The 60948-nt window shown below is 46.8% G+C and overlaps 2 protein-coding genes and 1 pseudogene across 3 annotated transcripts; 2 read left to right on the top strand and 1 right to left on the bottom strand.

Moving 5' to 3' along the window:
* Positions 1 to 295: 295 nt before the first annotated feature.
* SPATA2 (spermatogenesis associated 2) lies at positions 296 to 10693 on the bottom strand. 2 transcript variants are annotated; one of them, XM_036245745.1, is made up of 4 exons: positions 6416 to 6499; positions 4426 to 4443; positions 4000 to 4281; positions 296 to 2768 (listed from the first exon to the last, which is right to left on the bottom strand). In XM_036245745.1, the coding sequence occupies exon 4, from the start codon at positions 2691 to 2693 to the stop codon at positions 1548 to 1550; it is 1146 nt and encodes a 381-aa protein (XP_036101638.1). In that variant the 5' UTR covers positions 2694 to 2768; positions 4000 to 4281; positions 4426 to 4443; positions 6416 to 6499; the 3' UTR covers positions 296 to 1547. The 2 variants fall into 2 exon arrangements, with proteins under 2 accessions (XP_036101638.1, XP_036101637.1); XM_036245744.1 differs by lacking the exon at positions 6416 to 6499 and adding an exon at positions 10664 to 10693 and having other exon boundaries at positions 4000 to 4443.
* An 11901-nt stretch (positions 10694 to 22594) lies between these two features.
* Positions 22595 to 44269, top strand: RNF114 (ring finger protein 114). The gene is made up of 6 exons (XM_036245365.1): positions 22595 to 22739; positions 31169 to 31319; positions 34248 to 34354; positions 35403 to 35517; positions 39844 to 39951; positions 41815 to 44269. Exons 1-6 carry the CDS (start codon positions 22600 to 22602, stop codon positions 41878 to 41880), a joined length of 687 nt encoding a protein of 228 aa, XP_036101258.1. The 5' UTR covers positions 22595 to 22599; the 3' UTR covers positions 41881 to 44269.
* Positions 44270 to 49064: 4795 nt separating this feature from the next.
* On the top strand, positions 49065 to 50333 carry LOC118619115 (annotated as a pseudogene).
* Positions 50334 to 60948: the final 10615 nt, after the last annotated feature.

The following is a 60948-nucleotide window of genomic DNA, read 5'->3' as shown; positions in this document are numbered from 1 at the left end:
AAAAAGCCATAGATTTGAAAAACCTTAAAATCACTCAACTGAGTTGGAAGAACACCAGCAAATTCACAGTGGCCTCAGGATTCAGCCAGACTTAAATTTGTTCAAGAGCTGAATACCTCCTTCCACCAGAAAACCCACTGCATGTAAATTCCTATAACATTCTGTACATCACAAACACTTATGGCTAGAATATATTATTATTTCACAAGGAAGTAGTTTTATTTTCAAACTCTTGCCCCACTCCTGCTCTGCACCCCAAAAGGAAAATCCAGGGGTCAGTCATTCACATGAGGAGTCTAAGGGGCCTTCGGGTTTGGAAGCGCTTGGGCTCAGCTGAGACTCTCAGGAGACACTGTCTGATGCGGGCACATGCCAACTCCTCCCCACTTTTAGTGCAAAAAGATCGCAAATGGTGCAGAGTCCTGGGAAGAGGTGAAGAGAAGAGGACTGAGATGGAGGGGTGATGGGAATCCCATATGAGTTTCCTTCTGAAGCGAGACTCGGGACATGTGGAGTGTGAGGTTCACACTTGGCAAGTGGCAAAGACCAGGCTGTAGATCCGCAGGCAAGGTTCCTGACTTGTCATGAGGTTGTCAGTCTGCAGGTGCACAGACCTCCCGGCCCGCACCAACCCCCGAGGTGCACACTGGAGGTAGGTGTATATTTATTGTAGGGAAGACAGTGGCTTTCCACCAACTCAGGAGCAGCCTCCATTCCTCCTCTGCCCCCACACTCTCCGCTCTACCTTCGGGCCAGAGTGAGTGGAGGACACGACATGGAAGGCCTGAGGCCCTCCCTTGGAAGACTAAAGAACCCAGGGCATTTTTATAAATAGCTACACAATTAATGTTTTAACCACTTTAAAACACACAGCAAGTTGAATATTTATTTAAAAATAAACTTCAAAAATTATCTATTTACAGTACAGTAAGAAGGGCATGTGCAAACAACAGAAAGGGGGAATCAGTCCTGCTGTGGAAGGTCCACACTTCAATGTGTTGGAGCAAAGTTCACAAACACCATTGGCTGAACTGAGCTGTGGTGGCAACAGGATGACATTCAGCTAATACCGTATTGGGGGGAGGGGGCAGCAAAGGGATGAGCCACTGGAAGAGGCCCAGTGTGGCAGGAGGGCTCATTTCACAAGCCAACAGGCCTCTAGCTCGCCATTCCAGGTGGGCATTTGGAGGTGACCTGGAGGTCCCTTCCCAGTCCAAGTTGGCTTTGTGGGGGGAAGGGCAGATGTGGCAAGAGTCCCAGAGATAGAAATCCTCTTAAAAAAAAAAAAAATAGGGAGTGGAGAGATTAGCAAAAATGAATCTGAACGGAAATGCCACCCTCTCCCTTGTTAGGTGAAAAGCAGCCATCAACTGAAATATGTCAGTCACTAAGTGAATGCCCACATGGTGCAGCCAACCCACATCCCCGGCACCTACATGGCCAAGTGCAGGTCTCTGCTTCCCAGGTCAATGCTTTGACACTTCTTCCCCAGGACACCAGAAAGGTCAGCGGTGTAGCCCTTGGAGCAGGGAGGTGCAAGGTCCAGTTTATCTATACACGAGATGGGAGAACTGGGTGGACTTGTAGTTCAGCTGGTTGTTGGGCATGAACTTGTGCAGCTCACTCTTTTTGCAGCAGGGGTCGTAATGGTAGGCGCTGAGGCAGGCATCGCAGGAAACTTTTGAACATTGGGTGCAGGTGTTGGTGGCACCCGGGCGGTTACAGAAGCCGCAGCGGGAGGTGGCAGTAGTGGAGGACTTGGACTTGGAGTGGAGGTGCGCCAGCTGAGTCTGGCCTGCATACTTTTCCCTCAGAGATGACCCATGGGCCAGGCTGTCGTGGGTGGAGGACTTGCCGGGGAAGGCGCTGGGCTTGGAGGCTGGGGGACAGGGGAGCAGACTGTCACAGCGCTGGCAGAGGGAGGAGCTGCAGGACAGGCCGCAGTTTTGGCACTTGGATAGGGCGGACTCTTTGGCGGGGGGCGAGCGCTTGTGGTAGATGGAGTGGGCATCGTTTCTGACCAGCCACACATCGGGTCGCAGGGCGTCCTGCCTCCGGTAGGTGGCCCTAGGTTCTGAGTCCGTGTACAGATCCACGTCATCCTGAGCAGAGAAGTACGTGCCACGCAGCAGGCCAAGGCCATTGCTGGGGGAGGAGGATGGATGGTCATCAGGGCTGCCATGGGGGGAGCTGGCCATGGCCAGGAGCGAGGGGGACGGGCGGATGATCTCGTCCTTGAGGTCATCTCCCACATCTGCCACCGCGGGCTCCTTCCGCAGGCTCAAGGAGGTCTTCAGGGGCGGCTTCCGGCTCTGGCTCTCCCAGTAACTGTCGTAGGCGTCCACCGACCTTGAGAGTTTGGTCACACGGGGCTTGTAGTAGTCCTTGGCCGCCCGCTCGCTGGCCGACTTCTGGAGGGCCACTCGGGCCATCGAGGCTGGTAGGTGCTCTCGGGCCTCGGCCCGTCGCCGCAGGGCGTCCGAGCAGCCCCGCACGTCCTCCGCACTGCTCTTGCGCTCGCTCACCACGTCCAGCTCCGAGTAGCCCTTGTCCTTGACTTGTGAGTGGATTTCCAGCATCTGCTCGCACTCCACCTTGGCCAGAAAGAGTTCAAAGGAGACCATCTTCACCTGCAGGGTCTCCACCAGCTCCGTGAGCTTGTATGCAGTCCCCAGCTCAGGCACGTAGCCCATGTAATTCAGGATGGCTCGGATGTCCTCCTCCAGTAACGTGGACTTGACGTAATAAACGAAGGGGCCCGTGTAGGTCTAGAGAAGGAAGGGGGACAGACAAAGAGGCAGGGCTTTCTCTCTGACACACGAGGAAGCCACCTTAAAGCACAGCACTTCCAAGTCGGGACTGGAGCGTGGGGAAGCGCGGAAAGGGGAGGTAGTGATTCCAACAGCTTCTCACTACAAGGCAGAGGCCAATGCTCACCAGCAGCTCAGCCACTGGTGGGAGGGAAATGACACACGGCTCCTCTCAAGCACAGGGGCAAAGCCATTGGTTAGCTTTCTGCAGGGGGCAGGGCAAACTCAGCGAACAAAGAGAACTGGATCAGAGGCAGATGCCTGAGAGCAATGCGAGTATTCCTTTCTGGCATTTGTACAAAGGTCTGAAAAATACAGGTGAGGCAGAAGTAGGTTACAGCCCTGCTGGTGTGGCTCAGTGGACTGAGCCATGGCCCATGGACTGAGCGGTCCCAGTTTGATTCCCAATCAGGGCACGTGCCTGGGCTGCCGGCTGGATCCCCAGTAGGGGGCGTGCAGGAGGCAGTGGATTGATGTTTCTCACATGGATGCCTCTCTCTCTCTCTAAAAAAATCAATAAATTTAAAAAATAAAAAGGTATATAGTTTTTCTTGTGGAAAATAATAATACAAGAATAAACTCTGTGTTTCGCATACTCACAACTGTAAACGTACTTTTGCCCCACCCTGTAAGTCAGGCTTAAGACTCTGACTTGGTGGAAACCCCCCTGAACCATCAGTGCCTTCAGAATGACTCAGAATTCTCTCACATTCATCCTCCTCACTCCTTCTCTGTGACTCCCAGACCTCTGCGGCAGCCTCAACTGGTGTCCCCACCCACTCCTGCCCCTCAGTAGTCTATTGCCCGTACACCAGCCAGAAGGGTTCTCTTCGAATGTAAACTGATTCCGGCACTGCCTTGCTTCCCAGCCCACTTAGGATGAATCCAGGCCCTCTGCCCTGGGCCTCAAGGCCCTGCACAACCTGGGTACTGCCTGCCTTTCCAACCTCCCAGCTGCAGACGTGAGCTGCCAAGGGCGAGGACCAGTTAAGAGATGACACTAGACAGAGAGGCAAAGTGGGGAGCCACAGGGGTAATTCTGGTTATCTCAAAGGCAGTGGGGAACACAGGAGGGTCTGCAGGCAGAGGAGGGATGTGATCAAACTGGCACAAACCCTCTCAAGATAGACTGGAAGGGGCAAGAAAGCAGAAGGGAGACCAGTGTGGAGGGCCCTTCCCTAGACCTTACCTTGATGCTTCGGAATTCCTTCTTCCATGGGTAGAGGAAGAGGTTGACACCCACCGTTTCCAGCACACTGAAGGCGCAATGCAAAGCCCGCAGGCTAGAGGAGCTCAGGGCACGCAAGGAGCTCTCCACCACCTCATAGAACTGTATCAGCCGAAATCGATAAAAGGGATCCACCTTGTGCAGGCTGAGCAGGGTCGAGGCTGCCACCCGCAGGTATTCATCACTGCCGGGCCGCTGCTTGCTGGGGGGGGTGTCCACTTTGCCCTCATGGAACTGCACGTACTTCCGAAATAAGTCATCCTTATATTTTGTATCCATTGAACTGGGCTTCCCCATGCGATCCAGGGACAAGGGGCTACCTCATCCCCTCCATGGCCTCGGGGTTAGAGGCAGGGACATGGCTAGAAGCACTAACATGTTGCCCACCTGGACCAGCGGAGTGCTCTGGAAGGGGAAGAACGAGAAGCACGTCATTCCTCACATGGTCCACAAATCAGCTGTGGCTGCTGCGGCAAAACAAAATACAGAACTGACCTAAGGCACAGTGGGCACCACCAGCCCTGGGCCCCACTCTGCTCCTTCATTCAGCACATTTACTGACCACGTACTACATCCTCACAAATGAAGAATATGATTAGGGAACCTAATCTGGTTTTGTGGGGAGAAGCAGTGTTAAAAAGTCCTCCTGAGCCCCGGCCAGCATGGCTCGGTAGGACAAGCTTGGTCCCATGCACCAAAAGGTCGTCGGTTAGCCAAGCTGGTGCGGCTCAGTGGCTGAGCACTGACGCGTGCATCAAGAGGTTGCTGGTTTGATTCCCGGTCAGAGCACATGCCCAGGTTGTGGGCCCGATCCCCAGTGTGGGGCATGCAGGAGACGGCCAATTGATGTTCTTTCTCTCTCATCGATGTTTCTATCTCTCCCTCTCCCTTCCTCTCTCTCTAAAATCAATAAAGAAAAAAAATTTTTTTTTAAAGTCTCCAGATGGATTTTTGATCAGGGAACATGCCTGGGTTTTGGCCTTAATCCCCAGTAGGGGGCATGCAGGAGGCAGCTGATTGATGTTTCTCTCTCACATTGATGTTTCTCTCTCTCCCCCTTCCTTCCTCCCTCTCTAAAATTAATTAAAAATAAAAGTTCTCCTGAGCCAGTGACAGTTAGACCTGCAGGCTGAGGAGTGTGCCAGGCAGAGGTGGGCGAAGGGTGTAACACAGAACTGTTGGCAGGCAGAAAGGCCCTGAGCTAACACTGTCAGTGCTTACCACGTGCAGGTACACATTCTGTCTTCTCTACAACCGAGGAGACCGGTACTACTGTTATCCCCATCTCACAGATGTAAAAACCGAGGCATTAAGTAAATTACTGAAAGTTACAAACTAATCAGAAACAAAGCTGAGACAGAGCCCTGGCAGTCCGGCTCCAAAGTCCATGCCTTGAACCACCACGCCCTGCTTTACTGAGGCAGGAAGGAAGGAGCTTGGTTATGAACAAAAAGCCTACAGTGCGGCTGAAGCAGTGAGAGGGGAGTTGAAGCTGCAGGCGTGGGCAGCACTCCATTCCCAAAGGCCGCAAAAGCAAATTAAGAATTTTACATTTATTCCAAGAGCCATGTGAAGCACCTGTCTGAAGAGTTCAAAGCAAGGGGAAGAGAGACATGATCCTATTTGCAATTTTTTTTTTTCTTTTCTTTCTTTTTTTTAATCCTCATTCGAGGACATTTTTTCATTTTTTGTTCAGACAGAGTGGGAGGGAGAGAGAGAGGAAGAGAGAGAGAGAAACATCGACGTGAAAGGGACACATCGAGTGGCTGCCACCCGCATGACCCAACCAGGGCCGGGGGCAAACTGCAACCGAGGTACATGCCCTTAGTCAGAACCGAACCTGGGTCTCTCTGGACCGCAGGCTGACGCTCTAACCACTGAGCCAAACCAGCCAGGGACTATTTGCAATTTTTAAAAAAGACCATGCTGGCTGCTGGTCCCTGGAGAGTGCTTACATCTGCCTTTGATGGCCTGCATTCCCCTTTACCTTAAGAGCAGTTTACAGTTCCACTGGGAGAGGACAGACATTCTGAGCCGGGACACGCACAATTTACACACTCTTGCTGTCTGCTTGGCTGCCCGTTAGTGGAACACTTACAGATCCAGCAATATTTTCTTTTTTAAAATTTTTCTTTTTTTATTGATTTTAGAGAGAAGGAAGAGGGAGAGAGACATAGAAACATCAATAAGAACACTGAATGGCCACTTCCTGCATGCCCCCCACTAGGGATTTGGCCCACAACCTGGGCATGTGCCCTGATTGGGAATCGAACCGGCACCCTCTTGGTGCCTGGGTTGACACTCAACCAGTGAGCCACAGCGGCCGGGCTCCAGCAATATTCTTGATGCCATAATGCTGGGAGCAAATCGGACTTACTGAGGAATTTGGCCAGGGCCAGGAGCAGGCAACACGGCACAGGGGTGACAAACAGATTCCAAAGCCAGGCTTCCGGAGTATGAATCCCGGATCTGCTTCTCTAGGTTACTTTGGCAAGTTACTCAATCTCTGGGCTTCAGTGTTCTCATCTGAAAAAAGGGGGCTGATAACAGTACCTAGAGTTGGTGGACTCTGCACTCTGGACTTAAAATTGGTATGCCAGCTTAGAAGAAGTCCTTGATAGACAAGCAGCCATTCCTGGTGTTTGAAGGTGCTATACCCCCCAAGATGCCAGGCTTTCCAAGAAAGTAAGATCAGAGTGGGACAAATCTGACAAGATGATGGATGTGCATTTTCACACTCACCTGTCCTGCCTTTCCTGACCACAGCTCCATGGGTGCAGGGATCATGACCCAGTTACTCAGTAAGGTAACCTAAGCATGGGGCCAGGAGCAGGGTATGTGCTTCAGAAATACCTGCTGTCTGGCCCGGCCAGTGTGGCTCTGGCTGAGCATGGACCCATGCACCAAGAGGTCACCGGTTCAATTCCTGGTCAGGACACATGCCCAGGTTGTGGGCCCGATCCCCAGTGGGGGGCATGCAGAAGGCAGCCAGTTGATGTTTCTCTCATCGATATTTCCTATCGGTCTCTCCCTCTCCCTTCCTCTCTCTCTAAAAATCAGTAATAAAGAAAAAATCTTTTAAAAAGAAATACCTGCTGTCTGGGTGAAGAAGGCTCCTGCTGGCAGTGGAAAATGGCAAACAAATCCACTTAAGATAAATTCTACATCCTGACTAAGGTCAAAGGCTCTACACGTTCAGACCCCTGCTCACCTCTCACAGCAGTCTTTCGCTTCCCTAAGTCCCACCCACATGACCTGTATGTTCCTCAAACTTGATGAGCTCCATTCTATCCCAGGACCTTGGCACATGTTCCTTCTGCATCTTCTTCCTCTGACTCTTCCTATAGCTGGCTCACTCTCACTCAGGCCTCAGGTCAAATAGCAGCCTCCGCAGCCTCACCGACAACCCCAGCTCAGGAACTCCCACCTTCCCCGTCCCTCCTTATCCAGGTGTCCTGGGATAATCACCATCTGAAATAATCTACTGTATTTATCCATTTCCTGGTTTCCTCTTCGTCTCCCTCAATTACACAGCAATCTACACAAAGGCAAGGACCACATCTGTTTTGTTCACCAGGATGCCTAACACAGAGCCTGGCACTTAGTAGGTGTTTGATAACACAGGTGAAATGAATGATCCAAAGGATGTAAGCAATCATGATGCCTGCCACCCTTTTGTTTCTTTTACTCTCCCAAGAATCCTGGAAGATCAGCTGGAGAGAGAACAGAGGCTCCATGTCATGACATACTCTAAGTAGCTCAGGGTTAGTAAAAGATGGACCCAAGATTCCAAGCCTGGCTTTCTGACTGAGAGCCTGTGTTCCTCTCACCGCCCCATGATTCCTGAGTTCAAGTATTTACAAAGCACCTACCTCGTGCCAGGCCCTGGGCTGGATACAGTAGGGGTGGGTACAGGGTGGTAGGAGCAGAGGGGACAACAGTTGAGAAGACATAGCTCTGCCGTCAATTCTAGTTCAAAGAATTTACTGTCTAGTATCAAACTATGTATGTTCTCTTGAAAAATAAAACTGTACTGCAACCTGAAAGATGACATCACTGTCCCTGTGAATACAAACCCAGATGTATTCACCACTTTTTATTTACCTAAGAGAAGCTTCCTTCCTGCTTCTGGCCCAAGGACTGCTTGTTGGTATACCTGAGAACAATTTAAACAGAGGCACATCAAGGCTCCTCCTAAACACTGCTGTGAGTTTTCTCCCAGGAAGTCAGTTAGTGTTCAAAATCCTAAAGTCAAGGATGGGAAACCCATCTAAGAAGAATCTTGAACCAACCTACGTAGGTGAGAAAAAAGGTGAAAGAAAATGAATGTTAAAATATAATTAAAGAAAGGAGAGAAGGAAACTGACAATTATTTCGGTCCTATGTGCTAAGCACTGAGCTTTCTGCTTCAACTGCATCATCCCGTTTAATCCACGGAATAAGGCTATGAAGAAACCAAGGCTCAGTATACAATCTGCCCAACAGACCTTCAAAGGGTCAAAGGTGCGATGTGAACTTGAGGCGGCAGACCCTGAGGCCTGTGCATTTTCCCATTTATCACATTTACTGTTAAAATTAGTATCATTCTCCAAGGGATTAGTACATAAGACCCGCTGCTGAGGCTCAATGAAATTCAATGAAACCCTCAGGACAGCCCCAAGGTTAAAGAGGAAACTGAGGCTCAGAGGGGCCAAGTCACTTGCCCTAAATCCAAGGCTAGGAAGAAGTGTATCTGAGATCTGAACCTCAGTCTGATGCCAAAACCCTGACTCAAGCTCTCCGCTGCCCCGCTTTTAAGCAAAGCTGTCCGCTACATCTGCTGGACAGCTGCACTCGAAAGGGCTCCGCTAAGCTAGAATGCCCTATGACAGGGAGAGCAGAGCTGAGTTCCAAAAATTCCTCTAGTAGCAAAATTCACATCTTCCCACACAGAATGGGGCTGGAAGAGCCACAAAGCTCTGTGATGTAAGCTCAAGGGCCAAGGGAAGAAGCTGCCCAGAGGCCAGCCAGTGGAAGCAGCTGACATCATCATCCATCCTGAATACATTTTCTGAGAATACAGGCTGCATTATAGCTGGTCATAGCTGGTGTCTCTTCTGAGCGTAGAAAATTTATGCTCAGCAATTTATTCCCAGCACTCTGCAAGAACCCAAAACACGCTCACTGCAAAAACAATGTGGTTATAGGAGACCAGACAGCGCGGTGACAGAAGCTGTTAATTTCTCCAGGCAACCCAAGGATTGGAAAGCCAAGACGTGCCAGACGAGCAAAAAAAAAAAAAAGAAAGAAAGAAAAATGGCACTTGAACATCCCTAACAAAGTCAGCCAGGTGCCCAGAGCCAAAAGACCTGGTCAGCACTTCCTGTACCCACAATCTGGGCCCCTTTTGAAAAGCAAATCAGTGAAGAGATAAGATACAGCAGACTGCAGTCAGGGAGGCGTTGGCTTTTTAATTATTATCTTTTAAGCATCTCAAAGGAAAACTGTATCTGTTGAAAACCCACTGAATGTAACTGAAATGATTCTGGGTAGCAGAGCATTCGCTTGGCTTTACCTCCACTGGCCCATTCAAGCAGAAACATCCCTCAAGCTGCATTTGAAGGCGCTCCCTCCCTGCACAGGCAGGAGCTATTTTGGTACCAGCATTGCCCGAGTCCACAGGTTTACAGATCCCTGGTCTAGCTTCGGCAGACTCAGACTTCCTTCAGCCTCCTAACAGCAGCCAAGGGAAGAGCAGTTCAATCCCTTCCACCTCCGCACACCACTTCTTTGCATTCATTCCAAGCCGAGGCTCTGGAGACATATCCAAAACAACGTTCCACTGGCTGTGAAACACCAGAGAGTCCCCACACACCAACCAGATTCCAGAGAAAATCAGAGAGAGGCCTTCCAAACCTCTGAAAATAACCCCGGCGGTGCTGAAATGGGGCTTCCCTAGTGGCAGCTGCCTCTCAGAGGGGCTCTGAAGGAAGCAGTTTCCCCTCCCTGCAGGGGACAGAAGCTGGCGGCTGCTATTCCCAGCCTGGTAATTCCTACAGCCGTGGAAAGCCTCGTCAGTTGTAAAAAACACCCTAGACCCAAACTCGGGCCCTCCCCACGGGTCTGTGAATGAATTAACAGCAGCTATCATTTGGGGGCGCCTGCTGTAAGCCAGAGCTGCAGCTTCACAGGCATTATCTCATCTCACCCCCACTACGGTCCCAGCAGGCAAGTCCACTCCCATTTAACTAACTGATTGGGCAACTGAGGCTCAGAAGACTAAGTGACTTGTCCAAGGTCACACAGTGAGTACAAACCCAGGCCAGCCGCCAAAAAGCTGGGCCGAGGACCACTGTGCCGCACCTGCCTCACGCTGGGATTGGGGTGTCCTCCTCCTTGGTTAGTAGCTAAAGAAGGGGTGTTCCTCCTGAGCTGCCCTGAGCCACCTATGGCCGGTCCTAGGTGTCTGCGAAGCAGCCCCTGCGGACAAACTGGGCTCCCGGGGGGCCGAAAAGGAGGGCCGGGTCGTCGCTCCCGCCGTCCGCGAGGGGACCCCGCTCCCTGGCCGCCGAGCCCCGCGGAGTCGGACGCCCCCTCCGCCCGGGGAAGCCCCAGAGGCCGTTTCCGCCGCGGCCACCGCACTGACCCCGTCACTGCCGCCGAAGATGCCCGGCCGAAGGAAGCGAGAAGGAGCCGCGGCCGCCGCCGGAGCCGGGCCCGGGTGGGCTCTCGCCGCTCCGGCCGGCTGCAGGAGATCGAGACCAGTGCCCCAGGGCCAGTGGCGACCCGGAAACAATCGGCCCGGAAGTGATGTTCCTCGGAGGCGGGTCCAAAAGGAGGCCGGGCTGCGGCTGCGCGCTGGGCCGGGGAAAGGCCGAGGCCCAGGGATGGCGGCGGAAGGAGCGGGAGGCAGAAAAGCGAGCACAGAAGCCGCGGAATTTCACTTTGGAGACTAAAAGGCCACTGCCCGGGCTGGGGCTAGGACCCGGAAATAAACGGGCCGGGAAGTGACGCACGCTGTCGGCCCCAGGATGGCAGCTAGCCGAGTTGTCATGGGAACCGGTAAGGAGCCGGCGGCGCGTCCCCGAGCTGGGAGCGCAGACAGCGGCCCTGGCCTCCGCCTCCCGGGCTCGCCCACCGCCGACGTGACCCGGAGCTGTGCTCCCCACTGCGCCTGAGCAGGAGCTGACGGTCGGCTCCCCGCCTCCTTTGTACAGGCGGAGACGCGGGGCTTAAAGAGAGCAAGAGATGCCCAGGATCACGCGAGATGAACCCAGCCGAGAGAGGACTGTCATGTTATAAGCTGTCGTTAAGAGGCGGGTCCCGGCTTTGCCTTTGTCCCTTACCGACCTGCCTGACCTTGGGCAAGTTAACTTCCCTGAGCCTCAGTTTTTTCACCTGTAAAACGGAATAGTAATAGTACCGTGACCTGGGATTCACGTGAGAGCTGAGTTCATTTATGGGAACCGCTTATTACAATAGTTGGCATAAAGATCTAAATACATTCAGCTTTTTAAATCTGGTTAAGTCAAAGGAAGTGACCACTCTTTGCCCTCACCTTTCTTTGTCTTTTTTTATTTTGGTACGTGCCCCTAGCGGGAACGAACCCGGGAACGAACCCGGGACTCTCTGGTCCGCAGGCCGACGCTCCCAAACCGGCCAGGGCAGCCCTCACCTTTCTTAAATGGGAGTCAGCCTTGGGGAAGACCAAGATATTGCTTCCATGCTTTGTGACTTTTCACCAGGCTCCTGCAGGACCTACATGGGCATCAGTCCTGGTGGCTTGTTACTTCACTTCATGGGTTTGTCTTTACTCCCACCCACGCGTTGCCCGTGAGCTTCCCAGGCACTTGGTTTTTGTGGTTCACTGCTCACTGACTCCTTAGTGCTTGCAGAGTGCCTAGTACATACTCAAGACTGTTGAATGTATTTGCAACTGAACCATTCATTATATCTCTCTAATTTATTCCACACATTTATTCAAGACTGGAGGTCACTCCCTGCCAAGTTCTCTTCCTCCAGCGTGCTCTTGGCTCCCTGAACTTAGCATGCTCTTCTACCCTTCTGGCCTTTGTGCTCCAAATGCTGTTCCCTCCTGTATGAATGACTTTCCCCTCACCTCAGCATCCCTTCCTTGCTTTTTCAGCTACCAGTCCCAGCTCAGTCCTCACTTCTTTTCTGAAGCTTTCTCCGTTTTCTCCAGGCAAAAATCAGCCTTCCTCTGGTTCCCCACAACACTGTCTTTCATAATCTTATCTCAGCTCCTACCACAGTGGATAACATATATTTTTAAACCTGACTCCCCCACAAGACCTGGAGCTCCTTATACATCTGTGTTTTTCCTGAGCTCTGAACAAGTCTGCTCATGAGGTGCCCAATAGAGATTCCTTGATTAAAGGATTCTCTCTCAGCCTTGGTGTCCCCAGGTGGGTCTTGTCTCAGTGACATAATACATGGGGAAGCATTTGGAGAACCGACAACCTGCTATTCAAACAGCAGTGATTACTATATTTATCTGTTGCTGTCTGAGCACTACTCAAGGAGTTTATGTACTGCAGCTTGTATCAGCTCATGTTTAAGCTCCCCATTCTTTTTTTTTTTAATATGTTTTTATTTATTTTAGACAGAGATAGAAACATTGATGAGAGACAACATCGATTGACCACCTTCTGCATGCCCCCCGCTGGGGATTGGGCCCACATCCTGGCATGTGCCCTGACCAGAAATCGAACCAGTGACCTCTTGGTGCATGGGTCAGTGCTCAACCACTGTGCCACATCGGCCAGGTGAATTGGTGACCTTTTGATGCATAGGGTGATGCCCAACCAACTGAGCCACACTGGCCGGGGCTAAGCTCCTCTCTTAATTACCTGCAAGGTAATGGTGTTTACAGGATTTCCAGCTCCACCCAAACTCCTTGCCTTTGCAACAACTCAAAATAGTCCTTTGCAAACTGTTGCAAGACTGCATGAGCCTGCTAAAACATCCCTCCCAGCTCTGTGGTTCTGTGACAGACAAAAGGGAACCAGACCAGTAGGAAACCCTGGTCATTGAGACGTGGTGACATTTCATATCAGAAAAGACCCAAAGTCACTGAAAAGAGCCATGTTTTTCATCTTTTAGACAGGGTTGAAGGCCAGAGATTTCTCTGCTTGGTGATGTGGAATCACAGGAGCATCTTTTTCAGATTTTATTACATAATGATTAACAGATTATATAACAGTCATGTAACAATGATTAGGTACCTCTGCTTTCTAAGAGCCAACAACATGAACAATCTACCTACTTCTTTCTGTTTAGTAGGGTTTTTTAAATCACAAAAGTAACACATGAATTCCAACAATACAGGCATATATAGAGAGAGAACAAAACACAAATGACAAAGAAAAGCAATCCTATGACCCAGCAATTTTATTTCTTGGAATCTACCAGAGAAACAAGTGTAAGTACACAAGAGACCTGTTGCATCATTGTAATGCAAAAACAAAACCCAGAAACATTTTAACTGTCCATCAGTAGCCTAATGATGTATCCATACTAATGACTACTACGGATCACTTTACAGGATTACATAACTCCAAGATATGCAGTGTAATGAAAAGAGACATACCCTGAAATGGAAAACAAAACATCAACCAATACTATATATTTTCTAAGGATGCATATACATTAGTGCAATAATGCAAATTTAGATCATTTGTTTTTTAAATCATTCCACAAATACATATTATGTGATTTTAATTTTCCCCCAGAAATCAGTTATCTCCATAACATAGCTAGACCTGTTTTGCTCACAATTTTTTTAAAATTAATTAATTTATTTTTGTTACAGATGTTTATCCTTTTCCCCCCACTGATTCCCCCCTCCCTCTCCCTCTCCCTCCCCTCCCTGTCCCCAGCTTTGTTGTCCATGTCCATTGTTCATGCGTACATGCATATAAGTTCTATGGTTTATCTCTCCCCCACCACCCCCTCTTCTGGGGATTGTCAGTCTGTACCCCACTTCCACATCTCTGGCTCTACCCTATTCCTCAGACTGTTATGTTCATTATATTCCACAAATAAGTGAGATCATGTGGTATTTGTCTTTTTCTGCTTGGCTTGTTTCACTTAGGATGATACTTTCCAGGTCCCTCCATGTTGTCTCAAAGGATAAGAGATCCTTCTTTCTTACTGCTGCATAGTACTCCATTGTGTATATGTATCACAGCTTTTTTATCCATTCGTCTACTGATGGACATTTGGGCTGTTACCAGATCTTAGCTATTGTAAATATTGCTGCTATGAACATGGGGGTACATATATTCTTCCTGATTGGTGTTTCAGGCTTCTTAGGGTATATTCCTAGAAGTGGGATCACTGGGTCAAATGGCAATTCAATTTTTAATTTTTTGAGGTAACACCATATTGTTTTTCATAGCGGCTGCACCAGTCTGCATTCCCACCAGCAGTGTACTAGAGTCCCCTTTTCTCCACACCCTCGCCAGCACTTGTAGTTTGATGATTTGTTGATGGCAGCCATTCTGACAGGTGTGAGGTGATACCTCATTGTTGTTTTGCCCACAATTTTATCACTACTATCTGCCCTGCATGCAACAAGAGGTTCAACAACAGTAGTTATTTCTGATGGAAATTTTCATTGATGTTAGATTTAAAGAGCATAACTGTGAGCAAAACAGACACAGCTCCTGCCCTCAAGGAGTGTACAGTCTCCTTATCAGAAAGAATATTAATAAACCAAGAGTAGGATGAACTAAAAGCCTATGATTCAGAATCCAAGGTGGTAAATGTTATGAGAGGGGTATAGAGCTTGCAGCGGTTCTCAGCCTGCGGGTTGCAACCCCTTTGGGGGTCAAACGACCCTTTCACAGGGGTCGCCTAAGACATAACAGTAGCAAAAAAATTACAGTTATGAAGTAGCAACGAAAATAACTTTATGGTTGGGAGTCACCACAACATGAGGAACTGTATTAAAGGGTCGCAGCATTAGGAAGGTTGAAAACCACTGGTTAGAGAATGGAGAGGGGACCTCTGACAGGGAAAGCTGGGGACAAAATGGAAAAGGTGGCATTTGAGCTGAGCTTTGAGTGAGTTGCATGTGTGAGCATCGCCCGTTTTTCTTCCAGCTGGAGGGAAGAAAGCAATCTGAAGAAAGTACTAGAAATTGAAACAACCGCCTCCAAGCATAGAAGGTGGGGGTAATTAAGGTACTAGAGTAGGGTAGTCTCATACTATACATAGTACCTGGCTCACAGGGAGCCTTCAATAAATACTTGACTGAGAAAACCGATACTCTGCACTAGCCCTTATGGCTCAGCAGTAAAAGCGTTGCCTACAGACCAAAGAGTCCCGGGTTTGATTCCAGCCAGGGGCACGTACTTCAGTTGCAGTTTGTCCCCAGCCCTGGTTGGGGTTGTGTGGGTGGCAACCAATCGATGTGTCTCTCTCACATCAATGTTTCTCTCCTCATTCTCCTTCTGTCCCTCCAGCTCTGTCTGAAAATTAATGTAAAATATATCCTTGGTGCACACCAAAAGAAACAACCATCAAAATGTAAAGGGAACCCACTGTATGGGAGAGCATAATCGCCAATGATACATCAGATAAGGGGTTAATTTTTTTTTTTTTTTTATCCTCACCCGAGGACATTTTCCCTTTTTTTTTTTTTTGTTCAGGTAGAGTGGGAGGGAGAGAGAGGAACAGAGAGAGAGGAGAGAAACATCGATGTGAAAGTGACACATCGAGTGGCTGCCACCCGCACGACCAACCAGGGCCGGGGACAAACTGCAACCGAGGTACGTGCCCTTAGCGGGAACCGAACCCGGGTCTCTCCAGACCGCAGGCCGACGCTCTAACCGCTGAGCCAAATCGGCCAGGGCTAATTTTTAATATATATAGAGTGCTCATACAACTCAACAAAAGGAAGACAAAGAACCTAATTAAAAAATGGGCAGAGGAGCTAAGTAGACACCTTTCCAAACAGGACATACAAATGGCCAAGAGACATATGAAGAAATGCTCAACATCACTAATCATCAGAGAGATGCAAATTAAAACAATGATGAGGTATCACCTCACACCTGTCAGAATGGCTGCCATCAACAAATCATCAAACAAGTGCTGGTGAGGGTGTGGAGAAAAGGGGACTCTAGTACACTGCTGGTGGGAATGCAGACTGGTGCAGCCACTATGGAAAACAATATGGTGCTACCTCAGAAACTTAAAAATTGAATTGCCATTTGACCCAGTGATCCCACTTCTAGGAATATATCCTAAGAAGCCTGAAACACCAATCACAAAGAATATATGTACCCTATGTTCATAGCAGCACTATTTATAATCGCTAAGATCTGGAAACAGCCCAAGTGTCCGTCAATAGATGAGTGGATAAAAAAATCTGTGGTACATATATAAAATGGAATGCTATGCAATTGTAAGAAAGAAAGATCTCTTATCCTTTGAGAGTATTATGCTAAGCGAAATAACCCAGTCAGAGGAAGACAGTACCGCATGATCTCACTTATTTGTGGAATATAATGAACAAGGTGGGCTGATGAATGAAATAGACCCAGAGACATAGAAAGGAGTATGGTTCAGACTGACAAATCTCAGAATAGGGGGGGTAGAGGGATGGATGAGATGAACCAAAGAACTTCTATGCATGTAAGCATAACCAATGGACATAGACAACAATGCTAGGGGGGTGGGGTGGGGAGGAGAAGGTTTGGCGGGGGGAGGAGAAATATGTGTAACAAAAATAAATTAATAAAAATTGGAGGGAAAAAAAAATATCCTCAGGTGAGGATTAAAAAAGAAAAGAGCCCTGGCCGGTTTGGCTCAGCGGTTAGAGCATCAGCCTGCGGTCCCGAGAGACCTGGGTTCGGTTCCCACTAAGGGCATGTACCTTGGTTGCAGTTTGTCCCCGGCCCTGGTCGGTCGTGCGGGTGGCAGCCACTCGATGTGTCCCTTTCACATCGATGTTTCTCTTCCTCTCTCTCCCTCCCACTCTACCTGAACAAAAAATGTCCTCGGGTGAGGATAAAAAAAAAAAAAAAAGAAGAAGAAAAAACAGATACCCCTACCATGCTCCAGCTGATCATCATCAATTTCCTCACTAATTGTGATCAGATGTTTAGGTTTCTGAAAAGCAGCTAGAAGTCCAGATTTTTAAGTGAAACTTCTCAATTACAAACAACATGTATAAATATACTTCCTAATTCCGTCTACTGAGAGAGCCCACAAGAAGTAACACCCCTGTAGCAACAAGCACCCAAATCTTGCTTTCTAAGTACCATTCTCTACTACAAGGAACAAAGGCTTTTTGGAGAGATGACATTCTCAGGACTGGGGCAGGGAAATTGCAGTGTGAGCCTGGAACATCTTACTGAGCCAGAAAGTGTGCGTGTGTTTGTGAGAGAGATGTAACAATAAGGTAAATGCGATACAATTAGGGAATCGGGTTGAAGGGGGTCTCTGGGAGTTTTTTAAATTTTTTTATCCTCACCCGAGGACATTTTTTCATTTTTTTGTTCAGATAGAGTGGGAGGGGGAGAGAGAGAGAGAGAGAAACATCGATATGAAAGGTACACATCGAGTGGCTGCCACCTATGCGGCCCAACCAGGGCGGAGGACAAACTGCAACCGAGGTACGTGCTCTTAGCGGGAACCGAACCCCGGTCTCTCTGGACCGCAGGCCACAATCTAACCACTGAGCCAAACCGGCCAGGGCTCTGGGAGTTCTTTAAGATATCTTAGCAATGCCCTGGCCGGTTTGGCTCAGCGGTTAGACTCAGCCCCAGAGAGACCCGGGTTCGGTTCCCGCTAAGGGCACGTACCTCGGTTGCAGTTTGTCCTCCGCCCTGGTTGGTCGTGGGGGTGGCAACCACTCGCTATGTCCTTTTCACGTTGATTTTTCTTTCTCTCTCTCTTCCCCTCTCTCTCTCTGAACAAAAAATGAAAAAATGTCCTCGGGTGAGGATAAAAAAATAAAATATCTTAGTAACTATTCTATAAGTCTAAAATTATTTCAAAATAAAAACTTATACAAAGAATGACCTAAATACAAAATAATATTTTATCTCCTACAACTAAAGAATAAAAAAGACAACCTAATAAAAAAAGTGAACGAAAGACTTGAGCAGACACTTTTCCAAAGGAAGACATACAAATGACAATAAGCAAATGAAAGGTGCTCACCATCTTCCATCATTATGAAAATTAAAGCCACGCGATCCCACCACACACCTGCTAGAATGGCTAAAATAAAAATGGCGGACAACCAAATGTAGGTGAGGATGTGGAGCAACTCGTACATCATTAGAGGCAGTGGAAAATATTTGGAAAATGGTTTGGTTTGGCAGTTTCTAATAAATTTAAGTGACCCAGAAATCCCACTTCTATATGGATACTTCATTTTTCAATGTCTTGCTCATTGTGATGACTTCCTCCTATTGTTAGCCAATGTCTCAAGTCAATATATTTGTGGCTGGTGGTGGTAGATTTATTTATTTATTTATTTTTCTTTATTGATTTTAGAGAGAGAGAGATGGAAACATCAATTGGCTGCCCTCTGCATGCCCCCCACTGGGGATCTGGTCCACAACTTGGGCATGTGCCGAACTGACCAGGAACCGAACTGGTGATCCCTTAGTGCATGGATTGACGCTCAATCACTGAGCCACGCTGACCAGGCAGGTGGTGGTAGATCTAAATCCCTATTTCAATCAGTCTTGCTAATATTTATTGTTCAGTTCTAGTTCTTGTAAGATCTTACTAGATCATTATTTTTACCTCATTATGTGGCTGATTCTTGATATAATATAAACTGTCAAATGCTGTGTAAAAACAATGAACTGGTGGGGTAACTGATAAACTGCTATTTTTATGATATCATTCACTGTGTCTTTCCTGTTTGTCCAAATCATTCATGGCCATATCCCCCAAACCCATTAGGATGCCTGGCACAAATAAGCTATTGGTTGAATGAATATTTACATATCAGTTTTACTCATGTTAAACTCCTTGCAATCCAAAACTATGTCCCCTTTTTATTTTTACTTCCAGGCTAAGTACAGTAAGGCATAATGGTCAGGGACAGTAGATCCTTAAGGAACTGGAGAGAATAAGGAGGCAGTGTTCACCTAGCTGGGCCAGTGAGTCTAGGAGGTACTCGTTTGCCCCCTAGTGGTGTAGGTGGAAATTCCTCTTGGCTCTTACCAGTTTGGCAATCTTGAATCTCATACTAGTTTGAAATCAAGATAAAATTATCTGCTTATAAATTAATAAATGTGGTAATACACAATGCTGTAAATTCTGCCTGCTTTAGATAAGTATAGTAATATGTTTTACATGTGACCTGAATCTGAGAGATAGGGCTTGATTTGAGGGCTGGCATCATGTCTAATCATTTCACCTATTCTCCCACAGGGCCTAATACAATATTCTTTAATTTTTACTTAAAAAGTAATGCATAACCCGGCCGATGTGGCTCAGTCGTTGAGCGTCCACTCATCACCAAGAGGTTGCCGGCCAATTCAATTCCTGGTCAGGTCACATGCCCAGGTTGTGGGCCCAATACCCAGTAGGGGGCATACAGGAGGTGGCCAGTCGATGTTCTTGCTCATTGATGTTTCTATCTCTCTCCCCCTCTCCCTTTCTCTCTCTCAAATCAATAAAGGGAAACAAAATGTATATATTTTGAAGATCATTCCATATCAGCTGTATGTTCACTTAACAAATATACATGGAGTTACCTACCATGCACTAGGCATTGTTTTAAAAGCTAAAGATACAGCCCTGGCAAGTTTGGCTCAGCGGTTGAGCGTCGACCTGTGGACCAGAGAGTCCGGGTTCGGCCCCAGCTAGGGGCAGGTACCACAAAAAATAAATAAAATAAAAGCTAAAGATACAGTAAACAGAATGAAAAAAAAAATCTGTCCTCATGGAGCTGACATACCAGTAATTATATCATATTTATTTTATCACTTTGCTACTGTGACCAATGCTGTCCTTGACATCTATGTGTCTGTATCCTTCCCACATGTGTGAGTAGGTCTATAGCAGCACTGTTCACAGAACCTTCTGTGACAATGGAAATGTTCTATATCTGCTGTGTCCTGATACATAGCTATTAGCTACATTTCTAGTAGCTACTGAGCATTAGAAATGTAGCTAGTGAGACAGAGGAAATGAAAATTTTTTAAAATCCTCACCTGAGGATATCTTCCATTTATCTTCAGATAGAGTGGGAGGAAGGGAGGGAGAGAGAGACACACATTGACTGGCCACCCCCCGCAAGACCCTGACCAGGGCCCAGGGCTGGGGACGAACCGCAACCAAGGTATATACCCTTGGCCGGAATTAAACTCGAGACTCTTTGGTCCACGGGCCGTCACTCTTACTGCTAAGCCAAACCTGCCAGGGTGAAGAATTGAAAATTTTAAATGTTTTATTGATTTTAGAGAGAGGGAAAGGGAAGAAAGAGAGAGAGAGATTTGCTGTTCTATTTATTTATGCATTTTATGCATTCATTGGTTGCATTTTTTTTTAATCCTCACCCGAGGATATTTTTCCATTTATCTTCAGATAAAATGAGAGGGAGGGAGGGAGGAAGAGAGAGAGAAACAGTGATGTGAGAGAGGCCCATAGATAGAATGCCACCTGTACAGCCCCAACCGGGGCTGGAGACAAACCACAACCGAGGTACGTGCCCTTGGCCGGAATTGAACCTGGGACGCTCCGGTCCCTGGGCCAATGCTCTAACCGCTGAGCAACCGGTCTGAGTATTGGTTGCTTCTTTATGTGCCCTGACTAGGGATCCAACCTGCAATCTTGACGTATTGGGAATGGCAAAGAGAAGACACAAATCTGCATTCAATTAACCTGGTTTTAACAAACATGATTTATTTATCTCATGTAGACTCCTTGCTATGAGGCCTTTGTGCCGTTTCAGATAGCAGTTTAATTGATTATTAACTTTCCAGGTTAAGAAAACTAGGTAGAATTTAATTGTTAGTACAGCCTGTGTTTTAAAAAAAAAAAAAGATTTCTCTTTTGTTAAGTGGGTGTATGCAAAAGTCAATCGGGTGCAGTAGAAAGTAGAGAAAGTTGGGATTCAAAACATCTGGGATGTAGGCCGGCTCCTTTCTTGTGAGGCTGAGACTTTGTCTCTTCAAGCTTGAGCTTCAGCTTCCCCATCTATACAGAGCAGGAGCCGGACCCTGTCACCAGGGGGCATGTGAACACAATATTAAATAATGTTGGTTCAGAGAGGGAGACATGCTTCCCATTACTTCTGCTTTCACTAGTATGTCTCAATGTGGTGATAGCCTATCTTCAACACCTCTCTAGTAATGGCTAATCTCTCTTTTCAGCATCAACAGTATTCAGCATGAGTTAATAATATTGTTTTCGGGGGCTCTCCCTCATGGGAGCACGCCAACATCTTTCTTCCCTCTCAGGCGTACATCTCCTAACTTCTAAGAGTCCCCAGGTGACTTGTAACCAGGGGAGCAATGGGCAGTGGCAGCTCAGCCAGGCTAACCCCCTGAACCTATCTGCAAGGCCCCCTTTTCTCTGACTTTTCAGTAAGCCAACAGCAGCCCTGCCTAGGCTCATTTCTTTCCTAAAACAATTCTAGAGTCAAAGCAGCCCCTCTGAGGATCTCTCGTGTTGCTGCTTCTATCCTAAGCCCGTCCTTGTTTCACGGTCGCCAGCTTTAATAAATGTACTCTCAAAATCACCTGGAAAAAATTATATTGTTTTGTTTCCCTTGTATCTTTGCAGTTCCCTTGTAGAAAATAAGTGATACTGGTTTTCTATTTGTAGCTCAGGAGTGATATCACAGTTTCTTTTAAAATGTGTTTGATTAGCCTGGCTGGTGTGGCTCAGTGGATTGAGCTCATCCCATGGACTGAGAGGTGCCGGTTTGATTCCTGGTCAGGGCACACGCCCAGGTTGCAGGCTTGATCCCCAGTGGGGGGTGTGCAGGAGGCAGCGACCGATGTTTCTCCCTCACACTGATGTTTCTATTTTTCTCTCCCTTCCTCGCTCTCTAATTAAAAAAAAAAAAAAAGCAATAAAAACATATTTTAAAAAATAAAATTTGTTTGCTTAAGTTTATTTATTTATTCATTCCTTTCTTCTTTTCTAAATTTTTTTCTGTTTTTGTTTGCTTAAATTTAAAGAAATCAACACGGTTGGAAGAGAAATAGTAATAGTGCATAAGTAAACACTAAGTAATAGTAATGATTTAAACGTAAGAAACAGGCCCAAAGCACAAAACCGGTTCCAATTCTGCCAATCTCGAGAGCCGTTTTCTACATTTTCCATTATTTCTCTTGGCCTCCTCCCTCCCTCCGGTCACAGCCAAGGGGCGAGGCGCACCCATGAGCCCCGCCCCCCGCCGGGTGCACTGCCCGCAATCCACGCCCCCAGGGTCCCTCCCCGCCCACCAGCCCCGCCCTCGTGCCGGCCCCGCGCTGGCCCGCCTCGGCCCCGCCCCGTCGGGCTCCTCCTCCTCGGCCCCGCCCCGTCGGGCTCCTCCTCCTCGGCCGCCGTTACGCTACGCTCCGCGACAGCAAGATGGCGACGCAACAGCCGGACCGTGAGGGTGGTGCGCAGCTGGCAGGGCCTGCGGCGGAGGCCGACCCCCTGGGCCGCTTCACCTGTCCCGTGTGCCTAGAGGTGTACGAGAAGCCGGTGCGAGTGCTCTGCGGACACGTGTAAGCGGCGAGCCCGGGCCTGGTCGGGGGGCGCCTGACTGGGCGGAGGGGAATGGAACGAGGGGCGAGGCCCCGGCAAGGAGGGTCTCGGGCGGGAGCGAGAGGTCCGGCCGAAAGGGGCCTGTCCGCGGGGCCCTCCTGAGCGCCCGAAGACCCGTGCAAGTTGGCCTGCTCCCTCCCAAGTGTCCTGTTCTTTTGACGAGCTCCTGCGGTGTTCCGGGCGGCCTGTCAGCTCCTTCCCACGCGTGATCGTGGAGTTACACCCCGCTGGGGGTTAGGTGGGGTCCGAGCTCTGCCCTCGAGAGCCACAGTTTCCCTTGAATAGTGCGTCCCTCGCCCCTGAAGTGCAGTACATCTGACGTCACGTATGCAGCTTTACCAAGGATTCTAATGTGCACCCAAGTTGGAGAAGCACTGAGCTAAGCTAAAAGGAAAAAGGGAAGGAAGTCTTGATAAAAAGCTGACCAGTCTGCCCTTAACTGTGAAAGGGGTTGAGAGTTGCCAGAGAGGGATTGTTAGCATTCCTACTTGCTTGGGTACAGGTGTGTTTCATGCGTTTTGAGATTAAGCCTCCGTGGCCTGCAATGTTGCTAATAGACGCTGGGACGACTAAAGGAGGGGTGTGTGTGTGTGTGTAAAGGTCAGTGCCAGACCTGGGCTGGGGTAGGTGTTTTGAGCTTGGCCTGATTTGAATCTCGGCCTTGCTCTATCAGACACAGAGACACCAAAGTTGAAAAAATTGTAGAGAACTTGGCCACCTACTTCTTGCCTCCGGGAGTTGGCATTTTCTCCGTGGCCTCCCTCAATGGGGTATCATGAGCATCACCTTGGCATTCGTCTGAGGGCCTCTTAACTGGTCTGTAGGCACAGGAGGCGCCTGCTGGGCTTCACAGGCATCATTTCTACAGCAGTCCTGCAGAGGAAGAGCCATTTTGCAGGTGAGAGAACCGAGGCCCACCATTGTCTGGCTTTCCCAGAAGGACTGCAGGCATCTGTTTGCCAGCCCAGAAAACAGTTAGCACCTGGCAAGGGCTCCCTAGCCACATTGATTGCTTTTTGCTTCAAGTACATGAAGCTTTTTGTAGCTTTGGGCTGTTCTGTTTGCAGTTCATTTTGCCTGGAATTCTTGCTCTCCCATCTGCACCTCCCTTATTACTACCCCAAATCCTTTTCAGACTTCAAGTCCCAATTTGTTACCTCCCTTGTCACCATTCCCATTTAAATCGCCTCCAGCTCTGCCCAGTTTGGCTCAGTGGTTGGGGTGTCAGCCCTCAGACCAAAGACTTTCAGTTTCCATTCCAGTCAAGGACATGTACTCGGTTGCATTTTGATCTCCAGGGGAGTCATGCAGGAGGCAACCAATCCATGTGTCTCTCTCACATCCATGTTTCTTTCTGTCCCTCCCTCCCTCCATCTCCATCTGAAAATCAATGGAAGAATATCCTCAGGTGAGGATTAAAATAAATAACCTCCAGTATCTTGCACAGAGCAAGATTTAGGGTCATGAGTGCAGTAACCATATATATTTTGCCCCTTATATCTCCAGTGCCCAGCACAGCAAGCATCCATCTTCTAGCAGACCAAAATATTTGTGTGCTTACTATATGCCAGATTTGGGGGGCATAGTAATGAGTAAAGGTGATTCTGCCCTCAGAGTTCACAATCCAATGAATTGATAAGTACCAGCAAACGTTCAGACTATTGTGAAAATTCATTGTGCAATGGAGGGTATTATAGGAATCAAACGGGTAGGGGGGAGGTAATTGATGAATGAAGAAGCTTGACCCAGCAGGATTTACCAACTGAAGCAAAATTCGAGGTTTCCTTGAGCCAAATGAACCTTTCCTGGGTCAGAGGTCAAGGGGACAGTACTGGGATTCAAACCTTGACTTTTCCCTATACTCACCATACTAGTTCCACATGTTCATCACTTCAATGTTGATTGAAAACAGATGGATGCATCTCTCGAGTCTCCATTAACACCGGCCAAGTGCTTTTTGCTCTGCCTAGTTGTTTTTTGCTAACTTTTGTAGTTGGAAACTTGAGTATCACTGCAGCTCTAGCTGGGCATAGCTTTAGGTTTTATAAAACTTGTTTTCAATCTCTAAATGATTATATCCTTCTACAGTCTAGTGGAATACAGCTGGAGAAGGGCAGGTGGCTGGGTGTCCAGGAGAAAGGACTTTGTACATAGCACTGTAACAGAAGGGGTGGAGCATCTAGAAGGCTAAACTAGGAAAAGACCCATACATAGAAAATGGAAACTGAAACCAGGCTGTTTTTCTTGGGCATGATTCATGGCCCCAGAGGTCTTCCTTTCTGCTTTTCGGACACCCCTCTGCACTTGGTGTCATCTTTGTGTGGAATTATGCATCCAGTCTGTGTGGCTCTCCTCATAATTTTAGGTCTTAGCTCAAATGTTACCTTCTTTTTTTTTTTAACTTTTAAAATATGTTTTTGCTGATTTTTTTTTTTTTAGAGAAAGAGGAAGGAGAGAGAATTAGCAACATCAACTGGCTGCCTCCTGCACACCCCCTACTGGGAATCAGGCCTGAAACCCGGGCATGTGCCCTAACCAGGAGTGAAACTGAGACCTCTCCGTCCATGGGACGATACTCAGTCCATTGAGTCACATCGGTTGGGCACAAATGTTACCTTTTTTTCTTTTTCATTGAATATTTTTTCTTTATTGATTTCAGAGAGAGAGGAAGGAAGAGGGAAAGAGATAGAAACATCGATGAGAGAACATCCATTGGCCGCCTCCTGCATGCCCCCCACTGGGGACTAGACCTACAACCTGGGCATGTGCCCTGACTGGGAAGAACTGGCAACCTCTTGGTGCATGGGTTGATGCTCAACTGCTGAGCCACACCAGCCGGGCAAATGTTTTTTTTTTTTTTTTAATTTATCTTTATTGTTGATTGTATTATAGATGTCCCTCCTTTTTTTTCCCCCTTGACTCCCTCCTCCCCACCACTACCACCCTCCTACCTTCCCCACACTATTGTCTCTGTCTAGTGGTTATGCATGTATGTGTATTAGTTCTTCGGTTTCCCTCTTCCCGCCCCACCTTCCCCCTTCCCTTTGAGATTTCTCAGTCTGACAACCAATTTGTAATTCTTAATCCCTTCATCTTTTTCACCCAACCCCCCTTTCATCTGGCAACCAACAAAAAGTTCTCTGTATTTATAAATCTGTTTCTGTTCTGCTTGCTTATTTTGTTTGTGGATTCTATTGTTGATAGATATATATTTATTGCCATTTTATTGTTCATGTTTTTTTTATCTTCAAGAAGACCCATCAACATTTTATATAATACTGGTTTTGTGGTGATGAACTCCTTTAGCTTTTTCTTGTCTGGGAAACTTTTTATATGGCCAATGATTCTAAATGGTAGCTTTGCAGGATAGAGTAGGTTGTAGGTCCTTGCTTTTCATCACTTTAAATATTTGTCACTCCCTTCTGGCCTGCAAAGTTTCTTTTGAGAAATCAGTTTCTTTCGACAGCCTTATGGGAGCTCCGTTGTAGGTAACTAACTGCTTTTCTCTTGCTGCTTTTAAGATTCTCTCTTTGTCTTTAACATTTTGCATTTTGGTGATGTGTCTTGGTGTGGACCTCTTTGGGTTCATCTTGTTTGGAACTCTCTGTGCTTCCTGGACTTGTATGTCTGTTTCCTTCACCAAGTTAGGAAAGTTTTCTCTCATTATTTTTTCAAATAGGTTTTCAATTTCTTGTCCCCTCTCTTCTCCTTCTGGCACTCCCATGATGCAAATGTTGGTACGCTTGAAGTTGTCCCTCAGGCTCCTTATACTATCCTCATTTTTTTGGATTCCTTTTTCTTTTTGCTGTTCTGATTGGGTGTTTTTTGCTTCCTTATATTCCAAATTGATGGTTTGCTTCTTGGCTTCACCTACTCTACTATTGATTACCTGTAAATTATTCTTTATTTCAGTTAGTGCATCCTTCATTTCTGACTGGTCCTTTATTATGCTCTTGAGGTCCTCTCAAAGTTCCTTGAAATTCTCACTAAGTTCATTCGTTCTTATAAGCAGTGTTTTGAATTCTGCATCTGTTAGATTGCTTATCTCCATTTCATTTAGTTATTTTCCTGGAGTTTTGTTCTGTTCTTTCATTTGGGACATGTTTTTTTGTCTCCTTATTTTGGCTTCCTCCCTGTGTTTGTTTCTACGTATTAGGTAGAGTTGCTGTCTCCTCGGCTTCTTAGAGTGGCCTATTGTAGTAGGTGTCCTGTAGTAGGGTCCAGTGGTACATCCTCCTTGGTCACCCAGCTGGGCCCTTGAGGTGCACCCCTCCTGTGGACTGTACACCATTCTGTTGTAATTGAATCTTGATTGCTGTTGCCACGTTGATGGAAGGGTTTTACTCAGGCTGATCAGCTACAAGGACTGGCTGTGCCCACTGACCACCAACCTCTGACCAACTTGGATGATCAGCAATGCAGGGGCCCACCACACAGAGCAAGACTTACTTCAGCAGGGCTCTGGTACCCACTGAGTCCATTCCTTGAGTGTGTCATTTGTGGAAGTGATTGGTTGGTAGTGCTTCAACGTGGTCTGAAGCTGTCCACTCACTGTGCTGGTTCTGGGAAGATCAGCCTGTGCGCTACCCGGGACCACCAGGTGTAAACTACAAAGTGATCTGTCAATGGCTGCTTCTTGTGCTGGGCTTGGAGGTGCCCAGGCAAAGCCAGTCTGTGAACCAAGGCTGGCTGCTCCTGGTGCCAGGCCTGGGGCCACTCAATGAGAGGTATGGGGTTTACTATGCCCAGCTGGTGCTTGTTTGAGAGAATTTAGGAAAATCTGAAGCAGGAGCTGAAACAGGCCAATCCTGTGGTAAAGCCACTGGAAACAGCTTTGGTGGGCCCCGAAAGTTGGGTGGGGCAGGGCCTCAGGGAATCACCAGGGTGGGGCAAACAGTATGAGCCAGGTTGCTGGAGTCCCGAATATGGCCTCAGTCTGTCTGCTGGCCTCATGGGGGAAGGGCTCACCAAAGGAACAAATGCCTCCACCAGCATATCTCTCCTGGAGAAAGCTCGCTCTCCAGCCCTTGCCCTGATGCCAAACAACTCAGTTCTTCCCCGTGTCTCTGGCACCTTTCCAGCTGCCTCCTCTCGGCGCTGGAACTCGGAGTGGGTCTGAGTAAGTCCGTGCGAGGGCCCTGTAAGAGGAGCTGCCTGCAACTCCAGCAGCCTCAGCCTCCCTCAGCCTCAGTTCCCACTGGCTTTCACAGCCTGAAGTTATGGGGACTTCTCTTCCTGGCACTGGAACCCTGAGCTGGGTGCCTGGTGTGGGAGGGGGACCCCTCAGTCCTCAGGGAGGACCTTCCTAGCTGAGGTAGTCCTCCTAATTTTTTTTTATCCTCACCCAAGAAATTTTTCATTTTTTGTTCATAGAGTGGGAGGGAGAGAGAGAGAGAGAGAAACATCAACATGAAAGGGACACATCGAGTGGCCGCCACCCACACAACCCAACCAGGGCCGGGGACAAACTGCAACCAAGGTACATGCCCTTAGCGGGAACTGAACCCGGGACTCTCTGGACCGCAGGCCACTGCTCTAACCACTGAGCAAAACCGGCCAGGGCAGCCCTCCTGATTTTTCTCCTGATTTTTGTCTGCCACGTGTGGGTGTGGACCAGCCTGTGCAAGCCTCTGCCCCTCCTACCAGTCTCGATGTGATGGCTTTAATTTTGTAGTTGTAGGATTTCCATTCAGCTTGATTTCAGGCTGTTCTGAAGGATATTTGTTCTGTAATTTAGTTGTAATTTTGATGTGGCTGTGGGAGGAGGTGATACCACAGTTACCTAGCCGCCATCTTGACCAGAAGTTCCAAATGTTACCTTCTTTTTAAAAAAAAATTTTTTTTCTTTTCTTTTTTTTTTTTTTTAATTATCCTCACCCGAGGACATTTTTCCATTTTTTGTTCAGGTAGAGTAGGAGAGGGAGAGAGAGAGAGAAACATCGATGTGAGAGGAACACATCGAGTGGCTGCCACCCGCACGACTGACCAGAGCCAGGGACAAACTGCAACCGAGGTACATGCCCTTAGCGGGAACCGAACCCGGGTCTCTCCGGACCGCAGGCCAACGCTCTAACCGCTGAGCCAAACCGGCCAAGGCAAAAATTTTTTTTCTTTATTAATTTTTAGAGAGAGGAAGGGAGAGAGAGAGATGGAAACATCGATGAGAGATAATAACAATCGGCCGCCTCCTGCCTGCCCACCCCCCAATTCCACTGGGGATTGGACCCACAACCTGGGCAAGTGCCCTGACCGAGAATCGAACTGGCAACCTGTTGGTGCAGGGGTCAACCCTCAACCACTGAGCCACAGTGGCTGGGCATCAAATGTTACCTTCCTAATGAAGCTTTCTGTGATCCACCCCAGCTAGATCTCATTTTTTCATTTATTTTCTTCACATTTTTTTGTGTTTTTGTTTTAGTTTTTTTTTTTTTTTTTAATTCTCACCCTAGGATATTTTTCCATTTATCTTTAGAAGGAGTGGGAGAAAGAAACATCGATGTGAGAGAGAGACACATCTACTGGTTGCTTCCCACACGGCCCCAACCAGAGCTGGGCCAAGGTACGTGCCCTTGACCAGAATTGAACCCTCGACTCTTTGGTCAGAGGGCTGATGCTCTACCCACTGAGCCAAACCAGCCAGGGCAGTTACCTTCACATATTTAGTCACTATATGAAACTAACATTTGTGTTTTTCTCCACTTTGGAAGAGAACCGTTATGAGTACAGTACTCAGCTTAGTTCAACATTGTGATCTCAGTAGACCCTCTCACCTTCTCCCAACCTGGTCTAGAATTTTGCCTAGCAGAATAACATCTAGCTTAATGACAAAGAGGAAGAAAATTCTCAGAGACAAAGAATTGTCAAATGTGCAGATTACCTTTTGACTATACATCCTGCCTTAAACCTATCAGGTTGGGTATATAGCCGAGGTATTTCCTTATTGTCCATTATTTCCGTGTACTTTATCACAATCACCACCTGTCTAGGCTTCAAGATAGAAACTTGGGCCCCGCCGGTGTGGCTCAGTGGTTGAGCCTCAACCCATGCACCAAGAGGTCGCTGGTTTGATTCCCGGTCAGGGCACATGCCCAGATTGTGGGCCTGATCCCCAGTGGGGGGCGTGCAGGAGGCAGCCAGTTGATGTTCTCTCTCATCGATGTTTCTATCTCTCTCTCCCTCTCCCTTCCTCTTTCTCTAAAATCAATAAAGAAAAAAAAGAATTAAAAAGAAAGATAGAAACCTGGCCTTTTTTCTTCAAATTCAGTAAGTTACCCGTCCTACTGATCCCACCTCTGAATCACTTCCTGAATTCATTCTCTGTTGCCTCAGTCGGGCCCTCACAATCCTTTGCTGTTAGCCATCTGTTTGGATTCTACTTCAAGTCTCCTCTCGTCTTTCTTCACAACAAAAAATTTTAAAACCAGCAATTCAATTGTCTGTGATGATCCCAGAGTTATTTTTCTAAAGCTTGGATTTTGTCTTGTTGATACTTGGCTTTAAACATCTGGGTCCCTACTGCTTATGAGGAAAAATGTTAGGCTTTTATTTCCTTGAATGCATCATGGATTTTTAAGTCTAAACATCTGGAATATTCCCCTGTTCTGCCAGTTGAACTCTTTCTTTTAAGGCTCTTTCATAGATGTTGCCTCTGAAGTCTTCCCAGCTCTGTCCTTAGGTCATAACTAGTTAGTTGCTCTTGTATTTGTGTTCCCATAGTGCTTTGCATTCTCCTCTAATGATAGTAGCTCCTGTTTGTGATGCATTTCAGGTGTGCTAAACACTGTACTAAGGTCTCCCAACAGTCCTAGAAGTGAATACAGTCGTCCCTCGTTTATCGCGGTTCATCCGTTCCATACTCTAGCAGTTGCATCTGGCGTTGAAGGATTCCTGGGGTGCTAGAATGCATAGGCCTACAGTCCATACGTACAGTAATTTTAATTGTAATACAGGGGTGTATAATTGACTCAGACAACCCAGCGCGCGCTGTATCATTTTCACTGTCTCGATAAACTTTTTAATGAATATATTTGAAAAAAACCGCAATAGAGTGAAGCAGCGAAAGTTGAAGCATGAAGTGGCGAGGGACAACTGTACTCCGATCTCCATTTCACAGAGGAAAAACCAAGATTTAGGAAACCCCTCAGAGCACCAGAACACCTTTTGCTGTGTATCACAGTTTGCATTTGTTTCTGTTGCTGGACCTGTTTATTGTTTGCAGGACCTGTCCCCTACCCTCATTTTTCTGCCATAGGAGACTCGGTATTTGAATCAGGAGTAGGGAGCAAGTTGTCTTTAATCCATTATTCATTGATGTCTTTTTAAAGTTTATCCATTTTGTTGTCTTGTCTTCACAATGCATGACTCAGGTTCTCTGTATGTCTTGTTCTAGCTTTTGCTCTGCATGCCTGCAGGAATGTCTGAAGCCGAAGAAGCCTGTCTGTGGGGTATGTCGCAGCCCTCTGGCACCTGGCGAGCGAGCCGCGGAGCTCGAGCGGCAGATTGAGAGCACAGAGACTACTTGCCATGGCTGCCGCAAAAATGTATGTGGAAGGAAAACGGAAGAGTCGGTCTTGCTGTGATGAGATGGGGTAAAACGTAGAGCTGTTGCCATGTAGTTTCTGAAGTTAGAGCATGACTGGATAACTAATAGCACGTGTGCATGCTAGTTATCTGTGGCGATGGCTGTGCTGTTTCATTTTGGTAACCTTAATTGGGTTTATTTTTTAAGAGTTGGCTTAGTATATTACATACTTTAGCTTTGAAAATCATAGAAATCAGTTATCCCAGTTTTTTCCTACAAAAGACCCATTTTTCAAAGCATCATGCACCTTTTTTGTTGTTAATCCTCACCTGAGGATATTTTTCCATTGATTTTTAGAGAGAAAGGGAAAGGAGGAGAGAGAGAGAGAATGAATCATCCATGTGACAGAGACACATCAATTGGTTGCCTTCCTCACAACCCAGACTGGGGTCAGGATCGAACCTGCAACCCAGGTACAAGCTCTTGACTGGAATCAAACCTGAGATCCTTTGGTCCAGTGGGCCAATGCTCTAGCCGCTGAGCAAAACCTGCCAGGGCAGCACAATTTTAATTAGAATATAATGACAGAATGATATTTCTTAATATTTTTTAATATAAAATGAAGTCAGTGACTCAAAAAATTATCTATTGCAGTTAGTTTGAGAGGAAATTTAAAAATCTATATCAGCCCTTGTGGTGTGACTCAGTTGGTTAGACATTGTATCATACACCAAAAGGTGGCCGGTTCAATTCCCAGTCAGGGTACATAACCAGGTTGTGGGTTCGATTCCTAGTTAGGGTGTGTGAGGGAGGCAGCTGAATGATGTTTCTCTCTTTCTCTCTCCCCTCCCTCTGCCCACTTCCTCTCTCTCAAAATCTATATCAGCTCAGGCCGGTTTGACTCATTGGTTAGAGCGTTAGCATGTAGACCAAAGGGTCTCAGGTTCAATTCCTGGTCAAGGGCATATGCCTAGGTTGCAGGTTCAATCCCCGGCCCCTGGCCCTGGTCAGGATCTTGTGGGAGGCGACCAACCAGTATGGCTCTCTCAACATTGATGTTTCTCTCTCCCTCCCTCCCTCCTCTCTTTCCCTTTCTTCCTTCCACTTTATGTAAAAAAAAAAAAAAAAAAAAAAAATGATGGAAAAATATCCTTGGATGAGGATTAACAAAAAAAATTCTATATCATTACAGATACAAAGTTTAATCAGCTTTTTAGCACTTGACAGAAGAATCATGATACAAAGATCAATATGAAATATTTGATTTTAATAGCAAGATCTAATATCTAAATGCATCCATGCTCTTTTGTATAATCATATTAGAGTTAAGTATATGTAACATCTGTTACAACCGCAAAAGATAAAGATTGTTGTCTTATTTTCTTGTTTTCCAAGAGATATACACAGGTTTATCGGTTTTTGAATCGTTATGATTTTGTTCATTCCAGATAGTATAAAAATATAAAATAAATGTAGGCTTGTTCCCCACTCCAGAGATTACTTTTTTTTTTTTTCTTATCCTCACCTGAGGACATTTTTCCATTTTTTGTTCAGATAGAGTGGGAGAGAAAGGAAGAGAGAGAGAGAAACATGGACGTGAAAGGGACACATCGAGTGATTGCCACCCACACGACCCATCTAGAGCCAGGGACAAACTGCAACCAAGGTACATGCCCTTAGTGGGAACTGAACCTGGGTCTCTCCGGACCACAGGCCAGCTTTCCAGCCGCTGAGCCAAAGCGGCCTGGGCCAGAGGTTGCCTCTTTAAAGTGGTTCAACTTAGAAGGCTGCAAAATATTTTCTGCCCTTTGACAAACAGATATAGGATCTTTACAAAATGGGATCATACTGTAGTATATATTTCTACAATTTTTTTTTTGCATTTGAAACAATTTTTTCCCCTTTTAAAGAACCGTTGGACAGCTTTGCACGTCAGTGTCCTTAACTCTAACACCTTAGTTTGGATAGTCATAGAATGGATACACCTTACAATCTTCCTTTCAGAGTGATTTAGCATGAGGGGTACCCAGTGGGTACAGTTCTGAATGGGATTTTTTTCATCCCTTTTAATTGGGAGCTCTGGTTGGCAGCTTGAAGTCAAGTTCTTTAGCTGGAGGTAAGATAAAAACATCATGGTAAGCCAGAGCTCAAATATTGAAGCTTTTTTTTTCCCTTGCAGTTTTCTTTAATTCAGAAACTCAAGATACTGAAATAAAGTTTCCCTTCATCTTCATGCATGCATGAGTCTTTTTGTATTTTTTTTCTACATGTTTTTGATTTTCTTCATTTTAAAGATTAGTGACTGTATTGCAGTAAACTCTAGAAATATTTTCCTTCCCTGTGTCTCCCCTCTTCCTTCATTCTTTACATGTTTTCTTTCTTTTTAGAACACCTGTGATTAAGCACTTTTTGGAATTTCTTTTCTTTTTTCTATATTGCAAAGACTAGATTTTAGAGATGAAATAGAATTCAAATTTAGGTTTTGTTTGTTGTTTTTTTTTAAAGATCATTTATCATAATCTGGCAGTTTGTACTTTAACTAGGATTACTAGCCTTTATCCTTTTCCCCTGCTTCACATAATGGAATGTAGTTCTTGGCTTGCGGTAAGAAGATGAGTTTAAATGCTAGTATGGAAAATTTTAAAACTGGGTTTGGAGTGTGTCTGTAAGCAGAGAGCAGGTGGTGAATAAAGCAGACCTCTAGGAAAGTTAGTGTAGAATGGAAGCAGATGTCTTGGTTTGGTCAGGTAAAACCTCAGCCTTGGTCTTAACAGAAACCCTGCAACAAACGTTCAGGGGTTCAGCCCCATCAGCACAGCCAGGGGACTGGTGAGATGTTTGCCAGGGTGGTATAGGTCTAGTTTTCATCTTGCCTTTGCTTTGGGATGATGATGTGCCTGGTACAAGGTCCTGACTAACTTTTGGTCTCTGATTCTTCCTGTCCAAGTTCTTCCTATCCAAGATCCGGGCCCACGTGGCTACCTGTTCCAAATACCAGAATTACATTATGGAAGGTGTGAAGGCTACCACTAAGGATGTGTCCCTTCAGCCAAGGTAAATGACTTAATCACTCCCTTGGTCGAGGACATCTTTTGCTCAGTGGACACTTTGCATGTTTGTGATTGAGGTGTATGAGTGTTGTTGTTGTTGTTTTTTAATCCTAATCCAAGGATATTTCTCCCTTAATTTTTTGACAGAGCGGAATGGCAGGGGGTGGTAGGAGGGGACATTGATGTGAGAGAAACATATTGCCTGGTTGCCTGTCATACAGCCTTGGGGGCCGGGGTATCAAACCTGCAACCCAGGTAGGTATGTACGCTCGACTGGGACTCGAACCCACAGCCTTTTGGTCCAAGGGTCGATGCTCTAACCATTGAGCAAAACTGGCCAGGGTGAATTTTAGAAAGTGGAGGTATATCGCCTGGCCAGTGTGGCTCAGTGGTTGAGCATTGACCCATGCACCAAGAGGTTCCCTGTTTGATTCCTGGTCAGGGCACACGCCCAGGTTGTGGGCCGAATTCCCAGTGGGGGGCATGCTGGAGGCGGCCAGTTGATGTTCTCTCTCATTGGTGTTTCTACCTCTCTCTGAAATCAATAAAGAAAAATATTTTTTAAAAAAAAGAAAGAGAAAAGAAACTGGCTGGTGTGGCTCAGTTGGTTGAGTGTCATCCCCGTGTTCCGAAAGGTCACCAGTTCAATTCCTGGTCAGGGCTCATACCCAGGTTGCATGCTGAATCCCCAGTCTGGGTGCCTGCGGGAGGCAGCTGATTGATGTTTCTTTCTCACATCGATATTTCTCTCTCTCTCTCTCCCCCTTTCCCTTCCTCTCTTTCCAAAAAGAAAAGAAAGTGGAGGTGTAATTGTAATTCTGGCTAAAGCTGATGCAAGTTTGTGTATGGGGGAAGGTGTGGAGAAACTCTGATGTTCACTTCAAATATTAGCTGTGCTGATAAGTTATTTTCAGAACACTTAACCTGGTTCTGAAGTAATCATCACCATCCCTGCCATAACACATTCAGTGCACTTTGTTCTTTTTTGGAGGGTACAGTAGCTGAAGTTGCATGTACTCACAGAGGTGTTTTTCTTGCCTTTCGTCTTCTAGGAATGTCCCAAACCGTTATACCTTTCCTTGCCCTTACTGTCCTGAGAAGAACTTTGATCAAGAAGGACTTGTGGAACACTGCAAGTTATCCCATAGCACGGATACCAAATCTGTGGTAAGAGTAACTTCCTTTTTATACTTCTTATGGGGAAAAAGTCAGACTTACAGAAAAATTACAGGATTAGTACAGTGAACTTGAATGTTTCCTTCATTTAGATTCTTGGATTAATAATATTTTACCGCCGTGGCCAGTTTGGCTCAGCGGTTAGAGCATCGACCCGCAGACCAGAGTGTCCCAGGTTTGGTTCCCACTAAGGGCATGTACTTTGGTTGCACTTTGTCCCCGGCCCCGGTGGGTGGCAACCAGTCGATGTGTCTCTCTCACATTGATGTTTCTCTCTCTTCCCCCCTCTCTCCCTCCCACTCTATACGAAGATAAATGCAAAAATGTCCTCGGGTGAGGATAAAAAAATAATAATATTTTACCATATTTGTTTAACCATGCTTTCTGTATACAAATTTTTTGCTCACCATTTGAGAATAAGTTATAGATGTCATGACCTTTTGACCCTAAATACTACAGCATATATTTCCCAAAAACATTTGCTTTAAAAAAAACAAAAAAACACCACCTTTTTTGTGTGTTTGTCACACTCAGGAAACGTAGCATTGAGATAATCTAATATCTACTGCGGAATTCATGTTTAAATTTTAACAATTATATCAATCTTCTTCTGCCCCCAAATCCCACTCGGTGTGTGAGATTTAGTTGTCATGTCTCTTCAGTCCTCAGCCCTTCTTTGTCTTTCATGACCTTGACATTTTTTTATTTATTTATTTAATTTTTTTATTATCCTCACCTGAGGACATTTTTCCATTTTTTGTTCAGATAGAGTAGGAGGGGGAGAGAGGAACAGAGAGAGAGAGAAACATCGACGTGAAGGGACACATCGAGTGGCTGCCATCCGCATGACTGACCAGAGCCGGGGACAAACTGCAACCGAGGTACATGCCCTTAGCGGGAACCGAACCCGGGTCTCTCCGGACCGCAGGCCAACGCTCTAACCGCTGAGCCAAACCGGCCAGGGCGACCTTGACATTTTAAAAGAGGACAGGCAAGTTTTTCTGTAGCAAGTCCTTTAGTTTGGGCTTGTCTGCTTTTTTTTCCATGATTAGTGCAGGGATGCTCCATAAGTGATGTTTCCTCCAGGTGTCACATTCAGGGTCATGTGACATCTCTCCCTCCATTGTTGGTATTGTTAACTTGGATCCCGTGGTGTCCACCATGGTTCTTCTCTGTAAAGCTGCCATTTTTTTTTGAGTCTGGCTTCCACCTGCTGACATCACATTCTCAGTGACCCCAGCTGATCTCCTGAGTCCTTGTTTTCTGTCACCTCTTGGCTATTTTGTTGTTTGTTGTTAATCCTCACCCGAGGCTATGTTTCCATTGATTTTTTAGATAGAATGGGCGGGAGGAAACGGGATGGAGAGAGGGAGAGGAAGAGAAACATGGAGAGAGGGAGAGGAAGAGAAACATCGATGTGAGAGAGAGACATTGATTGGTTACCTTACCCACAACCCGAGACCTGGTCTGGGCCGAGTTCTAACTGCTGAGCCAAACTGGCCAGGGCACCTCTTGGCAATTTAAAAATTTTGTTTCTTTGTATCTAGTCAGTTTATTGTATAAAAAGTAAACTGTAAAAACTATTTCCAGCCCCTTCCCCTAGTCCCTTGGTTCCCTCTACACCATCGGTTATTCCCAGTATTTCTTTTTAATTTTTTTATCCTCACCCGAGGACGTTTCCATTTATTTTCAGAGCGGACAGGAGAGAGGGAGGGAGAGAGAAACATTGCTGTGAGAGAGGCACACCGACTGGTTGCCACCCACACCCAACTGAGGCCAGGGACAAACTGCAACTGAGGTACGTGCCCTTAGCGGGAACCGGACCCGGGACTCTCTGGTCTGTGGGCTGATGCTCTAACCACGGAGCAAAACCGGCCAGGTCCCCAGTATTTCTTTATATGCTTGCAATGTATTGTGTTTGGATATGATAAATATATTATATTTCCATTTGCCATTATAGAATAATAGAAATAAACCCAATATCAGAGTAATACACCACAGCATGGTGGCCTGCCCGCCTTTCAGAAGGTAGTCACAAATAATTGATTCTCGCTCAAAAATAAACAGCCTCATTATTTAATACTAATACTCATCTTTCTAACATGTTTATTACATAGAGAATTCTGGAAATTTCTACAGACAAAAACCTGGGATGGTCATTGCACCTGCTATTTTACTTTTTCTGTGATTACAAAACAGATGTACAGGACATATTCGTTGGCTGTGCTAGGCAAGATGAAACACCCCAAATCCAGGCTTTTAGCTTCTTCAAGACATTTGAGCTGTGGTTCTTGAGAACTAATTGCTAATTAAAAAGCAAGTGTGCATGGACACAGGGACACACACACCACTCACCTGCCCCACTACCCATTTTAGCCAGAGAAGCACGACTGTTTTGGTAATAATGAAAACTAAAATGGATGCTAAGTAAAATGACAGAGATACTCTAATTCATTTCCTACCACCATCTCTCCTGCACTCTTTTTAGAAGTAAATAAGAAACCATTGTGCCAGCCAAGTTAAGTGGATTGTCCATTTCGTAGAGCTAGGTAGTGGCAGAACCATTACTGGAACCTGGTGTCCTGGCTCCGAAATCAGTTTTCCCTTCACAGTGTCAGAAAATGCCTCTGTTGTTTGCCCATTGGCATCCGAGTAGTCCGCGTTTGTGAGAAACACAGAATCCTGGGATCCAGAGACGTTCCTAACTTTTGAACGTCCTTATGAGATTCATGGATGTAGCCCTTTTTGTCCCTCTTTTTATGCAAATGACAGCACATTATAGAGACTATAACTACTATTTTTGGCAGCTGTTCCATGTCAGTGCATGTAGATCTCTTTTTTAATGAGAGTCACAGTTTTCCATTACTTTCTCTTCCATGATTTAGCTGGTCCCTTATTGGTCAGCATAAAGGTTAGTCCCAGACAGTATCAGGAAATTTGATTAAGGATGAGATATTAAATGCTACTAAAGAACTATTGTTGATTGATAGGTGGGATAATGCTATTGTATTTATAGAGGGAAATACTTATTTTTAGGACTATACTGAGTGTTGTGTCTTATTTTAAAATGCTTCCTTTTTGCTGAAATAAGTATGCCAAATCTGGGTGTTGGGGATAAGGACTGGTTCAACAAACTATTATTTACTTTTCTTTGAAGTTTTTCATAGTAAATTTTAGGTTTGAAGTTTTTCATAGTAAATTTTAAAGGCTGCCATAAATTTTAACATATCTTTGCCTAACTAAAGTCTTTTACTAAAGTAAAAGTCTTAGCTGTGGATTGATTTGGTTGGAGGGTAAGTGTACTCATATAATTTTTAATCAGTATCGTTGAACTACTCTGGTTTCTGGTACTGCAACCTAAACCCCCCTCCCCCCTTTGGCTTTCTGAAATTCTTTTGATCGTTTTGTCTCTGTTGAAGTCTCTCTTCTGTCAGCCCGTGGCCCTCTGTTCCATCTCCTGTCCCTGTATAGAACTCCTTAACTGTCAGTATTGATGCACTTCCCTTTGGAAGCACCTCCTCTCTGTCTCTCTCCTGACTCGTGGCCCAGCTCCAGCTCCCTGCCTCGCTCTTCCACTCAAGGAGTCTTCCACTGTTTCAGATTCATCTCTTACCTTCCCCCTTTGTCACCACATCTTCCTTGTAAATACTGGGGTTCCATCTCTAAGCTGGACTGCTTACGCCTGCTTCTTCCCTGCCCCAGCTTCCCTCTGTCCATTTCCATGAATTTTCTGTTCCAACCTCACTGATTGGCTGTTTGCCTGTTATGCTGCCTCTTGGCCTTTTCTCCTTGCTACTGCTGCCCCTCTTCTGGAACACCCTTTCAGGTGTTGTCTTTCCCACTGCCTCCCAGTCTTCAAAGCCCAAATCAGCCTCTCCTATGAGGGGTTTTCAGCCTGAGCCCCCTCATCTGAATATTTACTTTGTAGAAATAGCACATTAAGGCTGTGTTTTAACTTCCTTGGGACATTGCTTATCTGTCATTTCTTTGGTTTTCTTTTTGTCTTGAGTCATTTCATGTGTGGGGGTTGGAAGGCTGTAGTCTAGGCCCCCACTGGGCTGATGTGTTGTTCTGACATAGTCGGAAATCAAAGGGTGGTATCATGGCGTAAGCCTTTACCCACCCCCACGTGTCATTAGACTCGAGTAGGAGACTGATAGTGTTTTCTGGGATGTGAATGTGCACTCAAGGGAGTGACCTGGCTCTGGACTGGTGGGTCAGGAAAGCTGTCCTGGGAGAGGAGACCAGACGCAAGCCACACAGGGTGGATGTCAGCTCAGAGGTCAGGGGCCCAAGACCATGCTTCTTTGTTGAAAGGTTTGTCCGATATGTGCCTCCATGCCCTGGGGAGACCCCAACTACCGCAGCGCCAACTTCATCGAGCACATCCAGCGGCGGCACCAGTTTTCTTACGACACTTTTGTGGTGAGTGGAGCCCAGGCTCTTATCCCTCCCTCCCTTCCATGGGCCCCATTGTTGAGCTTTGTCATGATGCTGTGGGTTCCCTGGAATGGCAGCTGTTCGGTCTGTGAGCCAGGTGAGGGGCCACAGCTTTTCTTGTGTGGCATTGAAGATGAACTGGCTGGCCATCTAGACTGAGACAGTGCCAGCCTACTCCTAGGTCCCCCTCACCCAAATGTTTGCCTGCTTTTGGTGTGTGTAGTTTCTACCTATTATAGAACTTGGTTTGGGAATCTTAAGCTTAGATGCCCATGGGGCCAGGCAAGTAATGAAATTGGCCCCCATGGAATTTTCAAGCTGGATTGTGTGTAGCTCTTTATGCTGCCAGTAGCTTCAGCTGATTGTTGTCATGTGGAAATACAGGCACAGCAATGCCTGTCTCCCCCACCCACCCCAACTCCAAAAAGCTGAGAATGTAGAATGTCATATGATATACTACATACCTATTTTTAATTTTTTTTCCCTTTATTGATTTTAGAGGGAGAGGAAGGGAGAAGGAGAAAGAGATAGAAACATGATGAGAGAGAACATCAGTTGGCCGCCTCCTGCATGCCCCTCACTGGGGATTGGGCCCACAGCCTGGGCATGTGCCCTGACCAGGAATCGAACTGGCGACCTCTTGGTGCATGGGTCATTGCTCAACCACTGAGCCACACCAGCTGGGCTACATATTTATTTTTAAAGTATTTCAGATCAGACAAAGCACATTCACTGGCCAGATGTGGTCATTAGGTGTGTGTCTTTTCCCTAGAGTGGTGTTGAAGGGCACACGGTTGTCTTGGCAGTATAGTGATAGATAAAAATTTTTTTTTTCTTTATTGATTTTAGAGAGAGAGGACGGGAGAAGGAGATAGAAACATCGATGAGAGAGAACATCGATTGGCCGCCTCCTGCATGCCCCTCACTGGGAATCAGGCCCACAACCTGGGCATGTGCCCTGACCAGGAATCAAACTGGCAACCTCTTGGTGCATGGGTCGACGCTCAATCACTGAGCCACACTGGCCGGGCGTGATAGATAAATTTGGTCAACTATTTGGAATAAACCTTCAAGTTAGAATTTTGGAGGAGTAGTCAGTTTTTTGTTTTTTGTTTTTTAAATCCTCACCCGAGGACATTTTTTTATTTTTTGTTCAGATAGGGAGGGAGGGAGGGAGAGAGAAACATTGACGTGAAAGGGACACATCAAGTGGCTGCCACCCGCACGACCCAACCAGGGCCGGGGACAAACTGCAATCGAGGTACGTGCCCTTAGTGGGAACCAAACCCAGGTCTCTCTGGACCACAGGCCGACGCTCTAACCACTGAGCGAAACCGGCCAGGGCAGGAGTAGTCAGTTTTAATGGCTGTATTTCAGGACCTAAGAAGGAAAGCATGATTCTTTACTAAGTTGTCATAAAGAATATTTATTTATAGTCTAATACAGTGTCTGAAATTCAGACTTGAAAATAACTGTTCTTTTTCTTAATGCATAAAGATCAATATAATACCCAAATAGAAAACTTTGCCTCGTTGAATTAGAAAGGCTAATTTCACTGCAGTGCACTCCACGTTTGAGCAGTTGGTCTTTGCCCAGGTCCATCTGGGTGCTCTCCAGTCCTCACACTTCCCATCTGAGGGAGCCGTCGTTGTTATCCTCAGGATGGAGCAGCAGAGGCACAGAGAGATGAAGCAATCTGCCTAGAGTTCCGTGGCTAGCATTGCCCGCCATGGAGGTGGGATCTGGCCCCTGGCAGCTTTCTCCAGGGCCCCATGCTTGATTTTCCCGGTTCTCTTACTGAAAGTGAGTCAGACAGGTGCTGAGGTTGTGTCTGTGTTTTGCCCCTAGGATTACGATGTTGATGAAGAGGACATGATGAATCAGGTGTTGCAACGCTCCATCATCGATCAGTGAGCAGAGCTTCTGCTGTCCGTCTCACGTTCCAGAGCTTCCATTACATGTTATATGTGAAACCTTTAATATACAACAGACCCAGAAGTGAGCCTGGTATTAGGACAGGGTCACTTCTAACAGGGAAACAGTTCCCAGGTCAGAGCCCTCCTTTCCTTTGGGCTCTTCTTCCCCTACTGTTAACCCTGTTTGTCACATGTCTTGTCTTTGATTGCTCCTTAGCTACTTCCTGGAGTTTCTGCTTCCTCTTCTGGAAGAAAACCCAGCTTCTCCACCTGTCCTCGTCTCACACTAGTTCCTCTCGTCCAGTGTTCATCTCTCAGGTCTTTCGAGCCAGCCAGGACCTTTTGTGGGTCATGAATAGCACAAATGAGACAAGTGTCTCCTCTCCTTGTCCCTGGGGTGTGTGAGCGCTGGCAGCAGTGCATCTTATCAGAGCTGGAGCGCCTTCGGTGTAGGAAATTCTGTTAGTTGCTCCTTCACAGCAGCTGCCAGAGCTGGAGTTGACCTCCCAGGAAACCTTTCAACAGTCTGCTGGGGCGAATGTTCTGGGTTTAGCACGGTCTGATCCTGGACGTTTTGATTAGTGATATTTTGCTGCCACTCCAGCACACCCTTAGAATGAACTGGTTTGATCCTAAATGCCTGCCTGGTGCCTTTTTAGGATAAGGTGTAGCACGTGTTTTTAGTGGAAATAAATGTTTCTAGGTTAGAAACTTAGGTTAAACTCCCATTTCTCCACAAGTGGGGAGGAAGGTCAGCTAAGAGACAGGAAGACCATAGCTTTTTGCTTATGATTTTCAAACTAATAAGGTATTTTCAAATGATTGGGTCATGTTTACCTCTCTGTTTGGGAGCCTGCTTACATTCTTGTCCTTGAGGCACAAAAAGGAGTCCTCAAATGAATAAGAGGGAAGAGGTTCGGGGCCCAAGTGGATACCAGTTTTTTTATTTGTTAACTTAGATTAAACTGAGCATTGCTTTTCTATCAGAGAGAGGTGGTAGGAAATCTAATACCACAACCTGCCATCCCTTCTGGCAAGACACTGTTCAAAGGTACAACATCTGTGAGCAGTTGTTAATGGAAACTGTCTCCTAGAAACTTGCTTTGGTAGTGGCCCAATAAGCTTGAAATTCAACGTGTTTCACAATAAACACAAGGCTGAGAGCCGGCAGTCAAATCCGTAGGAGCAGAACCTTTGACCAAAGGGCATCTGGATTTAGGTTTGCTTCTTCACGTCAGACCTCTCTAGTCTGAGATGGAAATTTCTTCTGGTTCAGTGGCTGAGGTTGCAAGTGACAGGGCTTGGGGCCTGTGCCCCCCACTGCTGTGGGCCTCTCCCTACCTGCCAGTAAGAATTGTGAATGCCTCATAACCAGCAAAAATGGGACCCTTTGGGGCAAAGTAATTTTTTCTAATGTGCTGTTGCTTGGAAAGGCCCAGATGTTAAGGTCAGCTTCTTCACTGTAGTTTTTGGAAAGTGTTTACCCAGACCTCCCTGAATTGAGATCATCTTGGTCTAAGTTTAAAGAGAACTTGAACAAAACCTTCATTTTAGGGAACTGAAGAGAGCGTGTCCGTCTCACTGGTGGTACCAAGAAACTGATTTCCTTGTATTAAGTGCACTTCATGTATTTCTAATAAGATGATTTTCCAGAAAGTGAAATTTGTTACATTCTGGCTTTTAAAAGGCAAAGTATAAATAAATTTCATAATTTATCCAACTGGTAAGCTGCAGTGCCTGTTTTCATTACTACCACTTGCTGAAGTCTGGGCCTAGGGAGCCTCTAGAACATTGTTGCTCTTTCTAAGGGGAAGTTCTTAGAAAGTCACAAGTGATTCCCATCTGGCGCTGATCTCAGCTCTGAGATTTCACCAGCTGAGCCTCGCTGGGCCTGTCTGCTCTGGAAAGTGAACTCACCCCCACTTCTCACAGTTGGGAGATCTGGTGAAGTGAGAAGTGACTGCTCCATGAAGCAAGGCCTAGACACTGGCTTTAGCTCCATTCAGATGGCTGGACAGCAGCCCCGAGACATTGTAGTGACAGTTTCACAGGTTGGGATCTGAGGTCCTGAGTGTGTTTGAAGTTCTGAGCTCTGCTACTGGCTGTGGGACATTTGGCAAATACTTGCCTTTTCTGCACCCATTTCTCTGCGATCAAGTTTTTTTGGCCAAGTTGAACTTGTACTGTTACAGATGAAATACTCAAATGTTTACCTGTTTTTAATTACATATATGTTTAAAACAAATGTAGAAATAGCTAGGTTAGCTATCACTAAACCCAGAACATTAGTCTTCCAGCTCCATCTTCAACATATTTAATGCTACTGACCCCTCCCTCCTTTTAGAAGCAGTTGCTTCTGCAACACCATCCTGGTTTCTCTACCATATTCCTTTTTGTGTCCCCAACAGCCACTTCCTGGTTCCCTTTCCTATCTATTGGAGTTCTCCAACGCTCTGCCCTAGACTCCTACTCACCCTACACCCTCTCCTTGGGCAGACTTACTCACTACTTGGCTTTCATTGCCATCCATGTGCTGATGGGGCCAAGAGTCACGGTTCTAGACCAGACACCTTTCTGGAGCTCCAGGCCCCTAGAACCCGCTTCCTCATAAACCTGTCCACCCACATGACATAAAGATGTCCAGTTCTGCATGGCTCATACTGAACTCATCCTCTGCCCTCTTACTACCCTCACCTCCTGCTAGGTTAGGTTCTTTTCCCCCCAGGTGGTACCACCATCCCTCCAATTGCCCAAGAATTAACCTGAACATCTTAAACTCCTCTGTCCACCTCAACACCCTATATCAACAAATTATATGGATTTTAGCTCACACATTGAACACATTTGTGTGTTTTCACCATCCCACTACCACCAGCATCTCAAGATCCACCATGATTTCACCTGAACATTGCGACAGCTCTCCTTTGGTTTCTCTCCAGTGCAGCCAGTTACCCTCAGCGAAGCCCCAGCACCTCACCGTGGCCCTTGCAGGCCTCCTGTCCTCTGTCCTGTCTCCCTCTCCAACCTCAACTGTCACTCAGTTCCACACTCAAATCATCAGGCCTTTTTTCTGCACCTCAAATGGGTCACGCCACCCCACCGCCCCACCGTTTTCCCTCTGGAATATTGGTGTTCCCTCCAACCCCTGTCTTTGCCTCCCAACTGCAGTTTGGATGTCTAGATCAGAATTTCATGTATAATGTTCCTGTGGAAGATTCTACTTCTAGTACTAATCAGGGCATTTATTAACTCATGTGAAATACCCTTGCTAAACTATAACCTCTCCGAGGTTAGGTTCTTGTTTACCTTGCAGCCTCATCACTCAGTGTTCTGGTTGCAGCACTCCCAGTTACATGTGAATTTCCAACAACAAATAACGTTTTAGTATGACTCTGTACCAAATATTGCATAGGAATATAATTTGCCTAAGTCAGGAAGTGAATGCCAGGAATATTCATACTAAATTGTTTAAAATTCACATTTAACTGGGCATCTGGTGTTTTTATGGGGTAAGTCTGGAAACTCAGTATATTGGCAGTACAAATGTTCTGAAATCTGTGTCGGGCAATTCACACCTGATTAAATTATTTGTGCAATTGTTTTTTAAAGTCTTATTTATTTTTTTAGAGGAAGGGAGAGAGAGAAACATTGATGTGAGAGAGAAACATCAATTGGTTGCCTCCTGCATGCCCCCCAACAGGGTAATGGACCCAAAACTTGGGCATGTGACCTGACTGGAAATCAAACCCTTCACCTTTTGGTGCATGGGACAACCTTCCAACCAACTCATTCATACCATCTGGGGCTACAATTACTCGTTTTTTTGTTTGTTTTTTAATCCTCACCCAAGGATATTTTTCTGTTTATCTTCAGATAGAGTGGGAGGAAGGGAGAGAGAGAAAGAAACATCGACATGAGAGGGACACATAGGCCGGTTGCCTCCCACACAACCCCAACCAGGGCCAGTGATGAACTGCAACCAAGGTATGTGCCCTTGACCGGAATCAAACCCGTGACTCATTGGTGCGAGGCCCAATGCTTTAACCGCTGAGCCAAACCGGCGAGGGTGCAATTACTTGTTTTAATAGATGTCTCTCATAGTAAGAAGTTAATCTTGATTTTTTTTTTTTTTGGTATGTGCCCCTAGCAAGAACCAAACCCGGGACTCTCTGGTCCACAGGCTGGCGCTCTAACCACTGAGCAAAATCTGCCAGGCAATGACTATGCCTGTTCATGCACCACTGTCCTCCATACTTGGCCCCAAGTAGACTCAATAAATATTCCTACAATTGAAGTGGAACTCAAACAGGACCCTTGGGGAAGGGAGCAGGGAGGAGGATGTCAATGGGGGAAAAAAGGAGGAACATCTGTAATACTTTCAATGATAAAGAACAAATATATAAATATATATAAAAAAATAAAATGGCATCCTTTTTTTTATTTTTTTATTTTTTTTATCCTCACCCAAGGACATTTTTCCATTTTTTGTTCAGATAGAGCGGGAGGGAGAGAGAGAGAGAAACATTGATGTGAAGGGACACATCGAGTGGCTGCCACCCGCATGACCAACTAGGGCCGGGGACAAACTGCAACCGAGGTATATGCCCTTAGTGGGAACTGAACCCGGGTCTCTCTGTACCGTAGGCCGATGCTCCAACCGCTGAGCCAAACCGGCCAGGGCTTTTTATTTTTTTTAAATAATTCTTTTTTTCTTTATTGATTTTAGAGAGGGAGAGAGAGAGAGAGAAACATAGGTGAGAGAGAACATCAATTAGCCACCTCCTGCATGCCCCTCACTGGGGATCGGGCCTACAACCTGGGCATGTGTCCTGACCAAGAATCAAACTGGCGACCTCTTGGTGCAGGGGTCGATGCTCAACCACTGAGCTCCACTGGCTGGACATAAACAGGATCCTTTTACAATGGTACTTTTTTCAGTGGCCACTCTTCCTGCTCAGAATTAGGGACCAGTGCAATGGTAAGGAGAGCCTGAAGGGGGCAGTGTTTCCTGAGGCTCTGGCTGACCCTCCATGTAATCTTTGGATGCTCTTCCCTTTCTTCCTCTGGTTTTGCCCTGGCTTCCCATAGTGTGCCGAATGTCCCTCATGGGGGCCAGTTGGGGGCTATGAGCACAGAATTAAGAACAGTGATGCTAATCTTCTTCATCCCTGATTCCTGACATAGTGCCTGTTCCCAAGTCTGATTGAATCCTCCCTCCTTTAGCTCCTGAGAAGTCCATCTCGTTGAATCCTCTTAACCGGACCTGCAGGAGGGGCACTAAATAGCATCTCTATTATACAGATGAAGGAGTGGAGGCCGGGGCAGTGAGTAACTTGCCCAAGTGTTACAATGTAGAGGTATCATTAGACTGTTGGTGTCTGGCACACAGCACAGCCCCCTGTTCCCAGCATCCACACTGCTGGCTAGCTGTGTGACTTGGACAAGTTATCTGAATCTCTTTGTGCCTCGGTTTCCTCATTTGTAAAATGGGATTAAAAGTTTCTCATAGAGTTGTGGGAAACTAGTGAAATAATTGACGTGAAACATTAGAATAGAGCCTAGCACAAAATAAGTGCTTAATAAATAGGAACTACTGATGTCACTACTGTTGTTCTCATCCACTTCTGAGCCACCCCAGTGCCCTCTTCACCCAAGCAGCTGTTTGATGACTAAACACTACTGTTAAAGGAAGTGTTTCCCAAACTCAGCCTGAAGATATGAATTACCTGGGAGGCACTTGTTGCAAAATACATTCTCAGGCCCCTCCCTTGGAGATTCTGGTTAGTAGGTGTGGGTGGGGCCTGGGAATCTGTACCTTTTAAAAGAGCCTCAGGTAAAATGCATCCTTAGGCTAGTTCAGGAAATAATGTAAGATGTGTTGCAACAAACTATTGTAGCTGGGGTGGGGCAGCAACTTGGTTGATGTTTAGAATCAGGTGGACAAGCTCAGGTCTTACAGGTTGCAAGACTTTAGTGATGACTTTTCTGATTATAAAAACCATCTAGAATATTTATTTGGTCTCAAATGATCTACAAATTATTTACAGAGGGAAAATTAGCCTTGTAGTGGGGAAACCTTGCAGACACCTTCTTCACCAAGTGATCAGGTGGTATGACAAAGGGACCAAGCCTGGGTGAGGATGGGGTGCACTGAGGACACAGCACCACTTCTGAGGTTCCAACAGAAAAAGGTGTAACGAGTTTAATTGTAAGGAAACATCAGGTAAGTCATCCAAACGAAGGGACATTCCACAAAACAGCTGGAGTCTTCTAAAATGTCAAGGTCAAATTAAAGGAGACTGAAGTGGCATGAGAACAGGGTCCCCAGACTGGATCCTTGATGGGTAGGGTTGCCATAAAGGATGTTATTGGGCCAATTGCTGACATTTGAATACGGACTATGGAATAAACAACAATATTTTATCAGTGTGAGATCTGATTTTGACAACTATACCACAGTTACATAAGAGAATGTTAAAGAGATATTCACCAAAGAGTTTAACCTGTTAACCGGGGAATAACTGGGGAATTCCCTTTTCACTGTATGCAATGTTTGGCGTATTTATACGTCCCGCTCGGTTAACAGGTTCAAAGGAAAGGACACGATGTCTCCAACTGACTCTCAAGTGGTTCAGAAAAAAAAATAGTGTATGCCGCCCTGGCCAGTTTGGCTCAGTGGTTAGAGCGTCGGCCTGCAGTCCGGAGAGACCCGGGTTCAGTTCCCGCTAAGGGCATGTACTTCGGTTGCAGTTTGTCCCTGGCCCTGGTTGGTCCTGCGGGTGGCAGCCACTCGATGTGTCCCTTCACGTCGATGTTTCTCTCTCTCTCTCCCTTCCTCTCTCTCCCTCCCACTCTATCTGTACAAAAATGGAAAAATATCCTCGGGTGAGGATAAAAAAAAAAAAAATAGTGTATGCCTGTGTGTAAGTATAAAGATATAGATAGGGCCCTGGCCTGCTTGGCTCAGCGGTTAGTTTCGGCCCATGGACCGAAGGGTCACAGGTTTGATTCCCAGTCAAAGGCATGTGCCTGGGTTGTAGGTTCAACCCCTGGCCCTGGTCAGGGTCATGTGGGAGGCAACCAATCGATGTGTCTCTCTCACATCCATGTTTCCCTCCTTCTCTTCCTCCCTCCCTCTCTCCCTTCCACTCTAACTGAAAATCAATGGAAAAATATCCTCAGAAGATTTAAAAAAAAAACAAAAAAAAACAGCTTTGTCCAGGTCATTGGGATGCAAAGACCTCCGATAGAACCTCGCTGACCATGCTGTCTTGGGTGGTACTTTCTGCTGCCACTACAGTGGCCCCTCTTCAGCCCAGGGGTGTTGCAGGCCACAAGGATCTCGCACACGGGCACCCAAGTCTTGCCCCTGTACCACCTCTTCCTGAATATAGAGGAAAAGTTGGCTATGGACTGATCTCTGAGGAATTCTTCCAGTTATTTTATCCTAAAACAGGTGTAACAGGACCCTGTCTGCCCGAAACTGGGCTTACCCTACCTTTTCTTTTCTCTTCTCCTCTCTTCTCCTCTCTTCTCCTCTCTTCTCCTCTCTTCTCCTCTCCCTCTCCCTCTCCCTCTCCCTCTCCCTCTCCCTCTCCCTCTCCCTCTCCCTCTCCCTCTCCCTCTCCCTCTCCCTCTCCCTCTCCCTCTCCCTCTCCCTCTCCCTCTCCCTCTTCCCTTTTTTTGGTACGTGCCCCTAGCCACTAGGGTCTAGCGGGAATTGAACCCAGGACTCTCTGGTCCACAGGCCGACGCTCCAACCGCTGAGCCAAACCGGCCAGGGCTACCCTATATTTTCTATCCAAAGAAATCTATGTGGTTACTCCAGAGACCATCTCTGCCATTTCAACGATAGGGTTGCTTGTGTATGTAATTTAAAAATATGGTACCTCTATTGGGGAATTTGCTGATGAACTCAGTGAGCAAAAAATTGCCCAAGTAGAAGAAGCGAAACAGGCTTCCATCAAAACATCCAACATGTAATTGGTCTGGGGAAGTCCCAGCAGGCACTGGTTCAAAAGCGCCGTTACCTTTTCGATGTCCAGAGGAATAACATTGCTATGGCCTTGGTGGTTACTTAGCACGAACGGCTGCAGAGAGTGTGCGAGGAGGTCAAGAATCGCCTGGACCATCCTATCTCTGTGCAGAACATGATGCGTCGGAAGGAACAAGAGCGCATGGTGAGATGGGCGGAGAAGCACGCGGTGCAGGGCATCTCTGCACAGCAGGAGGAGACAAGTGCCAAGTGCATTGCAGTTCTAAGGCTGCTCGCAGTGGCGCAAGCACAGCCAGTCACGTAAATGCGTCTGTCCCGACTGAGACAGCTCGAAACACTTAACTGACAGAATGGAGACTGGGCTGTGACAAGCGTTCTGTATTGCCGGCTGCTGGAGTTACAGTTTACCTCGCCTAAAAATGAAAGCGTGAGTTTCATCTAGTGAGAGAATTAAAACCATCACCATCTGTTGGACAATGACATGTTTCTTGTCCTTCTTGCTCTGCATTTTGAGTTGTTCCATGATCACTTTTGTTTTTATCCTCACCCGAGGACATTTTTTGCATTTATCCTCAGATAGAGCTGGAGAAAGAGAGAGAGAGACACATCAAGTGGTTCCCACCCACACAACCCCAGCCGGGGACAAACTGCAACCGAGGTACGTGCCCTTAGCGGGAACCGAACCCGGGCCTCTCTGGTCCACGGGCCGACGCTCTAACCACTGAGCCAAACTGGCCAGTGCCCATGACCACTTTTGAGTAAGCAGTTTGCTTTTAATAAAATTTGGTACCTGACCAAAGAATAAACAACAAAAACAAAGATAGATAGGGATATGATAAAGCAGATGTGCACAAAATTAAACATTATGATGCTTTTTAAAAAAAATCCTCACCCAAGGATATTTTTCTATTTATCTTCAGATAGAGTGGGAGGGAGGAAGAGAGAGAGAGAAGCATCGATGTGAGACACATTGATTGGACGCCACCCACACGACCAGGGCAGGGGACGAACCGCAACCAAGGTATGTGCCCTTGACCAGACTTGAACCTGAGACTCTGGTCCATGGACCAACGCTCTAACTGCTGAGCCAAACCTGCCAGGGCTATATAATGCTTTTTTTTAAAAATAGAAAGTAGGGCAGAAAAATATAAAGAAGAAAGTAGAAACCACTGCTCCTCCCACCCCACAGACAGACAGACATCCACTTCCGTCTACAGTCAATAGTGAAATACTTACATGACCTTGGGTCACCACCATATTTTTGTAAAAGGCAAAAGATTTATGTGGTCTGAAGACCTGAGTATAACCATATTTTTGGTTGAAACTTAAAATGTGCGAATGCTTTACTTTCTGCCTATAATTGTGTTTTTCATTCAACATCTTTTATGTCAATGTGGTGGTGTTATTATTTTTTTATCCTCACCTGAAGACATTCTTCCATTTTTTGTTTAGATAGAGTGGGAGGGAGAGAGAGGAAAAGAGAGAGAAACATCGACATGAAAGGGACACATCGAGTGGCTGCCACCCGCACAACCCAACCAGGGCCGGGGACAGACTGCAACCTAGGTGCCCTTAGCAGGAACTGAACCCAGGTCTTTCTGGACCACAGGCCGATGCTCTAACCACTGAGCCAAACTGGCCAGGGCATATTTTTTTTTTTTATCCTCACCTGAGGATATTTTTCCATTTTTTGTACAGATAGAGTGGGAGGGAGGGAGAGAGAGAAACATTGACGTGAAGGGACACATCGAGTGGCTGCCACCCGCACGACCAACCAGGGCCGGGGACAAACTGCAACCGAGGTACGCGCCCTTAGTGGGAACTGAACCCGGGTCTCTCCGGACCGCAGGCCGACGCTCTAACCGCTGAGCCAAACTGGCCAGGGCCAGTGCATATTTTTAATGGCTGCATGATGCTCTAGGTAAGGATGGGCCATACTTCCTTTATCAACGGGTATGTAGGCTGTTTCCAGTTTGACTGTTCTAGACAGTGCTGGAGTGTGCATCCTTACAAATAGTATTTCAGCTGAGTATTTCATATGCAGAGTTGCTGGGTCAGATGGAGAGAGGTTGAGAGAGACAAATAGGGAGAAAGACAGAGAGACACAGTGAGGCAAAGTCAGGGGGGACAGAGACACACCCAAGGAGACAGAGAGAGGGAAGAAAGAGAGCAAGGTGGAGGGAGAGACTGGGAGGGGCAAGGGTTGCTGCTCTTCAGAGTGACTGAGAGGCAACCTGTCTGAGCCATGTCCACACACAATTCTAGGCAAAGAAGTGACTAAGTGACTTTAGGCACACACCCTACAGATACAATGGCAGATGAGGTCAGAGTCCTTTGTGCAAGGATTTCCATGGAACAATAGTTCCTGAAAAGCAAAAGATGAGAAGCAACCTAATTAGCCGCTGGTTGTAACTGGTTGTAGATCGTGCAGAAAGTGCTGGAGCCAGTTTCCAAGCTGGGCGGCTGGATTAAGCAAATACAAATCTAAGAGCCGGCATATATATATGAGGCCCAGTTAAACTTGAATTTCAGAGAAAGAATAACTCTGTCCCATGTAGTCTTATTATACTGAAAGCTTATTGTCGTTTATCTGAAATTCTGATTGCACTGGGCATCTGTATTTTATCTGGCAACCCCGTGTCTGAGGTCAGTGAGAACAGCGAGGTGGTCGGAATGGAGGATGTGCACAGAGGGCTGAGGGGCTGCTGAGGGGCTAGCTCCTGACCTGGCTGCTGGTTGTAGTCGAGGGGAAGGGACATATCCAGGGTCACATAACCAGCTTCGTGCTCTGCAATAATTTGTGTATGTCTTAAAAGTGTTCATGTATTAAATAAAAATACCAAAGCCCTGGCTAGTTTGCTCAGTGGTTAGTGCATTGGCCTGAGGACTGAAGGGTCTCGGGTTTGATTCCCAGTCAAGGGCACGTGCCTGGGTTGCAGGTTCAATCCCCAGCCCCAGTCAGGGTGGTGTAGGAGGCAACCAGTGATGTGACTTTCTCACACTGATGTGTCTCTCTGTTTCTTCCTCTCTCTCGCTCTCTCTCTCTTTTTCTCTCCCTCTCTCCCTCCTCCCCTCCCTCCTACTGTATCTAAAAATCAATAGAAAAATATCCTCCGGCCCGGCTGGTGTGGCTCAGTGATTGAGCATTGACCCATGAACCAGGAGGTCACCGGTTCAATTCCTGGTCAGGGCACATGCCCAGGTTGTAGGCCCGATCCCCAGTGGGGGGCATGCAGGAGGCGGCCAATTGATGTTCTCTCTCGATGTTTCAATCTCTCTTCCTCTCCCTTCCTCTCTCTCTAAAATCAGTAAATAAAATAAAAAGAAAAGAAAAATATCCTTGGGTGAGAATTAACAAACAAACAAAAGCCCTGGTTGGTTTGGCTCAGCAGTAGACCAATGAGTGGACCAATGAGTCGGGGTTCGGGTTCGGTCGAGGGCACATACCTTGGTTGTGGTTTGTCCCCGGCCCTGGTTCGGTTGTGTGGGAGGCAACCAGTAGATGTGGCTCTATCACATCGATTTTCCTCTGTCTCTCCCTCCCTCCCTCCCACTCTATCTAATGATAAATGAAAAAATATATATATATCCTCAGGTGAGGAATAATAATAATAAAAAGTGAAAGAGACCACAGATTTTTATTTTTATTTATTTACTTTTTTGGTATGTGCCCCTAGCAGGAACCGAACCCCGGACTCTATATGGTCCACAGGCCGACGCTCCACCCACTGAGCCAAACCGGCCAGGGCAGAGACCATAGATTTTTAAACTCCATTTGAGCATATCTGACTTTAAATCATACTGGCAGTCACAAAACCTCTAAGCCTTAGAGTCTAAGGGGCTTAGGACTCTCAGTGCTGTGACCTCTGCCTTCCTGAAGGACTTTTATATCCTGAAACACTCATACACCCACGGGCTTCTTAATCATGGAGGTCACTGGTCACTGCTGCCCGGAATGTCCTCTCACTTTCTCATCCTCTTACCTGTCCCTTCTTGTGACCTCAGTCTGGAGTCAATCTGGAAGTCACTCCTCTGACTCACCCGGGGTCCCTCACCTGTGAGCTCCATGGGAGTGGGGACCTGTCTTGTTTATCACAACGACCCAGCCCCCTCGGCCAGGTACACCACCATTTGCTCACTGTGACTTGAGCATATTAGAACCTCACCTCTGTGGGCCTCGGTTTCCCACCTGTGTGATGGGGCTGATAAGCTTGCCTGCTTCCCAGGGCTTGCTGGGGGATCAAAGGGGCCAATGTGACCGAGATGGGAAAGGGAGACGACATTAGCATCTGAGGTGATGATGTTGGAACTGGGACAGGCTCTAGGAACATCTGGGGAGGGTGTTTTGGGCAGAGGGAACAGCGAAGACAAAGGCATGCTATGGGGAAGAAGCTTTGTGAACGGAGCAGAAAGAAGGCCCGAGAGGCTGGAGCAGACCAGCAAGGCTGAGAGTTGGGGTGATGAGCCCCTGGTTATGTGGTGTCGAGCAGGGCTGGGATTTTCTTTTGTGTCCAAAACAAAGAGCTAACTTTGACCTAAGAAAAAAGTTTGCTGACACTTCCCCCTCCTTGCTCCCACACAAAAGTCTAGAGGTAAGACAGGTGGGTGCCGGAAGAGAGGAGACCCTGGGGGCTTTTCCTGGAGACAGTTTCAACCTTTTGCCAGGAAGGTGGAGATAACAGGGTGCTATCAGTCCAGTCCTAGGGCGAGGCTGCCAAGGCCCAATTAGTGTGCAAGATAGTCTGAGAGATACTGTGCTGGGAGCCACTGGGGGCAGATGCTCGGAGATTAGCTGGAAGATGCGCTCAGCACCTTAGGAGATTCCAACTACCTGTCCCAGGTCTGGAGTGCCAGGGGGACCTCCGGGGGTGATGCCAGGCAGCAGGTGCAGAGAGCCTGGTTTCAGGGCCCCGCCTTGGCCCATACACATCCACCTACCACCCTCTAGGCCTTGGACAACTTCCTTTTTACCAGAATGCCCACCTTGTTCTGGCTGCCAGGATGAGAACTCCCTCGAATCTGGGCAAACCAGGACAGTTGGTCCCCCTACTTATTACCTGATTGGCTAGATGAGGAAACCGACTCAGACGCAGTCAATATCTGCCTTGGTTTTGTGGCTGGGCTTTTTCATGAAAAAGTATTTTTGTTTGTTTTTTATCCTCACCCGAGGACATTTTTCCATTTTTTGTTCAGATAGAGTGGGAGGGAGAGAAAGGAAGAGAGAGAGAGAGAAACATCGATGTGAAAGGGACACATCGAGTGGCTGCCTCCGGCACGACCCAACCAGGGCTGGGGACAAACTGCAACCGAGGTACGCGCCCTTAGCAGGAACCGAACCCAGGTCTCTCTGGACCACAGGCCGATGCTCTAACCGCTGAGCCAAATCGGCCAGGGCAATGAAAAAGCATTTTATTTGAAATGGTGATGCATGTATCTGAAATGAAACATTCATACCCTTCAAAAAAGGTTTGGAGCCCTGGCCAGTTTGGCTCGGCGGTTAGAGCGTCAGCCTGTGGTCCAGAGAGACCCGGGTTCGGTTCCCACTAAGGGCACGTACCTCGGTTGCAGTTTGTGGGGCTGTCTAGAACAGAGTAGATATTTAGTTTCTTCGGGCCTCAACAGTGAGGATAGTATGGAGGTACTTATTTAACAAGAGAAAACAAATTTTCACATATTTTTATTGATGCAATTCAGAATATAATAGTATTTAAATATGTGTGTGTGTGTTTTGGTGATACGGGTCTGTGAGTGAGAATGGGATTCTCTTTCGAAGATTAACATTTGGCTGTAATTGGGTCTCCAAGTCAGAGTGCCCAAACTAACCTCAAATCAGTTGCAAATATTCATCTATAAAAACCACTTGGCCCTGGCTGGTTTGGCTCAGTGGTTGGAGCATCGGCCTGCGGTCCAGAGAGACCCGGGTTCGGTTCCCGCTAAGGGCATGTACTTCGGTTGTAGTTTGTCCCCGGCCCTGGTTGGGTTGTGCGGGTGGCAGCCACTCGATGTGTCCCTTTCACATCGATGTTTCTCTCTCTCTCTCTCCCTCCCACTCTATCTGAACAAGAAATGGAAAAATGTTCCCGGGTGAGGATAAAAAAAGAAAAGAAAAGAAAAAGAAAAAAAAACACTCTTGGCTCAAGAGCCATACAAAACCCTCAGGTCAGATTTGACCCGAGGGCTATAGTTTGCTAAACTCGGGTCTAAAGGGCAATCAGCAAAATAAGTAAAACACACTGTCGAATTGTGGCTCCTGCTGGGGAGAGATTAAACGGAGTGAGCCGAGCGGAGGGGCCATCTGGGCAAGCGCATTCAGGAGAGGAAACAGCAGAGGCGGTCGCTGCAGCAGGAGCCTGGTGGGGTCCACTGCGGCCGGAGCCTCCCAGGCTGGTTGAGCTCAGAGGGGCCGCGCAGGGCCAGACCCTGCAGGCGTCTCGCGGCCACTGTGATGACTGCTTTTTCCTACAAGAGGTGGGAACCGCGGAGGGTTTACGTGCACATAGGCTCAACATTTTAACAGCTACAAAATAGTCCTGATTGGACTGTTATACATTTAACAAGTCCTCTATGATGGACAACTTTGCAATGCTATTAAAATTAATGAGGTTAATATAATTTTTAAATGTAAGACACAGGAAAGGGCATGTAGTAAATCTCCCTCCCATCCTTGCCCTTCAGCCACCAGGTCCCCTCCTCAGAGACAACCAATTCCTGGTGCCCCTCCACAGGTGGTTTCTGTCTCCTTAAGAAATAGCTTCAGCCCTGGCTGGTTTGGCTCAGCGGTTGGAGCGTCGGCCTGCGGTACAGAGAGACCCAGGTTCGGTTCCCGCTAAGGGCATGTACCTCGGTTGCAGTTTGTCCCCGGCCCTGGTTGGTCGTGCAGGTAGCAGCCACTCTATGTGTCCCTTCACATCGATGTTTCTCTCTCTCTCTCTCTCCCTCCCACTCTATCTGAACAAAAAATGGAAAAATGTCCTCGGGTGAGGATAAAAAACAAACAAACAAACAAAAAGAAATAGCTTCAGCCCTGGCCGGTTTGGCTCAGCGGTTAGAGCGTCGGCCTGCGGTCCAGAGAGACCTGGGTTCAGTTCCCGCTAAGGGCACGTACCTCGGTTGCAGTTTGTCCCTGGCCATGGTTGGGTTGTGCAGGTGGTAACCACTCAATGTGTCCCTTTCACGTTGATGTCTCTCTCTCTCCCTGAACAAAAAATGGAAAAATGTCCCCGGGTGAGGAAAGAGAAGAGAAGAGAAGAGAAATAGCAACATACTGCACTCTTTTTTGTGCAAATGGTATCACATTGGACATTGTGTTCTGCACCTTGCTTTTTTTTTTTTTTTTTTTTTAATCCTCACCCAAGGATATTTTTCTGTTTATCTTGAGCTAGAATGGGAGGGCCCTGGCTGGTTTTGCTCAGCGCTTAGAGCGTTGGCCCATGGACCAGAGAGTCCTGTGTTCGGTTCTCACTAAGGGCACGTACCTTAGTTGCAGTTTGTCCCCAGCCCTGGTTGGGGTCGTGTGGGTGGTGACCACTCGGTGTGTCTCTCTCACGTCGAAGTTTCTCTCTCTCTCTCTCCCTCCCTCTCTCCCTCCTGCTAAAAAAAAAGAGAGAGAGAGATAGAATGGGTGGGAGAGAGAGAGAGAGAGAGAGAAACATTGACGTGAGAGGGACACATTGACCAGTTGCCTCCCACACGACTCCAACCAGTGTTGGGGACAAACCAAAACCAAGGTACGTGCCCTTGGCTGGAATCGAACCTGCAACTCATTTGTCCGAGGGCCGATGCTCTACCACTGAGCCAAACTGGCCAAGGTTCTCTGCACCTTGCTTTTTACTACTTTAAGTCTTTTTTTTTTTTCTTTATGGATTTTAGAGAGAGAGGAAAGGAGAGGGAGAGAGAGATAGAAACATAGATGAGAGAGAACATCGATTGGCCGCCTCCTGCATGCCCCCACCCTGGGGATTGGGCACACAACCTGGGCATGTGCCCTGACTGGGAATCCAACTGGTGACCTCTTGGTGCAGGGGTTGATGCTCAACCACTGAGCCACACCTGCCGGGCACCACTTAATGTCTTGACATGACTCCACACCCATTCATTACACATAGAGCTCCCTCCTTTGTGACAGGTAGGGAATATGACTGCACTGTAAAATGTATTAACTGGTCCCCTGTGGGCCTTGGTTCGAGGGCAAGAACTCAGCAAACAAACGGGAATGAAAGGGCTTATACATTGTTCCTTGGAGCCCCCAACTCTGGACCACACCCAACAGACTTGGATCGGGAAGCTTCCCCTGAAAGCCATTTGTATCCTGGGTGGTGACTTTGATTACTTCACAGGGGGCATGGGTCAGGCCTAAGGCTGAATCTGTTTGTTTTAGGGCAAGTGTGAGACACTCAAAAGGTTTTTGTCTTTTAAATCAAGGATAAGGGTGGAGGTTGACTCATTCATTGAACTCTCCATGGACAATGTATTCTTCCCAGTCAGGATTAACACTCTGACTCTGATTGATTCACTCACTGATTAATGATCTAATCAGCAGGGGCCAGTTAGCCTAATATGCAAAGAGCTCTTAATTCATCAACTCAGTGACCAAAGGACACAAAAGGAGAGTTCAGAATGTAGAGAAACATAAATGGCTTTGGATATGTTAAAAAAAAAAAAGTCGCTCCACCCCACTCTTGTGAAATGCAAATTATAACCGGGAGATCTCACTTTCCCTCATCAGATAGGCAGAGAGAAAACAGACAATACCCTGCCCCCACCAGGCTTTTTTTCCCCCTTTTTCCATTGATCTTCAGAGAGAGAGAGAGAGAGAGAGAGAGAGAGAGAGGTGAAAGAGACACATCGATTGGTTGCCTTCTGCACCTGCCTTGACCCAAGCCGGGTATTGAACCTGCAACCCAGGTACGTGCCCTTAACCAAGAATCAAACCTGAGACCTTTTGGTGCTCTGGCCAAAGCTCCAACCACTGAGCAACACTGGCCAGGGCACCACCAGGTTTCTTGAAGGGATCCTCACCTCCCTGCTGGTGGAAGTATAATTTTTTAATTTATTTTTTTGTTACAGATGTTTCTCCTTTATTACCCCTTTGGCACCCCCCTCCCCACCCCACCCCCACCTCGTCCCCGGCTTTGTTGTCCATGTCTATTGGTTATGTATACATGCATATAAGTTCTGTGGTTTATCTCTTCCCACCCCAACCACCCCCTCTTCTGAGGGATATCAGTCTGTACCCTACTTCCATGTTTCTGGGTCTACCCTATTCCTCAGACTGTTATGTTCATTATATTCCACAAATATGTGAGATCATGTGATATTTGTCTTTTTCTGCTTGGCTTATTTCACTTAGGATAATACTTTCCAGGTCCCTCCATGTCATCTCAAAGGATAAGAGATCTTTCTTTCTTACAGCTGCATAGTACTCCATTGTGCATATGTACCACTGCTTTTTTATCCATTCGTCTACTGATGGACACTTGGGCTTTTTCCAGATCTTAGCTATTGTAAATAGTGCTGCTATGAACATGGGGGTACATATATTCTTTCTGATTGGTGTTTCAGGCTTCTTAGGGTATATTCCTAGAAGTGGGATCACTGGGTCTAATGGAAGTTCAATTTTTAATTTTTTGAGGTAACACCATATTGTTTTCCATAGTGGCTGCATCAGTCTGCATTCCCACCAGCAGTGTACTAGAGTCCCCCTTTCTCCACACCCTCGCCAACACTTGTTGTTTGAAGGAAGTATAATTTAATCTAACCTTTTGGGAGACCATTTGGACAAATCTATCAGCATTTTATATAACATACCTTTGACCAGGAGTACAAAGATGTGTGTACAAGATATTTCATTGAAATCGCCACCTTGTTTGAAGTAGCAAAAGTTGTAATCTAACCTAAATGCCCACCACCAGTCCCCTTGTTAGATTGTGTGATTATGGTATCATCCATACAATGAAAGTCTTGCAGTTCTGCAACAGACAGCTGATGTAATGATATGGAACAATTTTCAAGATACTGAATACTGCCCGTCCAGTGTGGCTCAGTGTTTGAGCATCGACCCATGTACCAAGAGGTCACCAGCTCGATTCCTGGTCAGGGCACATGCCCAGGTTGTGGGCCAGATCTCCAGTGGGGAGCATACAGGAGGCAGACAGTCAATGTTCTCTCTGATTGATGTTTCTATATCTCTCTCCCTCTCCCTTCCTCTCTTTCTAAAAATCAATAAAGAAATAAAAATTGAAAAAAAAAAAAAAGACAGTGAATACTGTTACTTGGGAGAAAAAAGCAAGGTGTAGGCTAGCGTGTAGGGTCCCGCTTGTGTTACATAAAGAAGGGATATGCATACTAATATACACATACTATCTGTCTCCTCGTCTCCATAAAGACCATCTCTGAAAGATCATACAAGACACTGGTAAAAATAGTTGCCTTTGGGGAGGAACATGGAGATAATGGGATGGAAGGAGACTTTCTTTTTTGGTTGGTGGTAAATCACATTTCTTAGTTATTGTGTTTACCTAAAAAAAAACAACAAAAAAAACCCTTCACCCAAGGATATGTTTTTATTGATGTTAGAGAGAGAGAAATGGAGAGAGAGAGAGAGAGAAACATCCATGTGAGAGAGAAACATCAATGGCTTGCCTCCCAGAAACAGCATTTGGGTGTACCCCACGATGCTCCAGCTAACTGAGCCACCCGCCAGGGCAGTTATTTTTACTTTTGGGGGATGGACACCTGTGGAAGATGCAGGGCTGCAGTCAAATGTATCTCCTTCTCAGAGGCCTTTCCTGGTCACATTAGGTTTTCCCAAACTGCTCTCCAAGTCCAAGGCTTGTGTGCAGGGCCCGACAGCCCAGAGGCGGTAGCCGGGAGCGCCTCGGCCGGCAGAGGGCGCCGGAGGGCCGGAGGGCGGGGGGAGGCCGGGCGCTGGCCAGCGGGCAGCAGCTCTGCGGCAGAGGGTCTGCCACCGCCGCGTGGTCTCGCCTTCCCCTGCGGTCCCAGGGCCTAGCCCACAGCCCCCTTCCACCTCGAAGTCTCCGCCGCCAACAAAGAGGGAGGGAGGAGGGATGG

The sequence above is a fragment of the Molossus molossus genome, unplaced genomic scaffold (assembly GCF_014108415.1).
Source record: "Molossus molossus isolate mMolMol1 unplaced genomic scaffold, mMolMol1.p scaffold_m16_p_6, whole genome shotgun sequence".
NCBI classification, from domain to species: Eukaryota; Metazoa; Chordata; class Mammalia; order Chiroptera; family Molossidae; genus Molossus; species Molossus molossus.
This window is presented reverse-complemented; position numbering and strand designations above follow the sequence as displayed.

Bases quoted from the DNA above. Each gene is read 5' to 3' on its own strand.
- RNF114 (XM_036245365.1), top strand. From the start codon at position 22,600: ATGGCGACGCAACAGCCGGACCGTGAGGGTGGTGCGCAGCTGGCAGGG. The intron at 34,355-35,402 runs GTAAATGACTTA...TTCGTCTTCTAG, and splicing joins GATGTGTCCCTTCAGCCAAG to GAATGTCCCAAACCGTTATA. The intron at 35,518-39,843 runs GTAAGAGTAACT...CTTTGTTGAAAG, and splicing joins GCACGGATACCAAATCTGTG to GTTTGTCCGATATGTGCCTC.
- SPATA2 (XM_036245744.1), bottom strand. From the start codon at position 4,335: ATGGGGAAGCCCAGTTCAATGGATACAAAATATAAGGATGACTTATTT. The intron at 2,769-3,999 runs GTAAGGTCTAGG...TTCCTTCTCTAG, and splicing joins AGGAATTCCGAAGCATCAAG to ACCTACACGGGCCCCTTCGT.